The following is a 72,089-nucleotide window of genomic DNA, read 5'->3' on the forward strand; positions in this document are numbered from 1 at the left end:
CTCTACACGGATTTCTGTAAGTACCAGTTGCGATTTTGTAAAATATATTCTAGTTTTTCAAAAAGGTCAGACTAAGTATTGTGTAATAAGAAGTTAAAATATAACATTTAAAAGTATATACATTCAATTTTATTTTTGTAAATACATTACAGTTTCAGTTGTTTTTTGTATTAAATAAGTAATTTAGTTTAGTTAACCACAATATTTTGAGACAAGAGTATGCTGCATTCGTAATGTATAGCTTTGAGCAAATGTGTCTTACCTGTGCCTGCTCCACTAGTAACAAATACATTAAACGGTTCTGGATTCTCTCCACGGATTTTCTGTAAGCACCAGTTGCGTATTTTGTAAAAGATATTCTAGTTTTTCAAAAAGGTCAGACTAAGTATTGTGTAATAAGAAGTTAAAATATAACATTTAAAAGTATATACATTCAGTTTTATTTGTGTAAATACATTACAGTTTCAGTTGTTTTTTGTATTAAATAAGTCATTTAGTTTAGTTAACCACAATATTTTGAGACAAGAGTCTGCTGCATTCGTAATGTATAGCTTTGAGCAAATGTGTCTTCCCTGTGCCTGCTCCACCAGTAACAAATACATTAAACGGTTCTGGATTCTCTCCACGGATTTTCTGTAAGCACCAGTTGCGTATTTTGTAAAAGATATTCTAGTTTTTCAAAAAGGTCAGACTAAGTATTGTGTAATAAGAAGTTAAAATATAACATTTAAAAGTATATACATTCAGTTTTATTTTTGTAAATACATTACAGTTTCAGTTGTTTTTTGTATTAAATAAGTCATTTAGTTTAGTTAACCACAATATTTTGAGTCAAGAGTCTGCTGCATTCGTAATGTATAGCTTTGAGCAGTGTCTTCCCTGTGCCTGCTCCACCAGTAACAAATACATTAAACGGTTCTGGATTCTCTCCACGGATTTTCTGTAAGCACCAGTTGCGTATTTTGTAAAAGATATTCTAGTTTTTCAAAAAGGTATAACATTTCAATTCCAATGTTATTGTGTTAGTTTTAGTGAACTATAAAAACATATTACAGTAGTCAAACTATGGAAATACGAATGGCTTCGTGAACACTGTAGTAGGCTGGTATTACTTGGACAGATTCGTTTTCAATATCTTTAATGTATACATGGTCAATCAAGGTACCACTCTCTGTTGTTGCACTTTTTACACATTGTCTGTATTCTTGTTGTTCCATTAAATCTACAAGGGTAGATGTTTTAAACAGATCTTCATTGAAATCTCCCATTATTACTTTTCCTCCAGGGTATGAATCCAATTCTTCAACAAGTTTAAGCAAATTTTGGCGAAAGGACTCCATTTTGTATGAATTTGGTCTATACAAAACAGCTACTGCCACATCAACTCGTGGAACATAAAAGATCAAACATTCCAAGTTAGAACTTTGTGGTATGATTGTATGAATTGTCTCATCAAAGCGATGATATATTCCAACTCCACCTCTTGCCTGTTGTTTTAATTGGTCAAACATCGGTTGACTGTTATCATAGCAATTTGATCTTGGATTGTGTTGAAATGTAAAACCTGGTAAATCTAGCGTCTGTACTGGGTCATCTGACCTTAACCACGTTTCTGTCAAACAAATGCAATTGGCTTTCATTAGCATATGATGTGCTTGAACATCCAGAAAATGTGCTTTTAAACCCTGGACATTATGCAAAACCATTGTAAACGCACAACTGCTTGTTGGGGTTTGTTGAGGAATAATGAACTCTGGCATGCTTTTAATTGCTTTGTCAACTTTGTCATTGCAAAATATGGCTGAATCCTTAAAATCTTCAATAATGAGGCCACTAAGAGTTCTTACGCGACTTAATGCAACATATGCTTGTCCTGCATGATTTACATGTTTCAAAGACACCACAGCATTATCAACTGTTAAACCTTGTACTTTGTGTATCGTGCATCCCCATGCCAATCTCAGAGGAAATTGCCGTCTTACTCCACCACTATTTGACACATGGTCTGCTTGTGGTTCAATTATCGTAGCATTTTGCCGAGTCTTTGATCTCTGAATTTGTCCAACTTTTGGATTATCAAATGCAACATGAATATTAGAGGGAAATGAACTTTCAGGTGAGAGTGTTATGTGGACAACAGTTCCAAAAGCACCATTTACAAGACCATCTGGAACATCAATATTCTTCTTGAGAATAACTCTGGCACCTATGCCAAGATGTATAACTTGTGACAAACAAGAGTTATATACTTTTTTATGATGACCAATTTTCATTGCCATCCTTCCAGTTTTTGGATTCCTTTCAAAATCTTCAGCCACTATGCTTATCGCGTCTGGACACATTCTTGCTAATGTTGTAAGGTTGTATGTGTCAACTTGGTCATTGGTAGCAAATATGTGGATGGCATCGGATTGTTCACCAGTTTCACATTGTTTTATCAAATGTAGATCTTTGTCATTTAATGGTTCTTTCCTTTTATGTATTCTGAAGCGATTCAGTGTTTGAGCAAAGATTGGATCTTTCTGTCTAACAATCTTAGTCAGCTTTGCAATCGTGAAATTATTCCACAAGTTAATTCCTGTTCCTTCTGCATATAAAGGTGTACCTTTGACAGGAGGCAACTGATAAAAATCACCTACTGCAATTATACTCACTTTTCCAAAGAGAGAATAGTCACCAACCTGTTTTATTTGTCTTAATCTTCCATGTATGTAGGCTAGAAGACGATGGTCAACCATAGATATTTCGTCAATTATTAATATTTGTAAATTAACCAGTTTGGCACGTAGGGAATTTATTTTGTCATCACCAAGTGGTACGTATGGCAATGTGTTATTAATGCCAATGGAAAAGGTGTTGTGTATGGTTGAACTACCAATGTTGTATGCAGCAACACCAGTTGGAGCACATAAAAGAACTGTGATGTCATCAGGATTTACAGAAGTTTGAGACAAGAGTCTGCTGCATTCGTAATGTATAGCTTTGAGCAAATGTGTCTTCCCTGTGCCTGCTCCACCAGTAACAAATACATTAAACGGTTCTGGATTCTCTCCACGGATTTTCTGTAAGCACCAGTTGCGTATTTTGTAAAAGATATTTGACTGTTCCTCATTTAAAGATCTCATTAGATTTAGTGCTTCTTCTCTACACAGTTGAGCATTATGAGTTTCAATGGTGCAAACTTTTTGTGCATTTGTAATCAAATCAGGTATATTTTCATCATTGTTATCATCATCATCATCATCATCAACTTCATCTTTCCTTGAACTGAGACATTCTAGCCTTTCCTTTTCAGATTCAGGACATATTTGAGCCCAAGCATCTTCCAAATCACCAACTTGGTTCAAAAGTTCTTCTGCTTCATCAAGTTTGTCTGTTTCTTTCTCAAAAAAGGACCTGTTTGTCTCAACAATGGATTTCACTGTCTGTACAGCATTGTCAGCATTTCTCACTGAACCAAGATTGTAAAAGTCTTCAAATGACTCAAAAGATGGAGGTTTTAACTGAGAATCTTGACGATATGGCAAGAAAAGCTGCAAAATAGATTTATAGTATTTTTCTGGATCTTTTGTTGGTGTGAATCTCGGATACCTCACCACTGCGACATCTGTTCGTGTGCGTCTTTTCACATATCCCAAATTGTTGTCTAGTTGAATTGTTTCACCTTTAGATGTGGAAGCCTCTGATTTGGACAGCACTCTGTATTCTGAAACAAATGTAGCAAGGCATAAATATTCAAAGTCTTGAGTTTGTGGTCGGCTTTTATATCGGTCTGTCTGACTAATCATCCATATGCTTGAGTCATCATCTGTCTCCTGAGAAACTTTGTTCTGCAATTCCTTCAAAGGTTTTGTCATTCTAACCGTATCTCCAACAGGAATAAATTGAACTTTGCGAGAACATTCCTTCAAATGCATATTTGTTACTCTGTAAACAGCCTCTTGGGCACTAACTTCTCTATTGTGAAGATAAACAGCCCCTAGTTTTTGAAGCGCTTCTTTAGCGTCAAGATTTCCATCTAGACTTTCTTTCTGTGCTCGATCAAGCAACATTCCCATGTTACGTTCAGCTTTTGATATGTAGGTGATTATGTACACAACAACAGAGTATGCATCTGTAATAAATTGAATATCCATATTAGCATTCCAACTCGCTAACAAATCCCCGTTGTATTGATTTATCCAGGTATCGTTTGGTGAACGTTTCAAAACCACACTCGTTTTGTTAGCGACTCTGTTGTATGCCAATTCAAATATTTCCTGATCAATACCTATGTCATCAAATAAGTCTTTTGTTGAATCATAACTCATGTCAGGATTTGATAATGCCGTTTTCACTTTTTCAAGGATTTCTATGGCCTGATCTCTTTTTAAGCAAAACTTATCATCTTCATGATTGGCTGAATTATGCAACTCATCGGCACCGTCAACATCCATGTTTTCTTCTTGTGATGCACCTTTTGTATCATCTGTCTTTTCAGTCTCCTTTTTCTTTGGTCGGCTAATGAATGTTTGACAAGAAATAGGTCTAGGAAAATTAAATCGACATGTGGTTTTGTTTTTTCTGCACGTCTTTGAATGTCTAGTGCTATGCTTTTGAACACTATTCACAATCTCATACAGTTTCACATCATCTTTGTCTGGCATCTGACAAGTTACATATGTGTCGACAAATTCAATAACGTCTTCATCTGAATCTTTATCTATTTGCGGAGCATCTTTAATCCAGAGCAAACCATGGACATGTGGGCTCCCTCTTTGCTGAAATTCGACACGGTAAAAATAGTCATTTACAAGTCCAACAGGTGCTGCTTTAGATATTAGAAGATCTCTTTTATACTCATGCCATCGATGGTCAAACATCCTTGCTGCCGTAACTGGGTTCTGTTTTAGTATGCGACATTTCTCAAACCAATCAAGTCTTTCCACATCAACCTTTTTTCTTTCTTGAAGTACAAGTGTTGCCATCATTTCTGGCCATCTCATATCTGCAGAACTAAATGAGAAAAACCAGGTAGGAAGACCAAGCTGTCTTAACATTGCAAAAAGATCTTTTTGTACGGACTGCCAAAATGCCGGACTTCCACGAATATTCCGGAGATATTTGTACCCTTCATCGTAATGTAAGATTTTCCTCAATGATTCAGCATCTGTTAACATATCAGCTGTTATACGCTTGGGAACCTTTTTGTCAACTCCCTTTCTCATAGCAATAGATACACTATTCACAACTTGTTGAAGTTCAGATATATATTGAGCATAAAATATATAATCTATATTGTTTGCAAACCTTCCATCAGCGTTTAAAAGTCTGCTATTTAGGTACTTTGCAAGTGTTATTTTTGTCGGTCTGTCATCATGAAAAGTAGGACCACCTTTTGGAAACAAAACTGGAAAACATTTAGCTTCATTTGTTTTATCCTTCAGTAGACCAACAGGATTGTTTCCTTCTGCAGGAGCCACTGATATTATACTGTCAAAATGCTGATCTAAAACATCTTGTGCCAAGTCAACAGGCTGAAGACAAGTATCAAAACATGCTACATTCTGTTGTTCCGTATAGGTTAATTCTTCATCGTTTTCTGTTTCATCTCCATTTCCTGCGTCATCTGCATTCTCATTTCCTGCATCATTTGCATTTTCAATTGTTTGTTCTTCCTCAACAACTTCATCAATATCATTAGTTTGACTTAAAGGATTTATCCAGTCTCTATTCATATCTGTGTCAGCATAGAAGCGATTACGTTTATTCAGGTAATGCAAGGCATTTTCTACATGATCTGTATGGACATATGCATAATCATAGTGTCCTTTATATGTAATTTTACGTTTCAATTTCATTCTTATCATCATGTCATCACTAGCATTTCTCGGTAGAACATTTGTCACATGGCTTAAGTTGGAAGGCACGCAAACTACTGGTCCATGGCATCCATTTTGACCTCCTTTTGGCAATGCAACAACTTTCATGAACGGAATGTGTTTAGCTATCAAATGTTCTTCCAAAACATTGAGACATTTTAGTTCTGGTGGTATTGGTTCAAGATGTAGATTGTTTAACACACTTTGTTCAGGCATTTTGCCAGATAATAGTTTTCGATCGCATGTCTTACAAATCCATAGTTTAGCAGCTATTCCTTGTGACATTGCGCAATTAAGTGAACAGTTACTGTCACATGTATGCAAATATGTCTCTGTAATGCATTTGTCTGCTAATAATCCAATATTTTTGTTTTTCTTCACATAGGAAGATTTCTTACATTGACTGACCTGCTTTCTGAAAAGTTTTCGATGGCAGACACAGCAAACAAATTCAGGGCCTGTACGGACATTTTTTTGGAAAGTTTCAATGGCAACATAATGTCAACCTGCTTTGTCTTATTTTCTTTATATTTCTTGTGCAACTTCTTATTTTTATCTGCTCGGAACTCTGCGTCAGTAGCATATTTTACCTTGTTGTATTCGTAAACTTTGGCTCGGTACTCTGCGTCAGTAGACAATTTAAACTTTTTGAATTCGCAAACTTTGACTCTGAACTCTGCATCAGTAGCAAATTTGACCTTGCTGTATTCGCAAACTTTGGCTCGGAACTCTGCGTCAGTAGCAAATTTGACCTTGCTGTATTCACAAACATCTGCTCGGAACTCTGCATCAGTAGCATATTTGAACTTGCTGTATTCACAAACATCTGCTCGGAACTCTGCATCAGTAGCATATTTTACCTTGCTGTATTCACAAACATCTGCTTGGAACTCTGCATCTGTAGCATATTTGAAATTACTGGATTCAATTTTGTTTGTAGAATAGACTTCATCATTGTGGTATCGGAAATGATCATCGCCAATCTTTTTATGTCTAAACACTTGATCTGTTATATATCTGTCTCTTTCTTTCTCAGTTTTTGACTTCTTGACTCTATCCGTCTTGAAACTTGTATCATGTGACCTTTTTCTTAGTTCCATAGTGCATTTTTGTCCTGCTCCATTGTTACACATCCCTGCACAACAAAATGGATCATCCTTTTTCTTAACACATGTTACAACGTCATAATGATTTCCATTAGTGTTGTTTAAATATACTGCTTGACATCTCTGTACATCTGTAGATGCACAACAACTGGAGAAAATATTCCATATGCCATTATTAAGTGTCATAATAGTTGTTTGCAACAAGTCAGCAGCTGCAAAGATTTCAAGCTCAGTAGCCCATGTTCCTGAATAATAAATTCTGGATTTAGTCAAGTATTGCTGCATAGATTCATAACGTTCTCTCAAATACTGTTGAAATGCTGATGTATTCTGATTAAGGTGTTTAAATATAGCACGACGGATTTTTAAATGGTTATTTTCATTACCACAGATTGCAAAAGCCAATGCTCTAAAGAAGCAGTTGCCATCACCTTTGATTTGTTTATTCTCGCAAGGATCACCCATTGGTGTGAAGTCTTTGTTTTGTTCAACAGTTTTGACACTTTCATTACGGACATTTAATTGAGAACACAATATGTCTTGATCCACAGATCTAAGCGGCTTGAAAGACAATTTAGGTGTTACGACATCGGTAATGATGACATCTTGTATTTCACAAGTATCAGAGGTTTCGCCAGAGGTTTTGTCAATGTTTTTGTCAAAGTTTTCAGTTGCATTTGTGGTTTTGTCAGAGTTTTCAGTGGTATTTGCCAGGAATTCCCTCTCTCCAAAGGAGAATCCAAGAGGGAATTCCAGCTCCTCTCCACAAGGAAAGTTTTCAGTTGTATTTGTGGTTTTGTCAGAGTTTTCAGTGGTATTTGCCAGGAATTCCCTCTCTCCAAAGGAGAATCCAAGAGGGAATTCCCACTCCTTTCCACAAGGAAATTCCAGCTCCTCTCCATGAGGAAATTCCAGCTCCTCTGCAGAAGCATTGACTCCAGTCACATCAAATTGCTCATCAAAAGCATTCAAAGATTGTGCAAGATTACAGAGGTATCTGTACAATTCTTCAATTCCAGCATGAAATACCAAAACACTTTTTCCTTTTCCATCAACAAGCCCTTTACAATTACGAGCATGGGAATCAATTACAGCATACCAGCCATTCTGTCTGACAACTGCACAGGTACTTTCGTTCAAAGTGAACAAACATGCATCAAAGTCTACAAAAACTCTTTGTATTGCTTCATCCAATGGTAACACAATGTCCTGCAATCCTTCGTCATATTTTGAAATGCAAACTTTACCACAAAAGGTCTTACCATACGTTATCGATATGGACTTATCACATAGTACATGTCTGCTGGGCAATTCATTAACTTCAACTAATCCACTTGTATGTGCAATTTTACATGTTCGATTCAAAGAAGCATATAATGCATTACCATGGTGTAGGATCTCATCAAGGTCCTTTGGTCCCCAGGTAAAGACATTTCTAATTCCACTCATGATTATTGCAGTCAGACTTATTGGGACACATTGCTTTCCAGCATATGGGTGAAATTGTACATGACCTTGATGGAATGAACCACAAACGAAGGATACTTGGGGGCAATCCGTAGTAGTGTTTTTTAACAAGGTGGAATCATAAGACTTAGTGATACAGCCAGAGAGTTTGTCAGAGTTAGTGAGTGTGTCAACATCATGTACTCTGCTAGATGGGTCAATTATCAAAGAAGGGTTTGGGACATGAACTGTCATACGTGTACTTTTCAACACATCACTGTAGAGTGATCGACTTCGACTAGTATATGCACTTGTACTCGTAGATGGCTTATGTTCACAGTATCTTTGCTCCGTTTCATTTATTACAGTTACTTTGACTCCAGTCACATCAAATTGCTCACCAAATGCATGCACAGACTGTGCAAGATTACAGATGTTTCTGTACAATTCTGCAATGCCAGCATGATATACCAAAACACTGTTTCCATTTCCATCAACAAGCCCTTCAGAATTACGTGCATGGGAATCAATTACAGCAAACCAGCCATTCTTTCTGACAACTGCAAAGGTATTTCCTTTCAAGGTGAACAAACATGCATCAAAGTCCACAAAAACTCTTTGTATTGCTTCATCCAGTGGCAAGACCATGTCCTGCAATCCTTCATCATATTCGGAAACACCAACTTCACCACAAAAGGTTTTACCATATGTTATTGATACGGACACATTATGCAGTAGATGTCTCTTTGGCAATTCATTAACTTCAACAAATCCACTTCTATGTGCAATTTTACCTGCTCGACTCAAAGAAGCATACAAATCATTTCCATGCTGTAAGATCTCATCAAGATCCTTTGGTCCCCAGGTAAATATATTTCTGACTTCACTCGTGATTATTGCAGTCAGACTGTTTGTGACACATTGCTTTCCAGCATATATATGAAATTGTTCATGACCTTGATGGAATGAACCATGAACAAAGGATACTTGGGGGTGATCAATGATACTGCTTTCTATCAAAGTTGAATCCAAAGACTCATGTTCAGGAGTATAGCCAGAGTTTTTGCTCTTGTCAGAGGTTATGCCAGAGTTTTCTGTAGTATTTGTAGTTTTGTCAGAGTTTTCAGTAATTTTTGGGAATTCCCTCTCTCCAAAGGAGAATCCAAGAGGGAATTCCTGCTCCTCTCCGGGAGGGAATTCTAGCTTCTCAGCAGAAGCTCTACTTACCATTTGAGCAGAGGGCTCACCCTCATCCTCCTCAGAGGTTTGAGACGGAAGAGGAATAGGGCAGCTGACCTTATTTCTCTTCATGGATTCCTGCTGTTGTCTTCCTTTCTTGCGAGGCATCTGAAAAACATGCATTGACAGTTCAATGAAAGTTTGTACATTTGTATTATACAAGTATACTAAAAGAACAGTTTGAATAGGCAAGTTAGTGATACAGAATACATGAGTTTGTAACAATATTATAAACAACTTTAATAGACCTCATTGTTTTTATTAATGTTCTTAAAAAGGACAAAAAAATTACATTTCAAGTTAATTGATTCTATATAGATATTACGCATAATTGTGACATTTTGTATGTGTCTAAATTAAATAACACTTGAAAAACAGAGACACTTTGCTTTGAATTTACCTTGCTGCCCTTTGGACGAGCTGGGCACTCCACAGGGCTGTTCAGGTTGGATGGCTGGAATGCTTCCATAGCATCCAAGACTTTAGGGCTAAACCACACAGGATTTCGAGGGATTGAACTCTCTGGTGAGCCGTCCTTTTGTAGAAACAAAGAACAAAAGTAGCATTCATCCTGGTGTTTCATTTATTAAGTTCTCAGATGACACGGCCATTTTGGGTCTTATAGATGATAACACAAGCACCTCTGTGTATGAGCAGGAGGTAAGCAGTTTTGTACAGTGGTGTGATGACCATCACCTCACTGTTAACACACAAAAAACTGAAGAAATGGTTTTCGATCCAGGTCATGTGGGGGACCACACTCCCTTACTCATAAACAATGTTAATATTGCTCAGGTCGATTCATACAAATACTTGGGTGTGCATATTGACAGCAAGTTATCCTGGGATGTCCATGTTAATCATGTGTGTACTAAGATCCAGCAGAGACTTCACTTTCTGCGTAGGCTCAGGGTGTTTGGTGTCCAGCAGAGAGTGATGTTGCTTTTCTATCATGCTGTGATCAAGAGTATTTTCCGTTATACAATTTGTGTGTGGTTTGGTAATTTGACTGTGAGGTCAAAAGCACAGATTAATAGACTAGCTCAGATTGCATTGAAGGTGATGGGTGTGAGGGAGCACCCCACCCTTCAAGCAATATTTGAGGAAAGTGTTGTTAAGAAAGCTAAGAGAATAATTGCTGACCCCTCTCATGTTCTGCATTCAGAATACGAACTTCTACCCTCGGGTAGACGTTATAGAGTCCCAGTTAAAAACAAGAAAAGACATCTGAACAGATACAAATACTCATTCATTCCCATATCTGTTAATGTTATGTATGTATATCATCAGTCTGCCACTGCCATGCTATAAAAAACCCACAGACACACAGACTTCATGTGTGTCTCTGTTCACTTCATACATCATGTCAGCCTGTAAAGTAGCCATGTATTTGTTACTGTCATTAAAAGTGTCATTACCTGCTTACAGTTTTTTTTTATTGCTAAAACAATTTTTTCAAAACTGTACGTTTTTTTCTTCAAAACTGCATAAACAAAACTCCAAACATTACAAACAAATTGCTAAACCCTGGCATCCCTTTGCAAAACAACTCTTTGCCATCAAATCTGTTAACATGTTTTGTGCCCATCTCTGCCTCCGGTTCCTGTCTCAATGTTCAGTTCTCAACAACTGAACATTGTGTGTGTGGTTTTCAGACAGCAGGGTGATGTGCAATTGACATCTGACCCGAAAGTTTAGAGATTTGAATATGTGTGTGTTGTGGATTGATGCTTTGAGATTTTATGTAAGAAGTGTGTGCAAACCTGAAAATTGTGTGTTGTGTTTTGACAACAAGGTGATGTGAAATTGACATCAGAGTGTAAAGAAGGAAAGTCAGAGTTTAATATGCTAAGGAAATCTAAAGTAGTAACAAATTGAGTCAAGCGATTGGGGACAAAAGTAAAGGTTGTGAAAATTGAGCCTAATTTTAGCTTTTTGTGTTTTAGCAATCGAAAAAAACTGTAACTGCACACTGATTTGGTTACATCACGGAGAGGAGACACCAGGATGTTGGCTACAACTGTACATGTGACACAGCATGCTGTCTATTAACGATACTTTCCTACACCAAGACTTCTCCCCCACTCATTTACACAAAATTGTCAGAAAATAGCAGATCTACAAGCTAAATGGACTGTATCTTTGTGGAATAGAGCACCTGTTTGATTTACTAGTCAAAGCTATCTGGGCAGTTGATTGAGAACAATGTTAGCTACTCCTAAATAACACCAAATCAGTAGAGCACAAACTGGCCCTAACAGTAAGTATGAAGACGGTTTTAACCTTTTGCTGTTGCTGCTGCTGCTGCTGCTGTAAGACCCAAGCAGACTGCGCAGGACGTACAGGATGTTGCCTCGTCTGAAATGAGAAATGCAGATTGATGAGTGAAATGTGAATACTAAGGATATGTGATATCAACCTTTGACCATTAACCCATAGATCCATCTGTTACTGTCCAATACAAATATTAACCAATACTGATATATCGTTGTTGTGGGGTGGAATTCTTGTATGTCCACAACTGTTTGTTTTGTATTTATCATTTTTTAAATGATTTGTAAAAATGCAATTTGATTTTTCCAGAAAGCCCAACTGCCATGCAGACATTTGTTTTTATACTAATATCAGCCAATAATATCAGACATCCCTACTTAATAACATAACAGAGTATCCCTTTTTACAAAGCAGTGACAGCATTCAACACTTACCTTCACAGCAGGTGAGCGTGGTACGCGCACTTCCCGACTGACAATCACTCTTGGAGACACTGTACGTATAGGTGTTGGTGGGATGAGTGCTGGCTTGGAATGCAACTTCTTCGGAGACCCCTACACATACAAAGACAAAAAATTTTACAGACTAGAAAATAGGAACCATGTCATTTTACCTTGTATTTATGTAGTTGTAAGATGTGTGGACAAACCTGTGGTGTCTGCACTGTACGCTGCAATGCGTTTTCAACTGCCATGACAATTGCAAGTGCAAAAACAGCCTGGCCAACAGAATCACTAAGATGAATCTAAGAGAGACAAAACAAATATTTACAATCCAATATACATTGTAAGATGTCATTACTCCATATGTTATGTTGTGTTCATATCATCTAAAATAATGCATAATCTTCATGTGGCTTTTTAAAACACCGATTACACTTACGTTGTCACGACACCAGAGTTCAGACTGTGTCAGTGGGAACAGATCTGCAATACCAGTGTAGGTCACACCTTAAATATAAATAGATCGTAGGTGAGATAAGCAATCATCACATCACATTCACAAACAATATTATTCAAAAAATACCCCACAACAACAAATATGGTGGTATCTACTGTACATGTAGTGTAATACACTGAAAGATGAATCTGCCCTCAAATGGTTCAAAATGCCCGCGACAACTACAACCCTTGCATCCCTATTTTTAGGGACTATTTGTCACAACTATGCGGTGTACAAGCGGACAATGACTCACATTGTTACATCAACCTAACCACACATTATCTGTTATGTATGCATTTCCATTACTCACCACAGAAATTTGCTGCACTTTTAAACGCATCGCGAAGAGCGTTCTGGTGTCCAATGGCCACATTCAAGCGCGGCGGAAAGTCAAGCACGAAAACCTATAAAAAACACAAGTGTTGAATGTCAAAAACAACTCCTTCTCAAACTTTGACAAGCATTAAAATTAGCACAATAGAAAAAAGTATTGTAACAAACCACTTACATGGTTCCAGCGCAACTTGGCTGTTTCCAGCAGCTGGCGGAAGTCATGTCCTGCCTGACTCGGACTGTGACCACTAATGTTGTTACTAGTAGCCATAATGCAGACCATGTCCGGCACATGTGGCACGTCAGCCTGGTTCACTTCAAGGTTCAACTCTGCTGCTTTTGCTCCGGGGTAGGACATGAAACCAAAGCTGACATCAGACTTTGGCATGTTGACATATCCATCAACAATCGAGCGTAGATGAGAATCCCCAATGACGAGTGCAAACTATTTCAAGGGAAGACAAGAAACAGAACCAAATCAATGCTTTTTGCTTCACAATCACATTGACTCCCCAACAATTAATACACAAATAAATGAAAGTACCTTTTTCTTTGACAAGTCTACTGGGAAGACAGACTTCCACTGCTTTCCTGTCACCTGTGAATTTTCCCACTTCCTGACGGAGTGACGTGTGCCTGTGCCACCCGGTGGTAGCTAAAAACACACAAACAGATGGAAGATGTGTTGACAGTACATTTTTGCCATTTTCACAGACATATTAATCCAAAGTGATTTACAATAAGCACCTAATACATCAATAAAAGAACCAAGATAATCTCACTAAATGAACAATCAATATAGATGACGAAAGGGGAATGAGATGTCATTGAAATGATTTTAGCAGAAGTCTGAAGGGTGAAAGTTCAGGACACAGCAAAAGCTAGGAGATGAGTCTGTTACTTGAAATGCCACTTAACCCAACAAGCAAGCAGCAGGGAGAAAAGTCTAGCCATGATTGAATTTCTGTACTGGGTGTTTAAACTAAAGTTCTGTCACCATCCCTGTGTTGTCGGAATGCACGGAACATGTGACATTGTAAGGCTGGATCACGTTTTGCTGAATAAAAGTTTGACACAGGTGTAGTGCCTTCATATTGCTCAAGCAGTCAAGTGCTCTATTAACAGAACCATCTCGCTCAAAACACAACATCAGATATCTGTGAAAAGACATGAACACAGCCAGAGTGCTTTGTCCTCTTTTCAGTGTAATGAAAAAAAGATGCACTGTGTAACATACAGTATGAAGTGGTGTTTTGACTGCCACAATAATGAAGATTCTGAAATAGCATACCTGTTCCACCATTGCAGTCTGGCTGCTCTCTCCAGGAGACTTACAAAGGCGAGCCACCTGTTTGATGGAAGCATTTATTATAAGTTCGCATAACTAACTTTTCCACTGCAAAAGTTATCCTGTAAGTTAATCCATTTCACAACAGAATATTTGCATGACATTATTATGTGATCCCCACAAATAAGTCACTGCAGTATACCTTGCGCGCTGGTGAGGAGGAAGGTGTAGATGTTCTTTGTTTCACATCAACCTGGACCAATGGTTGCACAAGGTTTTCCATCTAAAAGACAAAACACACAAAAAAAGAAAAACATGACGAAATTAACTGTGATACAAAATGACAATATAGAGAACTGACATAAGATGAACACTTTATTAATACAAACACTTCAACATTCAGCTGCATACATTTATTTTACTTGGGGGTGATCAATGATACTGCTTTGTATCAAAGTTGAATCCAAAGACTCATGTTCCGGAGTATATCCAGAGTTTTTGCCAGACATATTGCCAGAGGTTTTGCCAGAGGTCTTGTCAGAGGTCTTGCCAGAGTTTTCTGTAGTATTTGTGGTTTTGTCAGAGTTTTCAGTGGTATTTGAGAATTCCCTCTCTCCAAAGGAGAATCCAAGAGGGAATTCCTGCTCCTCTCCACGAGGTTCTAGCTTTTCAGCAGAAGCTCTACTTACCATTTGAGCAGAGGGCTCACCCTCATCCTCCTCAGAGGTTTGAGGCGGAAGAGGAATAGGGCAGCTGACATTTTTCCTCTTCGTGGATTCCCGCTGTTGTATTCCTTTCTTGCGAGGCATCTGAAAAACATGCATTGACAGTTCAATGAAAGTTTGTACATTTGTATTATACAAGTATACTAAAAGAACAGTTTGAATAGGCAAATTAGTGATACTGAATACATGAGTTTGTAACAATATTACATTTCACATAAGTTAATTGATTCTATATATAGATATTGTATACACATGTTGTCAAACATAAACCCTTCCTAAATCATGTTACTCAATTAAAGCATCACTGGTTCTGATGATTGACATTACTTTATTTTTAGTTTATTAAAAAATAAGCATCTTGACAATATTAGACTTGCAAAAGATTATTAACTACAAAAGCAAAATATTATTAACCAAGCATAAAAGAACAAATTTGCTTGTTGACACCATTTAATGATTCCAAAAGGTTTCAAAAGTTGTTTACATTTCACTCTACTTGACTGATAAGTGAAACACAAAATGTAATTCATCACATAAGTGCACTATATCTTCTTAACTGATATTTATAGTCACGATGAAGGCAGAATAGAAACATGAAGGCAGAATAGAAATATGGGGGAAAAGGAATACAATTATATTAGTTAAATGACTATAGGATTACAAAACACAAACTGAATTTGTTTATTGAGAATATTCAACTGATGATTTCAAGTTTAAATAGCAGTATTGATTTCACCATCTACTTGACTGATAATTGATACACACAAAAGGTAATTCATCACATAAGTGCACTATATGTTCTTACCTGATATTTAAAGTCACAATGAGTCACAAATGAATGAAGGCAGAATAGACATGAAAAGAAAAAAGGAATACAATTGATTAGTCATTCACTTTAATGTTAACTGCTTGAGATGAACAACCTGTCATATTACCATTACTGTATAACTGCATGTTGCAGAACTGAAAAGTAACTATTTTCTGACTGTTTCACTTGATTGTTGCTCATGATATTGTTAACATATTCATTCATTTGATAAAACCAATGTACTTCAATCATAATGAAGTGCAGCATAACTAACTAAAAGTAACAGATGAAAACAAATGACCATAGAAGCAAGACATCTAATAAAACACCACTAATTTAAAGGGTCACCACTTTTGAATCTATTTTCATATAATTGGTCCTCACTAATGTTCATGATAAAATAGCATAATTCTTTTCTACTCAGTCTGTCTCAGAGGATGACTGTGGGGCAGGTCAGAAACCCATTGTCTTGTGACATCAATGGAGAATCCAAGCCAATAGAAAATGCAGGCTTTCTATTCTTGACAAGTTCCAATGTTTAAGTGGGAGCCATTGTTCTCGCGAATAGAAAAATACTGTCAAACGTTGATGTCACAAGACTATGGATTTCTGACCTTCCCACAGCTCTCCTAAGAGACTTTTTTTGCGATTTTATTATGAACATTAGTGAGGGCCTATTATATGAAGATACTGTAGGTTCAAAAGTGGCAAAGTCATCCTTTAAGTATCTAATATAAGTCAGACTTTTTAGACAATTGTAATTGATATAAAATTGCTTATTACTTATATTGCATATAATTGTTTGTTCTCACCTTATGTTGAAAATCACCATGAAGATAGAGTAGAAACATGAAGCAACCCAATTAGCTTCATTAAAAAAATTACACTGTGCCAGTTATAATTAAATTCAAAAGCTGGAATACTACTACAAGAGTGGAACACTATAATGACAAAGTATGTCATGCAAGTCTCTGGCCTAAAGAAATCCCATGTAAAAATGACAAATGTGCATCTTTTTTCTAATGGCCAGCAGAGGGTGACTACATGCTTTGTTTATCTATTAGTAGGTGCATAGTTTGTTTCAAGTCTGCTGTCACAACCTAAAATTAGCATCATGAGTAAATAATCTAATACTCTTTACATTTTATGGTATCAGCCTATTTTAATAAGCCTTTGCAAAATAGTAGCTAATGACAAGTTGCAAAACAGAGAGCCTACATAAGAGACTAATTTAAAGGAGAAGTATTTATTTGGTGTAAAGAAGTGGTCCAGTAGTCTCGTTTTGAAAAGATGCCATATATTCCATTTTTGTTTGAGCTGCTTAGGGAAGGTTAGCCAAGTCTTTGACCAATCTGGGAACTAAATGCTTACCAATAGCTGTTTACACAAATGTGTTCATAAAGGTGTCTACTATGACATCTGAACTTTTTAAAACCCAACTCCCTTGGGAAACTGTCTAGGTTACTTTACTATAAAAGAAAATACCCCCCAAAAAAGTAGCATGTGATGGGTCAAAATAGGATTTTTCATGATTCTGAATCCAATGCAAGCATTTGTTTTGCAGGAAAAACATTCCTTGGGCAAAAAGCGGCCCCCAGAAAACTATGGTTTAGTGACGAATCATCACTTTTCACAGAGCAAAACACATGCTTGCATAGGATTCAGAATCATGAAAAAACCCTAGTTTGACCACTCACATGCTACTTAAAGCATATGTATTTTTTTGTATTATTTTCCTGTAAAGTAAAGTCAATGAGACCCCAACTTTGATTGGCTCCCACAAACTTGGGAGTTAGGTTTGAAAAAGTTCAGATGTGATAGTAGACACCTTTATGAACACATTTTGTGAAGAAAGCTATTGGTAAGCATTTAGTTCCCAGAACTACGGATATCTGGGCACCAAAACCATCTGGGCTCTGGAGACATGAGGGCACGGGGACTAACTAGATAGGCCTACATGTGGGCACCTGGACAACTGGGCATCAAAACCATCTGAGCACTAGGGATGTGTGGGCACCTGGTAATTTGGGTACTAGGGACATGCCGGTGTTATATTTTATGAAGAGACTGGTTCAAAATGAGACGGCGTCGGTCGTCGTCCTAGAAACGGCAGATGTTGGACATGGCGACAAAACGCGAGGCTGTCCGCGTCAGTGCCAATATTTAATGTTTCCGATTACCATGTCAAAATACTGTTCCGAATCTTGTTTAGATTAAGAAACGTAGGACACTCACGTTGTCGCGCTGTGGACCGTGGTGCTCCGTAGGCTACTTGTTGTTGTTGTTTGAAACAGGAAGACAAACCAAACCACTTCTTCCTGTCACTGTCTAACAATATACGTTTTATAAATAAAACTATTTGCCATGAGTAAACGTGTCACGTAGAATACATTCATTATTCAGACCATTTAAAGCGTACAAATAAACGCATCATTAAATGAATGAATACAAATAAGAATATAAAGAGTCAAGATGGGATTCGATCTCCGCCCATTCTTGGCATAAAGCCAACGGTCTGAAGCATAGACCGCAACGCCACGATAGTCAAGGCTTCCCTGAATTATAATCCCGTTACATAGTAAAGACAAACAGCCATCCAAACACACAGACGACATGGTCATTGAATTAATTTGAGACATTGACACTGATTTCCAACTCGGCTGTTTAACCGATTTGTCTCACAACACCTCACTCGCCATCATTCATCAGATTAGTCTTCATGGTATAGTAGGCCTATATAGTAAATATGACGCATGATATAAAGTTAGTCTAGTTAGAACAACTCGAACTGGTATAAAAAATGACAAAGCCTCCCCCTGACCGTCCTTCAAAATATAGACTATAAGGCCATAAGGCTAGTAGGCTACCTATCTCCCCTTTTCTTTATTCATTTATTCATTCATTTATTCATTCATTATTTTTTAGAACTGCCCCCCCCCCCCTTGTTACTATTCCCTATGCATAGTAGGCTACTGTCACTGTGTTCTGTCAATGTTATATGAAAGACCTTACTAGGATCTCCTTTTAGTTGACTGTATCAGTGATGTGACTGTTATGAAACTACAAAAAATGTAAGTCTGAAGTTAGCCTTTTTTGAATGGTGTAATGTTTTAGCATAGTAGCCTACTGTTTGTCTGCCATTTTAATATTGTGATTTATTTTGTATTAATTGAGTAAAGGACCCCAGTGTAAGCAAGCCATTGTGCTTTCTTTGGTTTCTATATTTTGAAGGGCGGTCAGGGGGAGGCTTTGTCATTATTTATACCAGTTCGAGTTGCTGTAACTTGAATAACTTTATATCATGCGTCATATTTACTATTTCTAAGTAGGCTGTATATACCATGAAGACTAATCTGATGAATGATGGCGAGTGAGGTGTTGAGAGACAAATCGGTTGCCTATTAAACAGCCGAGTTGGAAATCAGTGTCAATGTCTCAAGATAACCCAGTGACCATGTCGTCTGTGTGTATTGATGGCAGTTTGTCTTCACTCTGTAACGGGATTACAAATCATAAACTCCGTGTCCATCGTGGTGCAGAGGTCCATGCTCTAGGACGGAGATTTTTTGCCAAGAATGAGAGGAGATCGAATCCCGTTGACTCTTTTTATTTTTAATTTGTATTCATTCATTTAGTGATACGTTTATTTGTACGCTTTAAATGGTCTGAATAATGAATGTATTCTACGTGACACGTTTACTCATGGCAAATAGTTTTAATTATTGATAAAACATATATTGTTAGACAGTGACAGGAAGAAGTGGTTTGTTTGTCTTCCTGTTTCAAACAATAACAAAAAGCAACCTATACGGAGCATCACGGTCCACAGCGCGACAACGTGAGTCTAAACAAACTTAATCTAAACAAGATTCGGATCGGTATTTTGACAAAATGTAATATTGACAGCCTCGCGTTGTGTCGCCATGTCCAACATCTGCCGTTTCTAGGACGACGACCGACGCTGTCTCATCTTAAAATGGTCTCTTCTAAAACTAGATCACCGGCACCTGAATTTATTTAACACACTGTTCTATAAACCAAGTCTATGAAAACAAGCTCAAAAGAAGTAACCAGTTTCACCATGTGAGCCTTATTACATTAGCCATTTTCAAAAATAATTCTTGAATGCAGGCCAAATAAGCAACTACACTCCAGAATCCAGCCCAAACAATAGCAACCTGCAACTATGAATATTTACAAACAACTTTACAAGAACACAAGTTCAAAGTTGCTTATAATAAGCAGACCTGGCAACACTGTCCAACTAATGCCAAGTATTTTTTATTTTTTTTTGGTGGAGAGCGACCTTTACAAAAAAAATGTATAAAAGAATGGTAGGCTACTGTTAAAAAAATAGAGGGGATTTCTCAAGGATAGAGAAAACAGCAGGGCCAATCAATCCACTAGCCAGCTTAAGCATCTGCCTGTCTAGTAAAGCTGTCCTTCCAGGCAGACCCCAATGTTTGGGGGTTTAAAGCAGGGGTTCCCAAACTTTTTTGTCTCAGGGCACCCCATAAATATATTTTTAATCCGAGGCATAATTTTCATTCCCAGCACCTTATATTTATAGCATATCTTTGTTGTTGGGTGGAAACTTTGTATGTCCAAAACCATTCGTTTTGTATTTATCATCTATAAAATTTACTAAACTAGTGAAAACAGCAGATCTACAAGCACACAATGCCTCGCATCGCTCATGATTACAACAACATACAGTAAATGCTTCATCCTTGAACAAACTCACCTTAAATTTTTAATGCTCTCCCAATGGTGTACATTTTGAAAATGGCTATATTTGTTTGGTCAAAGCATGTGTGAAGGGAGGGTGATTTTTGCAGGTCTTTCGGTCAGAGTGTATCAATAAAGCAACTGGGTTATGAACTGTTGGTCCGACCAGTTTAACATTCACCAGGTTAGCTTTCACCAGCATCGGCAGGTTAGCGTTCACCAGCATCAGCAGGTTAGCATTCACCAGCATTAGTTTTACTGAGGTTAGGGTTAAGGTTAGGTTTAGGTGTCTGTCCCCCCTGACTTTCATCACCTCCGTGCAGCCAATCACAAGCGTCTGCTGCCTTAACCCAGTTGCTTTTTTGATACACTCGGACTTAAAGACCTGCAAAAAACACTGTCCCCATGTGTGAAGGACCCAGATGACCCACAATGCAAAGCAATTTAGCTGCCATTAGCAAAGCCTGAACAAATAAACAACCCATGCTTTATGATATAACCTATATAACTTCTAATTGTATATAAAAGAAATACAGTAAATAGGTTATTTGGATTTATAATAAAACAATCATTTAATCCAGAAGTTGGGGCACAACCAGGGTTGCCATGTTCTTTTATTATAAGCGACTTGGTCTTGTTTTTCTGTAAATTAGCTTGTAAATATTGGTATAGTAGTAGCAGGTTGTGGTTAGGGTCTGTTGGGGGGGGGGGGGGGGGGGGGTAAAAGTTCAGTACAGTAAGGTACAGTCAGGTACAGTAGAGTACACTAGCGTACAGTAAAATACAAAACAGTAAGGTATAGTAAGGTACAGTAAAGTACAGTAAAGTACAGTAAGGTACAGAAGAGTACAGTAAAGTACAATACAGTACGGTACAGCAGAGTACAGTACAGTAAGGTACAGCAGAGTACAGTAAAGTACAGTAGTGTACAGTCAAGTACGGTAAAGTACAGTACAGTAAGGTACAGAACAGTAAGGTACAGTAGTACAGTACAGTACAGTAAGGTACAGTACAGTAAGGTACAGTAAGGTGTACAGTACAGCACAGTAAGGTACAGTACAGTACTTTATTGTGACCGTCCTTTCGTAACATTTTGGCTTCACCTGTTGTGACATCACCTGTCCATATATGGGCATTCCCAGATGAAGTACTGTTAGGGGAAACACACTAACAGAATCCCTTTCAAGCCCATATATGGAGATCCCTGATGTCATCAATATTAAGCCCATATCTGGCCAATATACAGTATACATATTGTGTCAATCAAACCAGTGTCGCTCCCACAACACAAGTCACACTTGCAAATGAATTCTGTCCTTGTCACTTGCATATTAATATTTGGGGAAATATTTTGTCCACATTTTGTACAACTTTGTCCAGAGTCATGTTTATTAAAATGGAAAATGTTCGATGCAGAACACTCCTGTCAAATGTTTAGATGGACAAGTAGGAAATGGCTGTATACAATAGACTTGTTTTTTCCAGTCCAGACAAGGTTTGAACTCCAAACCTGTTGCGTGAAAGGCATATGCTCTAACCACTACACTGGGACAGTCACAGCTGTTTATCAGTCATGTTTAATGTATAAAACACACACACACACACACACACACACACACACACACACACACACACACACACACACACACACACACACACACACACACACACACACACACACACACACACTGACTGGCTTTTTACTTGGGTGTGGTTGGTAGTGAATGATTGCCAATAGCTTGGCTGGTGTGACTGATTGGTCACTGATTGGTGTGACTTAGAACCGTACATTGCATGTGAAAATAAAAAATACATTCCATTTACTTTACATCCTCCCCACGTACAATCCATGCACGTCCAAGTAAGTAAGTAAGTCTCTTGGGAGATTGTTGAATGGCTGTATTCACAACAAATGATGTCATACATAGAAAATAACTTCTCTCAAAAAGTATTGCATGTTATCTTTAATAGTAATTGCATTCACAGCAATGTTTTCTAAAATGCATTTTAAAAGTATGCAAGGCTTGAACCGGAGACCTCTGGAATGACAGACAAAGGCCTTACCAAGTGAGCTATGAATTTCTCAGGCCTGCACAATGTGGAAAGATCAGACAAAGATGAGGTTTCTTCCTTTATGTAACGATGCCAGCTTTTTAGAATATTAATTTGCCTCGGACGCTTCATAGGCATATTAGATAAAGGTCCTTAGATTAAGTATAGAATGTTTCATGCAAATTGCTCAAAAATCCCAGATAAATACGGGTTTAAGCGTTCTACAAACTGCTTAAAATCATATAGCGCCCCCCTTTGGCTAATTGGGGTAAGATTGGTTTCAGTGATATTTGGACTAACCCTCTACAGTAGTTCATCATGAAAATGATACTTTGCATGTATGTTTTAGAGGCAGAAGAATAATTTGCATAAAACTTGCAATATTGATTGAATTATTAAAAAAAGCATGTTTCAATTTTGAAAATATCCGATCTGACAGATCTTTAGATATTGGTCCAAAGTTAATGTAAAAAAAGTTCCATGCTCGTTATGCGAAAATTCCGGAATAAAAGCGGGTTTAAACGTTTTACAAACTGCTCAAAATGGCGGAAAATCAAAGGGCGGAGCTTACTTAACAAAGACACAGATGTCTTCTGCTTGAGTCAAGGCACGCGTGTAAGCAAGTTGCATGTCTTCAAACGAAACGAGGCATGACTTATGCCCCTTTAAAGTTTGAGTTTTCAAACGCTTTGTATAGCGCCCCCCTTTGGCCAATTGGAGTAAGATTGCTTTCAGTGATATTTGGACTAACCATCTACATATTTTCCAAATGCCATGAATGTGTCACTTTGCATGTATGATTTAGAGGCAGAAGAATAATTTGCATGAAACTGCATTATACAGTGAATTATTAAAAAATAATGTTTCGCTTTAAAGAAAATCCGGCCGCTGTGCGATGACCGTGTTGGTCCAAAGTTCATGTAAAAAAAGTTTCATGCACGTTATGCGAAAATCCCAGGAGGACATAGATTTTGACTGTTTTTCATATAATTCAAAATTGTGGGAGAGGTAAAGGTCAGAGGTCAAAAGTCAGAGCGTAAAAGTTGTTCGGCATGAGGAGACGCATAAGTGTATACAGGTTTCATTGCTGTACCTGAAACAGGGCATGAGCTACACCAGTTCAAAGTTTGCACTTTTGAAGGCTTCCTACAGCGCCACCCTTTGGCCGATTGTTGCGAGCTTCGCGTTTTAGCCGTTTGGCATAGTCCTCTGCCATACTGCCATGAACGTGTCACTTTGCATGTATGATTTAGAGGCAGAAGAATAATTTGCATGAAACTGCATTATACGGTTAATTATTAAAAAATAATGTTTCGCTTTAAAGAAAATCCGGCCGCTGTGCGATGACCGTGTTGGTCCAAAGTTCATGTAAAAAAAGTTTCGCGCACGTTACGCGAAAATCCCAGGAGGAGATACATTTTGACTGTTTTTCATATAATTCAAAATTGTGGGAGAAGTAAAGGTCAGAGGTCAAAAGTCAGAGCGTAAAAGTTGTTCGGCATGAGGAGACGCATAAGTGTATACAGGTTTCATTGCTGTACCTGAAACAGGGCATGAGCTACACCAGTTCAAAGTTTGCACTTTCGAAGGCTTCCTACAGCGCCACCCTTTGGCCGATTGTTGCGAGCTTCGCGTTTTAGCCGTTTGGCATAGTCCTCTGCCATACTGCCGAGTTTCGTAAAAAGCGACTGCACGGTCTAGCCGCTAGAGAAAAAGTGGCGGAAGAATAATAATAATAATAGTTATGATGAAGTCCAATAACAATGAGTGGCCATTTGCCACTTCGTGGCCTTGGCCACTAAATATATTTGTTATGCCAAATTACAAAACCAAACCCGAGTGGCCCCGTAATGGTCTTGTCCAGTTCCGTCCCGTTCTGATTTTTTTTTTTTTTTTTTAGACCTGTGACATTGTCCTGAAATCCGTTCATTTCCGAGGTTCAGAGAGACCCGAGCATTTAGCTTATTATTAGGCTATTTCCATGCGTGCCTCTGCCTTTCATGTGGTGAGGTCTACTCAATCTAACTAACTAACTGTCTGCAGCTGTGTTAACTGATTGACAGACTGGCACTGTCAGAAGTCAGAGCGGTGTAAACTTTATCATGTAATGTAGACTTATTATTGTCCAATGCTGCTGGTTGGTTGCCTAGGAATCTATAATATTAACATTGAAACAAAAGCCAGGGAGAAAGGAATGCTTTTAGGCTATTTTCTATCTACAGAAGTCATTTTCCGTTTGTTTGTAATAGTAGGCTAGAAAGAGAGAGAGAGAAAGAGAGAGAGAGAAATGGTCGAGTGAGCTTCACTTTAAGACGGGACCTGTGTTGCATTGCCGATTAATATATAATCTCTTTAGGCCTAATTAAGCCTATTTATTAAATCACAATCGAATGTTGTTTACTTGCATAATGGGGACACTTTTTTTAATTCTAGGCTATTTTATATTTAGTCATTGGAAAATGTTTCAACATCTGATCTCTCAGTACTGTTCTTCAATTTTTTTTTTTTTTTTTTTTGACTGGTCCCCCTCAGCAATGGCGCTGGTTTTGTAGGCCGATAACTCCAAATCGGCCTACAAAACGTCATACGCACGTTCCCTATAGACCCATTTCTTGATTACAAACATTGAGACTAAATGCACAGGTGACTGTATCGTAATCAATTCCCAACAATCCCCAAACCTGTTGTTTTGGGGAGCGCTGGTTTCATTGGCTCATTTGTTACCGACCTGCGCGTGCATCTAGGTTTTTATCAGTGTAACGTGGACCAGAAATGCATATATAGATCATTGACATTACACTTGATTGATTTTAAAGTTGTATTAGAAGTTTTGCGTAGGAAAAGGTACAGTAGTACAGTTCACTGACACTAAAAGGAAAGGTTCAATGTTCAGATCCCAGATCAGTGACACTCAGGGATGTGCAGAGAATGTTAGAGAGGAAGGGGCTGACATTTCTAAAAGGGCCTTTTGGTGGAAATATCAAAAATAGAGACCTCCAAGCTCAGAACACGTCGCAGTTTCGGTGCTTGATACAACACTGAACTAAAGCATACTTAGCATAATCAAGTCAATACTGTAGATGTGGCGTAACATCATGGATTTCTACACAGACAGGGCAATTATTTCAACATAAGATGCTGCATTCAAGTTCAGGAGAGTTTGGACAAGGCAATTCTCTTGAATGCTGCCTCCCTTGGGAGGAAGAGGGCATTTGCATTTCTTTCACCATATAGTATAGGAGCCTAATATCTAACCTTTCCTTATTAGCATCATTTGCACACACACACACACACACGCACACACACACACACACACACACACGTGTGTGCGCGCGCGCACACACACACACACACACACACACACGTGCGCACACACACACACACACACTTATAAATATAAGGGAAAATTCACTCGAATATAGACTCATGCTCACCGCGACTCAAAAAGTATGAGTCGAAAAATAGTTATTTTAATTTAAATTTTTCTAAAGTTTTTCCCCCAAAAATGTTTTAATCGCTTGTTCAAAAACTTTATAAGCGTTAAAGCTATACTGTGTAAGATGCTCAACTAGTGGTCAGTAGCCCTATAGCAAACCGCGGTCGCGTTCGCGTCTTTCGCCCGTTTTTCGTACCTTCACACCCCCGCGTCTGCCTCCACAACGCCGAGAGCTATCTTTAGAGGGGTCCCTGGTTCCTGTGCGTTCAGGCATTCCGGAGAAACGCACTACTTCACCCTGCCTGGTAGGCGAGATTACCTTTTGAGTAAAGAGACATACGGGCGACTACAAATATGGCGACCCCACTTCAAGATGCGCTGTGATTGGCCGGTAGTGTACCATGTGTGCATGATCGGCGATGTGATTGGGCAACGTATACACAACGTATACAGATGATGCAGATTACGTCATTTTGGCGCGAAATCCGGTCCACGGCCAGGATCATAGAAAACATATAAAGAGAAGGCTTCAGAAGCTGAAAATAACGGAGTGGGTGTTCTAAAACTTTAGCGATTTAACAGTTAGGACAATTTTAAGATTTGTTTTATAAAAAAAGTTACATGGTACAACTTTAATGTTTTCCAAATGTGAGAGGACCGGTGTGTGTGTGTCTGTGTCGGAGACAAGTGCATGTCTGTGTTGTGCATGCATGCATCGCAGATTCGCATGCATGCAGCGCTAGTCAGGTCCACGGACTACTGTTTGAGAAACACTGCTGGACTGGTCTGATGCATAGCGGTGCACGCTGACTGGATGTGTTTTGTTTACCTCCTGCCTGTGCATGCATGCTTGACACGAAAGCTCGCTTGTTAATGGCAGCGTCGCCGTCGTGTGCAATGATTTTGTCAAGATTGACAATAAAACACAACACAAAATACACCACTCGTCGTTAATGCGACATACGTGGACGCAGTTGGGGAGGGAGAGCGAGGCACACCCAAGCTCCACATTTGATAGCCAGCCAGAGCGCTCCCACTACGTTCCATGGATTTTGTCACTCCGCATCTTGTCTCTAGAGAACAGACTCCATGCTAACGCAAGGAAGAGCAATTATTTATTATAATTATTATTAGGGCTTTGATGCAAGTTCTGAGGGGTGCAGCTGCATAAGTTGTGTTGCTTAAAGTAATGTGCCGTTGTGCTCTCCTCTCAGCTGCTGCTTACGGGAAAAAAAGTTAAAAAAGTTGATCGACACGTCGATTTTCGGCCTCGACCCGCCGATGCGCAAATAATGAGTAGATTAACATCCCTAATTGCGACCGTAGGTCGCATTTACTACCAAAACCTCCACAGGCTGTCTGTCAGTCAGTCAGTCAGTCCGTCAGTCAGTCAGTCAGTCACACTTTTGCCCTGCTCATATCTCCGCAACCGTTGCCCCCATCCATGCCAAATTTTGCACACACACTCCTTGACTGCCAAACTACAACCTCCAAGGACCCCCGGAGCCCCAGGGACCCCCAGGTCCCTGGGGGACCCCCAGATGTAAAAAATTACCAAATGTGCTCACACGTCACACTTTTTCCCTGCTTATATCTCCGCACCCGTTGACCCGATCCATGCCAGATTTTACACACACACTCCTTGCCTGCCAAACTACAACCTCCAAGGACCCCCGGAGCCCCAGGGACCCCCAGGTCCCTGGGGGACCCCCAGATGTAAAAAATGACCAAATGTGCAAAAATGACCACCCCAACGGGGCTGCTCACGGGGAATTCCCGGGGACCACCGACTCCTGCTGCTCCAGAACGGATGCAAAAGTGGTGGCGCCCCCAGTGGAGGACCCCCTGCCACTGCAGCGCACATAAAATGCCGTAACTCGGGCTAGGAGCGTCCGGGAGAGCCGGGGCCGGTACCTATTCGTCCGCCAAGGCAACGCGGAGACCCCACCCCTCATTTCTCACATGGCCCTATTCTAGCGCCACCTTCAGGCCGAACACATTTTTGGACACTGCTCCTACAGTTTTTGCCCTAAAATCACAAATATGACTACACAGCATGTCTACACTCATGTCATCAACATGGATCAGGAAGATTTGGGAAAAACACATTTTTGCCCTATTTGTGGAGATAAGCCACCTACGGTCGCTTATCTCCCGATTAGGGAGTCTTACTGGTATATATATATATATATATGTGTGTGTGTGTGTGTGTGTGTGTGTGTGTGTGTGTGTGTGTGTGTGTGTGTGTGTGTGTGTGGCGGAGAGAGTCGCAAAAGTCTAGTATCTCCCTCATAGCCTAGTAAACTGACTCCTCCCATCTTCAGAATGAAGGCAGGAAGAGAGACTGGTTTACGAGGCTATCTCCCTCATTCCATGGGGATATCCCTTTGGAGTAATGATTAAGATATGCACACCGCCCCTATCTGTTCGTACAGGCAACCCCCACCCCCCGCCCCCCCTTCCACATTATGCCTTTTCTTTTTTCCCCTCCTGTGTTCTTGTTCGTTTTTGTTTGTCAACCTGTTTGTTTTGTTTGTCAACCTGTATGTTTGTTGTTTTTTGTTTTGTTTGATCGCCCTGAATTGTTGCGCAGGTTCTCCAAGATAGTGCCGCCCATGGCTGCTGTGGTGACTGGTGACTACGTGTTGCGTTCTGTCGGTGTTTTTGTGTTTGTCTGTTTTTTGTTTTTGTTTATGTTATATGTGAAAAAATTGATTTGAATGCAAAAATGTAGTATGCCAAAGCAAATTCCTATGTGTATTACACAATGGTTAATAAAGAAATCTGAATCTGAATCTGAATTTGGACTTTCACGTGGGAAGCCCGGGTTCAAAGCCCGGGTGGGGAGGTTTGCATCACCTCCGTTACACATATCCCTCATAGAAAATAAAATAAACAATATGAGAAATGGTCACAGAATCATCAGATTGTTTATTCTAATATTTACAGAAAGTTAAACACATTTAAATAGAAGGGTCTCCATCTTCGTTGTCGTGATCATCAATCCCCAACAGATTGGCCTTGCTTACATTACAACACACCTATTCATTTGCCCCACACATGCACATCTCAGAGCAGTTAAAATTATGAGATCGACATGAACAATGTGACATGCACTGGGATTTCTTGCAGCCACATTTGATCAGTTGGGTAAGGGTGGCTGGAGCTGGGGTATCCTTCAGTTTTCGTCCCCTAGTGGCGGAAAAAAATACCCTCAGCCTCCCATCCATATTCAGTAGCTGGTGGTATCTGTGGGTTATGTACGTGATCCTGACTCCTCATACCATACCATTGCCTGGTAATGGGCACGGGCAATGGCTTGATGTAATGCTCCTTGTGTAGGTGGCAGCTTCTCGGCTTCTAATTGTTTCTTTGTGAATAACCTCCACCTGAGCTCACTAACATCCACAAGATTTGTACCAGGCTCGTACAGCTGGCAAACAAATGCCTCAATCTTGTTTTCTGCGTCAGAACTGAGCTTGTTTGTAGTACCTAGACTAGTACACATAGTAGTACACATAGTAAACAGAGACCTGTTTACTCGACGTGAGATCTCTGACCATACACTGTATCATAATGTTAAACGTTGGTGCGTGACATCACACCTTTGAAGAAGATTGTTTTGGGGGGTCTTTTTTCCTGTATAAGTGAATGGGTAGGTGCAAGAAATCATTAAAAATGAACCCCATGGGACATTAGTTGACCACGGCAACAAGCAGAAATCATAGACACAACAAGGGTCCTAAAAAGACAGGTTTCGGGTGCTGGTGGAGCCTCTCTTCAGCCCTACTATTAGAGTTGGACCTGGAGTTTTAAACAAGCTTTAGAAAAACCCTCACGGATGGCCTTCAACACAGTTTAGTATTTTAACCATGTTTTTTTTTCTTTCTTTTTTTTAAGGTCTCTGGTTTCATTGTGTTAAATGAAACCAGAAAATGAAACCAGCAGAGGCTTTAATGATGCCAACAATAAAAGCGAAACAGTACATATTTTAACATAATAAACCCATTCTACATAGTTTCCCCTTGCAGTGCTTTGACCCACAGAGAATGAAGAATTGCAATTCGTTTTTCATGATAAATTAGACAATAGATAAATTATTTTAGACTGGATTTTGGTATATCTGGTAGAAAACCCAATCAATAACTACTGTAACAAGGTGATCAGCAATATATAAAGCTAAACCTATTATGAAATACACAGAACATGAATTATCATTGACATTCTGCTTTTATGTCTTGGTGGCACCTCGACCCATGATGGACTTCTTAGTGTTTCTCTCCGGTTTCAAAAGCATTATATAACACTTTGGTCCAAAAAGGGCCAACAAAAGGCCAAAACTAGACGCCAAAATAGCAAAGACCTCCACTACATCTGCGTATTTGCCTGGAGAGCTGACATACGCCGGGATGAAGGCTATCCACACGGCACAGAAGATCAACATGCTGAACGTGATTAACTTGGCTTCATTGAAGTTGTCTGGAAGATTCCTTGCCAAGAATGCGAGGATGAAGCTAAGGAGAGCCAGTAAACCAATATAACCCAGCAACACTGCAAAACCAACTGTTGATCCAACATCACACTCATAGACTATCCTATCACTGTGGTATTCTATGTTTTTATGGGGAGCTGGTGAAGCAGATACTAGCCAAACTATGCAGATAATTCCCTGGATAGCAGTAAGAGTCAGAACGGTTCCTCTCTGCTGCACGGCACCGAAAAACCTCATGATGTCTGAACCTCCAGGCTTGGAGGCCTTGAACACGGCCAACACCACCATAGTCTTTACCAAGATACAACTGACACTAAGAACAAAACTGATCCCAAACACTGCATGTCTCAGCTGACAAGTCCAGAGTGTGGGACGACCAATGAACAGAAGAGAACACAGGAAACACAGCTTGAGAGATACTAAAAGTTGAAAGCTGAGTTCTGAGTTGTTGGCGCGCACCATGGGCGTGTCTCGATGATAGATGAAGATTCCCAGGACGCTGGTACAGGTAAGAGTGCCTAGCAATGAGATGGTTGTCAAGGAGATACCCAGGGGCTCAGGGTAGGAGAGGAACTCCACGAGCTTAGGGACACAGTGGTCACGCTGGGGACTGGACCAGAAGTCCTCTGGACAGCTGGTGCACTCTGTAGAGTCTGACAAAGAGTACAGGGTTGAAAGGACAGTCAAGTACAGCATCAGTCTGAAGATAAACTACACTACTTAGCTACATAATGTAAACGTACCAGTCTTGTTGCTGATCTCTCCCTCAGAACAAGCAATGCAGTCAAAGCAGCAGACAGGTTCTCCTTTCCTTCTGGCCACACGGGTTCCAGGAGAACAGCTCTCACTGCACACTGACCGAGGAGGCTGCAAGAGGACAGTGACAACTAGAAAAGAACATTTCTACGAAATTTTAAGTGTGCCTGCAGCTCGCTATGTGTGTGCAACCTTGTGTAGCGGTTGGTGTTAGCATTAACATTTTTAGCATTAACATAATCATTAGCATTAGATTTTTTTTACATTAGCATTAACATTTACATTTTTAGCATTAGCATTTGTTAGCATAAGCAATTGTTAGCATTAGCATTTTTTTGCATTAGCATTAGCAGAAGTAGCGGTTGGCATTAGCAGTTAGCCGAGTTTGAGACCAGTAACATGTTGGGAACTGGAGTTATGGATGTTTAAAGCCCAGCCAATAGGAATAAAGAGGAGGCAGGGCTTATGCAATTACAGCTAGTCCCTATTGGCCGTGTTAGTTCACACACCAAGTTTAGAGACGGTACCATGCTGCAAACTGGAGTTATAGCTGTTTAAAGCCCAGCCAATAGGAAGACAGAGAGGGTGGGGCTTATCATTACTGCTCGTCCCTATTGGCCATCTAAGTACTCAAGCCAAGTTTCGAGATAGTACCATGCTGCTTCCTGATTGGCTATGTTTACGCTATGTTTGTTCCGGACTAGAACAATAGTCTGGTTGCCTTACTGGCAACCACACTAATAATCAATTCTAGTGTAAACTAAATTACATTCACATCAGCTCAATATCAATATCAGAGAGTTAAGATAGCCAAAGTGACCTTTTTGGTTTCAAAGTTCCAGAAGATTCTGTCTTCATCAAGGATGAGTTCTTCATCTCCGGAGGCTGACTTCTTGAACACTCCTACATTTTGAACCTTTAAACTTCCATCAGGGAGCCACACCCAGTTCATGACATCCAAGATCGGTAAAGCATCTCCACTATCATCAAACGATACATCATCCCCAGATGATGTGTTGAAGTTGACTTTTTCCAGGTAATACAAAAGCTAGAAAGTGTGTATAATACACACTGCTAATGACATCCTTGCAGTAATTACAAAACAATATAAAAGTGATATTTGCGGGTGTGAATTCATATCATACCTGCCACGGCTGTATTGTCTGCAAACTGGCACAGCTGTGCCCAGTGAAAGGCCCTCTTCCTGGCACACACTGCAACATGTCATGCAGGGCATGGGCCAGGGTGTACACAGCCTTGTACACATTATACTCTCCCCTCAGGTTAGACATATCCAAGAAGGATGTTCTTGCCAGGTCCTCTTGTCCAGTACACATTACTGCACCGACATCCGAAAACCTACACCCAAACATCATCTCCCAAAACTCCCTCACCTGAAGACACCACACCGTGACACCATATGAATTACTTTAAAACAGACATCAGTTTAAGCTTAAAGGTAGGATACAATATTGTTTTTTTTGGGGGGGAAACAAACTTTTAGTTAAATAGAAAATACCTATACCTTTGAATATTGAATGAAACCAAAGACTCACCACGGTGTTGTCAGGGTCATTGTCAGGATGTATTTTTAACAGGAAGGCCCTCAGACCTGGCATTTCCCCATGACGGACGGCGGTGCCCAGGTGTCCTGTCATGTAGGGCCTGTAGGAAGGCCTCTGGAATCGAGTGCGTGCCGGGTTCCTGGTCAGCCACTGTAGACCTGTCACATTCTTCCTTATCACCTAACGGGTTGAACACAATTGGTGGTGGCACGATGGCTTTATCGAGGTACGTCAACTACAAGCGGACGTACAGCCAGCGATTTTGAACATGTATCGTAAGATATTTACAACATTTCTGTGTAAGATGCTTACACAAAAGAACAATAAAAAAGCTTGCCTTGAATACTGTATTATCTAAATTCAGATTACATCATAATTACGAATCCCAAAATGAACGTGGATCATAAAGCCCAACCTCCTCCATAACATTAGCCAGATAGTGTGCGTAAAAAAGGACCACCCGAGCTGAGGATTCCTTCATCACAGAGACGATCCTCCACACGGCGGCCCAGCTGGGGACCATGAGCTCCACGTAAGCCAGGCATCCCAGACCAGAGTGCCCCAGCTCTGACCGCAGGATCCTGGCCATACTGTGGCCGTCATCGTCATCATCCACCACCAGTCCTACCCAAGTCCACCCAAACCGCCTTATCATATGGAGGATAGATCGCACCTGGTTGGACAACGCACAGAGGTATATTTAGACAATTTACAATTCAAGCATTTAGCAGACGCTCTTAATCCAGAGCAATTTACAATAAACAAGAACATCAAATACATAGAAATAGTTATCCAAAAAAACATAAGTAGACCACGAACCTATTCAATAAAATTCAAAACAATCAAAACATCAATAATATGTACATCGAAGCCATACACTTCGTAGGATGCTACATGTCTTAGTTTAGATAAGGGTAATGGTAGCCAGATAAGACGACCTCTTTTCAAGTCGACCTTAGTCGCGGAAAAGTCACTCGGGAAGTGTCGACCCCCATTCTAGGAAATCACAACCTAAACAATTGGAAGTGTCAACCCCAGTATAGGGAATCCCCGACCTCATGAAAATCAAGAAAATTGGAAATCTCATCCCCCATTATATGAAATCCCGACCCGAATATTTTCTCCCAGCACGCAGCAGCTGTGTGAGACACAGAGGGGAGACTGAGAGGGAGAGAGAAGTTTAGGCGTTCTCTGTTTGAAAGAGAAAATATTATAACCTCTCTCTCTCCCCATCTTTCATTGCTGTGACTCATTTACAGCTTTTCACAGTTATTGTCCACGACATTGCAAGCGGCGCGAAGGCCAGCGGACCTTGGTCCTGCTCTTCGCCCCCGAGCGCCGCAGGCGCGAGTGGCCGCGAAGAGCGGGCCAGGGCCGCGCGGCCGGCGGAGCGCCGCGCGAGTTACGAAGCCGTGGTGAATGCAATCGTTATATTTATGAAGCGCACGATAAACGCCATGATAATTGGGGTTTGGTGCACCTCGCGCGGTCCAAGTGACTACAACGGAGCGCTCCCTACGTCCGGTTCAGCCAATCACAAGCTCAAAATGAGCCCGGGGGCGTGGTTATCCATCTTTCCCAGTGGGATCCATAATCACGCGTCTCTCTCCCCCTCTCTGTCTCCCCTCTGTGTCTCGAAAATATTCGGGTCGGGATTTCATATAATGGGGGATGAGATTTCCAATTTTCTCCTGGGTGGGTTTTCTCTGGTCCTGGGATGACTTCTCCCAACCCTAGGTTGACTATTCCGTGCCCTGGGATGACATCTCCAATTTAAAAAAGGTATGACTTTGAAAAGGGATGACTCTTCTGGCATTCAGGGTAATTACAGTAGTCAAAGCTGCACTATGGAACTTTCCTCTTCTACCCATGATTTGAACCCGGTTTCCTGCACAAGTGCTGCATTTATTTTACCATTGAGCTAATAGAGCCTGCCTGCTTGCTCAGGGGATACATTTGTGTCAGACCCTGTGTCTAGGTGAGACGTGACCTTTGACACAATCTAAATGTCTCAATAGAAGAGCAGAGAGACAAAATACAACCACCCCAGTTCTATACGTTATATTGTATTAACATACTCTACCATACAGATTGTACAAGTTATATTTTATGAACATACGCTACCATACAGGTTGTATAGGTTATATTGTATTAACATACTCTACCATACAGATTGTATAAGTTATATTTTATAAACATACGCTACCATAAAGATTGTATAGGTTACTGTTATACTCTACCATACAGATTGTATAAGTTATATTGTATTAACATACTCTACCATACAGATTGTATAAGTTATATTGTATTAACATACTCTACCATACAGATTGAAGTTTTTTGTTTTTCTCAAGAATTCAAACATAGCAATATGTAGCAGATCTACAGGCTCACGACTCATTGCAATGCTACCGGTATGTGTTGTGAGCTTATAGATCTACAATTCTGACCTTGTTGAATCTTGCCCCTGACTACCCCACAAAAAAACAACACTAGCAGCATAAAAGTTAGAATAAAACTAAGACAAACTAAAATAAAATAAAACTATAACATCTATTTTCTATATAGTTTCACCTCAAAGGCTCCACTTGGGATTGTTCTAAAGAAAGAGGGGAACCGGTGACGGTCGCTCAGACAAGAGCATCTGGCAAAGAAACTGACCTGTAAGAGATACAAAACAAGTACTGTATATCTGACCTGTAATAGACCTGGTATATCGTTGAAAATATTCATGAAAATATCGATTAGAATCGCGATTCAAGGCTCACGATTCAAATCGATTTATATATCAAAAGATATTTTTGGGGGGGCTTGATTGATTGATTGATTGATTGAAGACTTTATTAGAAGTTTGCATAGGAAAAGGTACAGTTTCATGACGGTACAGTTCACTGGTACAAGGTCTACTAAAAGGAGATCCATGAAAAGACTAAGCTTATTTCCACTGGAAACCATTGAAGCTAATGAATTATGGTGTGTCTGGTATGAAATGTGAGCTAACCATAGTCACAGCAATCCTTAATTATATTCCATCATATAAGCTTTGGAGAGAGAGTTGCATTGCAGAGGAGAGTCTGTGTCTGAGACCAGGTGTTGCTCGCTGGCACATCGTTATACAAGGAAGGCAATTATGTTTCTGCACTGTGAAATAGGTCTATCTATTCTAAGATGGCATCAAAGCCAAAGCTTTTTTTTTTTTTTTTTTTGCATGTTAACCTTAGTAGCTACAGCTAGGTTCTAAACAAAAAGCATGTTTACAGTTGTTGCACAGACATTAAGTACTTTTACATGAAAAGTGTGCTACTTTTGCAATGTAGTTAAATACATGTGAGATTAATGCCTTTGGGGGAGGGAGGGTTAAGAGAAATACAAATAAAACCAAAAATAGATTTTTCGTCATTTCTGTGGAAAATAATTTTGTGTTAAAAAATTGTGAAATCGTGAATCATGAACCTTGCATCGTGATTCGAATCGTATCGTGAGTTTAGTGCATCGTGGCATGCCAATATATATATATATATATATATATATATATATATATATATATATATTAAGGCTGGGACTTTAACTGATTAATTGCGATTTAATTAATTACAGAAAATTAACGCGATTAAAAATGTTTACTTTATTTTAATCGCACTTAGTTTTTGCAACACAGAACCTTCAGTTTCAGGCATACCGATCATAGCGATGCACCAACCAAGAAGAGACAACAAACGCAAAGGGAGAAGTAGCCGATCAGAGTGCTTTGCTTGGACCAGTGGATGCGAAATTTAGATTTAAAAAACTCACTCGTTGATTCACTCGTACAACAAAATGTGTTTTACTTGAAAAAAAATGCTTCTCAGGTCAAATAACGATGTGCGATTAAAATGCAATTAATTGCGAAAGTTGAAATATTGGAGAGAAAGGCACTCTGCCTGACAACAATCATAACATCTATGTATTTCAAGCTGTAAAAAAATACCATACAATGTTTATCACAGGTTATCTGTAAATCAATAACCAATATTGACCACATCAAATTGGAGCTGGCAAAAGGCGATTCAACCTTACTTACCATGAACATTCACTTACCATGGGCACTCTGTACAAAGCCAACACACTAGAGACTGCAACAGAGAGTGTTGAGGTACCTGGGCCCACCATCCCCAGCACCGGGGGGGTCCCACTCTGCACGCAGCTCTTGTCCAATTGAAACCGCTCCTCTCTCCCGGCAACCAATGACATCGCTGCATTGAGAGCACCTCTCACCCTGAAACAGGTGTCATGGATCTCATAGCCCAGAGTCACGTTGGGCAGCAGACTGGGGTTTCCGTTGATCTCTGCGATGGCAAACATCATGGTCTGAGCAAACCTGAACGCTGTAATGTACAAACTAGCACACAACAGTACACTTATATTTGTAAAAAAGATATATAAATACTTAGAATAAAAATGTTATATAAATGAAACTGTTGCATTGTACGTTGTGTTTCCGAGGCTAATTTGCGACCCCTGTTCCTTAGGCCTTTCTATACAAGTATCTACCAACTTACTATATTTGCATTTGTGATACTCACTCCTTGCAATTGGGTTCCAGTTGTTTGGAGATGAAGTTCAAATCCGGGGGTAGGTATTTGTTGTGTAAGGCAAACAAACCGCCCAGAACAAAGTCTCCAGCCTTGTGAAATATATTGAGATGAAACTGTTCCTCTAACTCACAAGAAGAGGAAGCTGAGGAAGACAGAGCAGAGAATGAAGAGAACAATATCAAGGTCAAGTACATGTATGAAAGCAGGAGTGTGTCTGCAGACGCCCTCATGACTGTCCTCCTCTGTCTGACCCCCACCCTCTCTAAACTTGTTGTCCAGTTGTTAAGTTTTATACACAGTGCTATGCCATGTCTTGTGCCACCTTCATGGCTTTACGTAATCTTGTTGCTGTGTATGTAAAACACAAAGTGTGTGTGTCTGCGCGCAGACGCGTACGTGTGTGTGTGCGTGTGTGTGCCTGTGTGTCTCAATCTTGTCAAATAAACACCTTAATTAGCACGGCTGATTTAGCGAGGCATTGACCCATGTGATATTTAATTGGTGTTATTGTCATGTTTCAATCTCTCCTAAGAGCTGAATTAATTAAAAACAACACTGTGTGTGTGTGTGTGTGTGTGTGTGTGTGTGTGTGTGTGTGTGTGTGTGTGTGTGTGTGTGTGTGTGTGTGTGTGTGTGTGTGTGTGTGTGTGTGTGTGTGTGTGTGTGTGCAGCTGCCTATAGATGATGTCACACTAAGGAATCTGGAATTTATACAGAGCCATCTAAAAAATATATAATATTGTGTAAAAGTTATTTTCTTCTGTAATATAATTAAAAAGATTAAACTTTCATATCTTCTAGATTCATTGTCATGCAGTGAAATATTCAAAACACTCATATACATACATACACATACAGCACACTGCACAAATACTTTTTTCTAGGATTTTTGAAAACTGCGGAAGCAGGGAAATGGGTCTGTATGTCTATCTCCATTTTTGTATATTGGAATAACTTTTGCTGTTCTCATGCTGTTTAATTGGGAATATACCTGTTTACAGCAACCATTATATCAAAATGTTTCTTAATACAAAATACCCCAAATGACATCATACAGTTTACATAAACCGTACAAAAGAAGTAAGGAAACTTGACTTCAGTCCATTATATCTCCCCTTTAATAATACCAATTGGTATTGTATTTTATGTCATTTTTATCATTGATTAGTAGGACTGTCAACAAATACTCTATATCCGAATATTACTTAGAATGTTAAAAAAAAAAATTAAGCTTAGAATTAAAACAATAATTAAAAAAATAAATCTAAAAGAAAATCTAAATCCACACGCTACTGAGGTCCCTGACACTGAGTGTAAAATTAATAAAGTGTATACATGGCCAATATGTGTTTTTTCTTTTCCTTTTTGTGACCGTAGGTTAACAATGAGAACCGTCACATCTTGTCTGTACGTCCTTCTGTAACGCCCTAAATGTCTATAGTCTATAGCTGTTGTCACATTGTTGCCATTGTGACATCACATTGTGACATCACATTTCGTACTTATCCCTTGTATGCCCATATATGGAGATCCCTGATGTACAGTTGTATAAAACAAAATGTGTCAGTAGAACCGCCGATCCAACCAATATGCCCATAAAAGGGGACAAGGACTGAGAGACTGAAACACACAGACACATGTCTGGGGTCTCATAGCACACAGTTGGTTCTACAGACAGGGATCTCCATATAGGTATAAAAGGGGTTGTACCGGTATGTATGATATCAGATAGGACTTTCACATAACGAGTAACCAAGTAAGCATGTCTGGGGTCGCACAGCACACGGTTGGTTCTACAGACTTTTGCTCACGGATAGCTCAGATTTTCGCCTTTTTCTTAGCTGCTTCCCCTTCCGTTACTGTACTTCTGCACAATGTACAGTTGTAGGAAACCACTTTTTTTTTCTACAACCGCCGATCCAAACAATATGCCCATATCCCCATATACATGGATTATCAGAGATCTCCATATATGGGTAACTGGTCCGATATATTAATCATGAATTCATGTCCTGTGCGAATTCCGTCCTGCGCGACCTCGCCCTCTGCCCTTAGGCGTCTTACTGGTTACTGTGGGAGAGGAGAGTGCAATCTTCAATGCTTCAAGCAACAAAGGTGATAAGGCGTGTGTTTATCACTGATGACATCTGGTCCAGGGGTGATGAAACAGTGACTCAACAGGTGCAATGTGTTTCTAGGCCTGTAGCTATAGGTCTATAATTGTACAGTGTCATAACACAAAGACAGATGAGCAACCATTAATATCAAAATGTTTCTTGATACAAAATACCCCAAATGACATCATACAGTAGCTTAGTTTTTGTTTAGTTTTAATTTAGTTTTCGTCACTGAAAAAAATTGGCGACGAACATTTAGCTAAAACAATGTACAAAATCAAAATAGCACTGTGCCTGCACTTGAATAATAAATGTATTTATTTTGTACACGCACACACACGCAACCCTGAAATGCTAAACACACTAAATTACTTTATCTGATTTATATTTTTCTGCTGTGTGTTTGGTGAAAACTAACTATACAAATACATTTGTATATTTTCCAGGTGCAGCTACAGTTTCTGAGTGGAGGAACATGGGGCCTTTGGGCTGGGAGCCTGAAGAATTCCCATTCACTGCAGACCCTGGGGTCAAAGGTGCTGCCGCAGATCTCCAGTCCTCAAAGTCAGTGGACTTTTTACAGCTCTGTCGGAGGAGGAGGTGAATAAAATGGAACTTTTATGTCATCTATTTATCTACACGTGCGTGCACACACACAAATGCACCACCGCTCACTTCAAACTTGTGTTTGATTTTATTTTCATTTTTCTGCTGTAGGTTTTGATTGATTTCGTCAATGAGACCATTCTGTATGCACAGGATTGCATAATAAAACGCATCCCAGCTGATAAACCTCAGGGAAGGGGCCATCGGTGGAAACCCACTGACCTGGTGGAGATGAAAAAGTTCCTCTGCCTCGTTTTCCTGCTGGGTATTGTCAAGAAGCCGAAGATGGAAGATTTCTGGTTGACTGATGACTTGGACTGCACCCCTTATTTCGCCACAGTCATGTCGAGGAACAGATTACTAATTATTAGACTAATTTGGAGCATGCTCCATTTTGTTGAGAGTAAGGACAAGAAAGACAGGATTCACAAAGTGCCCCAATGGGTCCTTTGGGGGGGTTCCAGGGGGTCCCCAGTGAAAGTAGTTAATCCATGTATGTGTTGGCTACTCGAAAAACAGCAGATCTACAAGCTCACAGTGAGTCTTGTTTAGAGAAATATTTAACATGCAGTGGAAATATGTGAATAATTACAGCCTTTATTTTTGTTTCAGTTTCAGTCTCTCTCTCTCTCTCTCTCTATATATATATATATATATATATAGCTATATATATCGTCACTGTCGGGCAGAGACCTCGTATCTCCAAGTTTCAAATGTGTACGTTCTTTCCCAAAGTAAAGCCCTGCGTCATCATACAAGGCCGTCGCGCAAAAGTAGTGAAAACAGCCGATCTACAAGCACACAACGCTCACGGTGCGAGGCGTTGTGTGCTTGTAGATCGGCTGTTTTCACTAGTTTAAATCATTTTTAAAATGATAATGCAAAACGAACGGTTTTAGACATAGAAGGTTTTCACCCGACAACAACGATATATATATATATATATATATATATATATATATATATATATATATAGGTCTATATATATAGCCTATAATAGGCTATGCCTATAGGCTATATAGGCCTATGTGTTATATTTGTGCTACTTTTGTGTGACACTGTGGTATGATGAAGGAATTTCCTGAAGATTAAAAAAGCATTTATTTTATTTCAATTTAATTTTCGAATTTACCATTTCATTTGATTTATGTCAGCTATTCGCTTCCATAGGTTTGGGGCATTAAAAAACAAGGAGATAAGGCTTCTACCCAAAACAATAGAGTCTGACTCACTCAAAACCGGTCTAATCTTTATTCACCACCAGATGGCGGAAGACAACAGTGCCTGATCCTTTGCTGCGTGTTGCACAGCACGTTGACCCGGAAGTAAATGCGTGTTGTTTATTGTTCGCGCGCAATGGTGGAGTTGTGATCCCCAACGTTAGAATAGAGATTTAAACATTATATATAAGTATATTACAGTAGTAACAGAGAGATAATGTCTCCTAAAGGAAGGAAAATGAGTCAAATAGGGTCTGTTAGGCGGAAGATAAATGAACACATGACAACGGTGGGAGAGGAGATATTGTATGTTTTGGAGAAACAGCAGCATGGAGCTGATGTTTGCAGCTTGAAGCTCACTACAGAGTTTGTGTTGGAGCGCCTGGACGCAGTTGCAGAGTTCATGTGCAACCTCTTCCAGAGAGAGATAGAGACACTAGAAACGCTGCTGGAGAAACAAAACAAACTGCGCCTGGACATTCCTCCTAACACTGCAGGTTGGTAAACACATTAGTTATTACACGCTGAGCTTCTAGCTTAAGTTCTGAACTGAACTACCCCACTGAGCACGCCGTCTAAAAGTGGTCTAATAGACGTATAGATTTGAAAGTTTTTTAGTTGTCTAAACTTAGACTAGACGACTAATAGACTTCTAATAGTCGTCTAAATATAGACCGTCTACATTTAGACGACTATTAGAAGTCTATTAGTCGTCTAGTCTAAGTTTAGACAACTAAAAAACTTTCAAATCTATACTATACGTCTATTAGACCACTTTTAGACGGCGTGCTCAGTGGGACATTTCCCAGTAGTTTGGACTGCATTTTCTCCAAAGCCCTTCACACTGATTTTCACAAGAAAAGGCTAGATGGCGCAAGGGGGAGTCGGTGGCGTCTGATTTTGCCACAGTCAACTACTCTATTGTAGTGGATGTAAAGTCCAAACCAAAATAATATTAGCCCGCTGAAATCTTGACGGATAAACAAACGGTTTGGTTCATTACAAACCTTATTAACGTGGCTTTGACTCAGGCTGCTTGGACATGTTGAAATTTCAGCTTTTCTTTTCAAGAAATGGTTTAATCATGCATGCAGCAGTTTTGTCACAGCTCTTTCTTGTATGTTGTTATCTAATCCAGGGATACTTAAACTTCTGAACCGGTGGGCCACATTACAAAAATGTCAAGGGGCCGCAGGCCAGTTTATAAAATGACATTACTTATACCTTCTCTTTTATATATACCGGTAAGTGCAATACGCATTATTTTATGGCTTGTAATTCTGTTTATATTCTGTCAATGACACAATTAGCCTTATTCACGGCCCACCCACTCAGCATCCCCCGGGTGCTGAAGTCACATTTTGAAGGGGAAAATCCTACTATAGCCTATAGAGTTAACACAGAAATCGCAAATTTAATGCAATTTCCGAATAGTAAAGTATAAAATACGGCTAGCATGATCAAGAACACAAGATAGTAAAAGGCACAAAGCAATATAATTTACTTTACCGTTCGAAATAATGATTTGTTGGCTTTAAGTCCAGCTATTTCTGTTATAGTTTCCCCTTCTAAATTGATGTCAGCACCCAGGGGATGCTGAGAAATTTGCTGAGTGGGCGGGCCGTGAATAAGGCGTATTTGTAATCAAAGTAATTTCAAAGTAATTTCTCTCTTTTATAATAATTCTGTGCAATTAGCATATTCCACACACAAGCTAAAACAAACTAATGTAAATTTTTCTGGGTTGTTGTCTATCTGTCTGCCTGCTATCAAGTGGGATAACATTTAAGATAGCTGAGCACATCTCTGACTTGGCCCACATTCAACACAAATGGCTTTTTACAGAAAATAAACTTGTGAAAATAGATTTAGTTATGGCTAAGGAAAATAAAATCAAACAATACTTAAAAGTAGAGCTACAGTACATCTGTCTTTCATTTAATTTGCAGGCAAACAATGTCGTTTTGGGTATGCTAATTAGCCCTATTCACGGCCCGCCCACTCAGCAAATTTCTCAGCAACTTCCTGGTGTGACGTCAATTTAGAAGGGGAAATTAATACAGAAATAGCTGGACTTAAAGCCAATAAATCATTGTTTCGAACGGTAAAGTAAATTATAATGCTTTGTGCCTTTTATTATCTTGTGTTCTTGTTCATGCTAGCCGTATTTTATACTGTACTATTCGGAAATTGCATTAAATTTGCGATTTCTATGTTAACTCTATGGGCTTAGCAGGGTTTTACCCCTTCAAAACGTGACTTCAGCACCGGGGGGATGCTGAGTGGGCGGGTCGTGAATAGGGCTTATTGGTCAATCAGGCAGAGCCACTGGTAAAAAAAATAAAGAAAAGAAAAATCGTCGAAAATCTCAATGGCCGCTTTCAAGATGTTTTGGCCATTGTCTCTGGAACGGAAGGTCCAATCTGCTCAGTTTAAAGCTTGTTGGATGCATGACTTCGAGGACATTAAGCTGGTGGGCCAGTTAAAATTGCGCCGCTGGCCGGAGTTTGAGTATCACTGCAATCTATCAGCGACTGTCATGTTTCAGGGCTAGTTGTTATCAAGCAGGCTGAGACCACAATCAAGATTTTCAATTATTAAATAGGTTTTCCTGAGACCAATAACGATTTTATGACAAACTAATCTTTTTGTGGATAGTATTCATTAGCTGGCTAAGAGAAAGGAGAGGCGAGTGAGACCTAGTTTTGCAGTCCCCGGAAGTTCTTCTCTTCTTTCGCCACTAGGGGGAGGGTGGTGGTAGAGGCAGAATTAAGCCCTTTGCACACAGGACAGTTGCGTTTTTTCCGTTTGCTGCATGAATAAAACGCTTTGGATTTGGTGTGCAAGGCTGTGCGGAAGCGGCGCTGCGGATCCCAAAAGGAGTCATAAAAGGAGTGATGAGTTTTTTACCGCATGCGACAAGACGCACAAATCAAACTGGGTTCGATCAAGAAAAAAACGCACGGCCGCAGCCACTCGTCGCACGGCTAATTCGGATCCAGTGTGCATGAGGTCGTAGAGAATCATTGTTTTCTTTAAAAAAAATGTAATTGTCCGTTTTATCCGTGCGGATAAACGCGCCTGTGTGCAAAGGGCTTTACTCTTTCGTTTCAACACAAGTTGTGCATGATTTCCAAGCCGTTTAGTTTGTTAAAAACATCTTACATTATATACAGAACATTTCTGGCTTTGTGTCTCTAAACAACTCATGGCTTACAGAATGGCAACATGACAGACTTTTATATATCAAATAAATATATTGTAATGTTATTTATTATAAAATAATAGATATATTGCTAATACAATAAATGTATAGAGCTTGCTTTACCTATTTACTTGTTGTGTTATGTTATTTTCATATGAAATACATGGTTATAATTATGCAGTAGTTACGCAGTAAAATAACTACATCTCTGACTAACAAACCAAACCGTTTGAAAACTGGTTGAAAATTGAGGAAGCTATGGTCATTTCAATAGTACATGCACTATAGACATTAATGTTATGAGTACCAGCTGACTGTGGTAAGATGGCCGCCATGTGGCCACGTCAGTCTCCATTGGCCAACAGCGTGCGAAAGCCATCTAGCCTTTCTTATATATATATGGACTCCCCGCCCTGTACACTAGGCCTATACCTCACCTATACCCCCCCCCCCCCCCCCCCCCCCGTTTTTTGTAGAATAGGGATGCAACGATTCAAGTTGTTAAATTGTACAAACAATAAATAATAATACTACATAAAATAAAGGATTTGGTGGCTCTGTAGTTTTGGAAGTTATGCCACCTGATAATTCGCCACTAGGTGCACAATGATTTACAAATGGTCTCTGCCTCAAATCTCACAAATGTCCTATGATTACTGTTGCTGAATATTGATATACTGTTGCTGGGACAGAGAAAGACAATGACAAGGGTGATTTTCTCCTGATTTGTCTCTGAAAAAAGCCATTTTAGTGTCAGAATGGTAAGGAAGACGTGAATGGGTCAGAAGCTGTGTTCACGTTCCCTTGGAATTCTCAATTCATAGATCGTGAACTATAATAGCCTAAAATAATCTCAGGGTATCGCACACTACAGGATTCTATCCAGATTGAGTCAGGCCTGAACACAGCAATAATAAGTAATATACTGAATTATGATTATCACCGGTGGCCAGTTGCCCTCCTAAGATGCGCCTTGCAACACACACACACACACACACACACACACACACACACACACACACACACACACACATGTAGTTATCCGCATAATGTTATCTGCTTCTTCTGCTCTCACCACACGTATGCGTGTGTGGCTATGCAGGGAGCTAAATGTTCCTCTTGTAATCATATTCATAGTTCATAGTCTAATCTTTGGTTAATTGTAAAATCACCAAATAAAAACATCCTTGTTCTCATCCGTTGTTCGGTCAATAGAAGAGCACACATCAGTTAATTAGGCTTCATTAGGTAGGTGCACACTGCACCTGCACCCACATTGCTTCTATTTGATTAACATGAAAGTCATCTTGATTGTGAAAATAAATATGGTTCTTTATAAAACCGTGGCTTAGGGGTAGGGGTAGAGTTGCCGCCTTAGAACACAGAGGGTTCCCGAAGTGTTCCCAGTTGGATCCCTCATCCCTGGGCTCTGTTAGTGTCAAAGAGTCCTTGAGCAAGACTGTGTGTGTGAATGGGTGAATGTAATGCATTATCTCTGTAAAGCACCTTGGATAAAGGCGCTATATAAATGCACCATTTACCATTATCTGAGCATTGTTTATGGAGACATCTAAGTGGGTTTCTGTAACAGCAAAAATATGAACATTATTATGGTTCGATTAACTTGATAGTTCATGTACCTTCTTGAGAAGGCATTAATATGAGATGCAATACCTGTGTTGGTAACTGAAGATCAATCAGCATAGTTGTGCTGACAGGTGTCCCATATACATGGCATCAGATTAACACTGATCATTTGGCAAGGCTTGTTGTGACATTAAAATAACCAGAGAGTGATCACAAAACAACTGATTATTAATATAAAGTTAATAACATCCATGTTCTATTATTCCAGATCAGTGTGTGGAGTCAAGTCTGCATGTGAAGATGAGGTATTCAGCCAGGACTGTTTCTGTTAAACAGGAACCTGAAGACCACCTTAAACCGGAACCTGAAGACCTTAAACCGGAATCTAAAGACCACCTGGATCTCAGTATGTTTCAAGCTCTCTCTCTTTCTTCCTTTTATTCTGTTCAGTTGTAGATCTATCACCAGGGCTCTTCGTGGGTTGGTAACAAGGGTGTACCAATATGAATCAGTTATCGGTTATTATTGTTCATTTACTTTTGCCCTGGTCCAAGTTGGAAAACCTTTGGATCTCCTTTTAGTAGACCGTGTACCAGTGAACTGTACCGTCATGAAACTGTACCTTTTTCCTATGCAAACTTCTAATAATAAAGTCTTCTTCAAAATATTAAAGCTATACTGTGTAAGTTGCTCAACTAGTGGTCAGTAGCTCTATAGCAAACCTCAGTCGCGTCCGCGTCTTTCGGCCGTTTTTCGCCGCGGACCGGGCCTCACACCCCCGCGTCTGCCTCCACCTCGCCGAGATCTATCTTTAGAGGGGTCCCTGGTTCCTGTGCATTCAGGCATTCCGGAGAAACGGACTCCTTCACCCCGAGTATATGCTGTTGTTTTGTTGAGGCAAGCTACTTCCTGAGAAGTCAGCAAGATGCGCTGTGATTGGCCGGCAGTGTATAACCCTCGCTGTGATTGGCCAGTAGTGTATGATGACGTAATTTTTCCACGAAAACCGGACCCCGCCGAGGATCACAGAAAACATATAAAGAGAAGGCTTTAGAAGCTGAAATAACGGAGTGGGTGTTCTAAAACTTTAGCGATTTAACAGTTAGGACAATTTAAAGATTTGTTTTATAAAAAAAGTTACATGGTATAACTTTAAGTCAGGTCAGGTGTCACTCATGATCAAAGTCTCGTATCCTGATTTACCTCATCTTATATCCCGATAATGATATATATCACAATATAGCAATTATTTTGTAAATTCAATTAATGAATAGTTTATATAAAAAATTAGAATGTGGAAATACATTTTGAAATGATATACACAACAAATAAAAGGTAGGAGGTACTAAATATTTATTTTATTTAGAACCTTTTTTCCAAGCATGTATGCTCGCAAAACATTTGGTCATGTTATTGAGTTGTTATCTCCTTCCATCTGTGGGAGCTGTGGCTATATGGTGTGCCACGTCCCACGGGTAAAAGCCTTTTGCAACGTCTGTGTCTGGAGTTTCTTAGGAGCACAAATGACAACATTACTCGACCTTGCTTTTGCTGCTTTCGCTCGTTGACTCTATGTATTCTTTTTTGTGATTCTTGCTCTGGTGATAAAATACGTTTGTCGTGTTGGAGTCCGTTGTTGGGACCGGTCAGCGCCATACTTTACAAGCGACTGTGGTCTGGTCCGTGTCGGACTTTTTAAAGCCTTGCCACATCCATATAATAGAAATTCCCCCTCTTTTGGATAAAAGCTCCTCGGTTTGTGTCATCTTGTAGTTGTGGGCTCGCCTATAAGGCGAGCACACTTTAGATATTGTCATTATTGTGGGCTCGCCTATAAGGCGAGCACACTTTAGATATTGTCATTATTTATTTATCTATCAGGCAATCAGTAGACGGGAACTTCGGTTCCTTTCTACTCCTACATACTTAGTGAGAAAATGAAAATAAAAACATCAATGTGTTCAGTTTACAGTGGCGAAGTGTGCTATTATTTTTTATAGCAATCGGCCAAATGGTGGCGCTGTAGGAAGCCTTCGAAAGTGCGATCTTTGAACAGGTATAGCTCATGCTGTGTTATACATACAGCCATGAAACCTGTATACACTTATGCGTCTCCTCATGCCGAACAACTTTTACCCTCTAACTTTTGACCTCTGACCTTTAGGTCTCCCACAATTCGGAATAATATGAAAAACAGTAAAAATCTATCTCCTCCTGGGTTTTTTTCGTTACGCGCACGAAACTTTTTTCACATGAACTTTGGACCAATACGGTCAGATTGATCAACCAGATTTTTTTTAAAGTGAAACATAATTTTTTAATAATTCAATTAATATTGCGGTTTTATGCAAATTATTCTTCTGCCTCTAAATCATACATGCAAAGTTACACGTTCATGGCATTTGGCAAAGATGTAGAGGGTTAGTCAAAGTATCACTGAAACCAATTTTATTCCAATCGGCCAAAGGGGGGCGCTATACGAAGCGTCTGAAAATTCAAACTTTAAACGGGCATAAGTCATGACTCGTTTCGTTTGAAGACATGCAACTTGTTACACGCGTGCTTTGACTCAAGCGGAAGACATCTGTGTCGTTGTTAAGTAAGCTCCGCCCTTCAATTATCCGCCATTTTGAGCAGTTTGTAAAACGCGTAAACCTGATTTTATTCTGGAATTTTCGCATCACGTGCACAAAACTTTTTTTACGTGAACTTTGGACCGATATCTAAAGATCTGTCAGATCGGATTTCTTTAACATTGAAACATGCTTTTTTAAATAATTCAAACAATATTGCATTTTTATGCAAATTATTCTTCTGCCTCTAAAACATACATGCAAAGTCACATTTTCATGACAAAATAGTGTAGAGGGTTATTTCAAATATCACTGAAACCAATCTTACCCCAAATGGCCAAAGGGGGGCACTATATAATTTTGAGCAGTTTGTAAAACGCTTAAACCCGTTTTTATTCTAGGATTTTTTTTGCAATTTGCATGAAACATTCTACACGCAATCTAAGGACCTTTATCTAACATGCCTATGAAGTGCAAACAAAAAAAATTATAAAATAATAATAATAAATATAGCTGCAAGCAGCGATAAAGTGGCCAAAGCCAAAAACACCTCAAATCATGAACACAGCCTGGGATGTGCGTGAAATCTTGCAAGCACATTCCCAATAGGTCAAGGAACAGATACCAACCTTCTCACATTGGCCTGTTATAGCGCCACCAGCGGGTCAACTTTTGCACAACACATTTTTGGAACAAAATGGACCAATCTTTGACGTCAGTAACGTCAAAGAGAGCACTGCCTGCGATCTTGACATTTTGTGCTTTTATAGCCATTGTTTTCTGGCTTGAAGCGAGCCCACAATTGTTTCGAAGGAACAATATTTTTCTAGTTTATCTATCAGTCAGTCAGTCAGACAGTAGACGGGAACTTCGGTTCCTTTCTACTCCTACATACTTAGTGAGAAAATGAAAATAAAAACATCAATGTGTTCAGTTTACAGTGGCGAAGTGCGCTATTATTTTTTATAGCAATCGGCCAAATGGTGGCGCTGTAGGAAGCCTTCGAAAGTGCGAACTTTGAACAGGTATAGCTCATGCTGTGTTATACATACAGCCATGAAACCTGTATACACTTATGCGTCTCCTCATGCCGAACAACTTTTACCCTCTAACTTTTGACCTCTGACCTTTAGGTCTCCCACAATTCGGAATTATATGAAAAACAGTAAAAATCTATCTCCTCCTGGGATTTTCTTGTCAAGTGCACAAAACTTTTTTCACATGAACTTTGGACCAATACGGTCAGATTGATCAACCAGATTTTTTTTAAAGTGAAATATAATTTTTTAATAATTCAATCAATATTGCGGTTTTATGCAAATTATTCTTCGGCCTCTAAATCATACATGCAAAGTTACACGTTCATGGCATTTGGCAAAGATGTGGAGGGTTAGTCAAAGTATCACTGAAACCAATTTTATTCCAATCGGCCAAAGGGGGGCGCTATACGAAGCGTTTGAAAATTCAAACTTCAAACGGGCATAAGTCATGACTCGTTTCGTTTGAAGACATGCAACTTGTTACACGCGTGCTTTGACTCAAGCGAAAGACATCTGTGTCGTTGTTAAGTAAGCTCCGCCCTTCGATTTTCCGCCATTTTGAGCAGTTTGTAAAACGCGTAAACCCGCTTTTATTCTGGAATTTTTGCTCCACGTGCACAAAACTTTTTTTTACGTGAACTTTGGACCGATATCTAAAGATCTGTCAGATCGGATTTCTTTAAAATTGAAACATGCTTTTTTAAATAAATTCAATGAATATTGCAGTTTTATGCAAATTATTCTTCTGCCTCTAAATCATACATGCAAAGTAACATGTTCATGGCATTTGGCAAAGATGTAGAGTGTTAGTCCAAATATCACTAAAACCAATCTTACCCCAATTGGCCAAATGGGGGCGCTATATCATTTTGAGCAGTTTGTGAAACGCTTAAACCCGTTAGGATTTTTTTTGCAATTTGCATGATACATTCTACACACAATCTAAGGACCTTTATCTAATATGCCTATGAAGTGCGCACACACAACAAAAAAATAATAATAAATATAGCTGGAAGCAGCGATAAAGTGGCCAAAGCCAAAAACACCTCAAATCATGAACACAGCCTGCAATGTGCATGAAATCTTGCAAGCACATTCCCAATAGGTCAAGGAACAAATACCACCCTTCTCGCATTGGCCTGTTATAGCGCCACCAGCGGGTCAACTTTTGTACAACACATTTTTGGAACAATATGGACCAATCTTTGACGTCAGTAACGTCAAAGAGAGCACTGCCTGCGATCTTGACATTTTGTACTTTTATAGCCATTGTTTTCCGGCTTGAAGCGAGCCCACAATTGTTTCGAAGGAACAATATTTTCTAGTTGAGAATTAGTGTTGTTACCCCGCTCTGAGTCTGAATCACGTCCGTTTACTCCGCTAGGACCGCAGTCAACGCAACTGTCTTTCTCCATGTTTGTATTGGTTTGAAATAAGGAGAGACAAGCTGTCGCAGTAAAATTCATATAAGGGAAACACTGGAAATGCATGGCAAGAAAGCGCTGGCAGCTCTAACGGCGTTCCCAGTGGTGTTCCAGCGGCATTCCCAGCTCAAAAGGCGTTCCCAGTGGCCTAAAGCTAAAAACGTATTCATGACTGCAGCATTCTGATGGCATTGTGCTAAACTAAATGGGCGGCATAGCTCAGGGGTAGAGAAACCTTATAAGAGCACGAAGGGTTCCCGAAAGGTTCCCAGTTCGAATTCGGGCTCCCCCTGAGTTAATGTCGAAGAGTCCTTGGGCAAGACTCTGAACCCCTAATTGCTCCCGGTGAGCAGGTTGGTGCCTTGCATGGTTTCCTCCGCCACCCGTGTATGAATGTGTGCATGAATGGGTGAATGTAATGCACAATCTATGTAAAGCGCTTTGGGTAAAAGCGCTATATAAATGCACCATTTACCATTTAAATGGTTCTCAAACTGTGGCTGCGACGTCATTGCAAAAATGGTGATCTACAAGCTCACAACGAGAAGCAGAGCAACGCGTTGTGAGGTTATAGATTTACAGTAGGCTAATTTTGGTTTATTATACCATCGTCCGACAAAGTATAAATTAGGCTTTTAAAGTGACAGTTCATAAATTGCCATATAGTATGTCAGACGATTTCTTTTTGCAAGGATGCGTGCTCTAATAATTCTGTCTGGTGACACAAACTGTTTCTTTCTCTTTCTGAGTCAGTCTCCCTCTTTCTGTCTCTTCTGTGCACACTGCAATTTTAAATCTCCCCGGTGACAACCAGACTATATTGACATGTCAATGTCGGTGTTGCTACTGATTTGCTGGATTTTTCAGGGAAATTCAAGTTTATATTATCACCTACGATCAGTGTTGGGCAAGTTACTGAAAAATAGTAACTAGTTACCGTTACTAGTTACTTCATTTCAAAACTAACTCAGTTACTTAACTGATTACTCACACCAAAAAGTAATGCGTTACTGTGAAAAGTAACTTTTTAGTTACTTTGTAGTTTTTAGTTTAGTAGCTATTTTTTAGTAATGACCCCCGGTTAAACTTTATGGCTTGTAACTAGGGATGCCCCGGTCACGTTTTTTTTGCTCCCGATCCCGATCAAATATTTTTGCTCCCGATTCGATCCCGATCCTTCCCGATCCAATCTTTCGGCTATGCATTAATGAAAAAGAAAAGAAAAATGCTTTTATATTGTCCTTTAAGGTTTTTTATTTTTATTTAAATAACAGTATCCATTCTATCCAAGCTTCTTTTTTTTCACTTAGTGCAGCATTGTATCAAAACAAATAAAAAATAAAGCTAATCAGCTTATATATTCTTTAAATATATAAAGACAAGGTGTTTCCCCATTCCAATCTTTTGAAATCGGCCCCTGATCTCCCGATTTCCCGATCCTGATCTGGGCATCCCTACTTGTAACCCAAAAGAGAAATTAGACATTTGCCTGTGACCCAAACTTGTGAAAACAGCAGATTTACAAGCTCCCAAGTATTATAATTATATAACTCTATGGTCCCGACTCGCGGTTGCAAGGATCTTTAGTTACAATCATTCATTGTTTCAGAATACACATATACTTCCGCCACAGAATATAGTCCCATAAACAACAATGATTGCAGCCACATTCACTGGCCAAAAACAAACAAAACAAAAAAGAAATCATAACCTGTCCTAGGCTACGTCATAAATATTAAACAGTGTCCGGAGTGCTGATCCCGCGATGTCGCGCGAAATATACTGTATATACAGTAAAGCTGGTGTGGGCTCACCTTCGGTCCCGGCTATCACTGTGGCGCTGGTGAAGTCCGCGATTCGTTTCCATCGCACGTCCACGTGCACGCTCCCTTCCCATAGAAAACAATGGATTTTCAGATCTTTAGAGTCCATTTTCTCCAAAAAAGACTTTTGATGCCAAGGATGGCATGGCGTTCTCGCTAAAATAGCACAACCTCGATAACATAGATCCTCCTAGTCCTTCCTTGTTTACCATCTGAACCGGAACTAACGGTGGGTCAATCGTGAAGGTCGTCAATTGGGAATTGTGAGCTCGATCTACTTCCGGCCTTCAAAATAAGAGAGTGGCCGCGAATGGAGAAACTGGCCAGCACTTTTTGGGAGGCACATTGATCTTGGAAATGTTACAACTGCAACACAACAGTGGGCGGGGTCCATGAGCCAACTCAAGGTTGTTGACTCATTTACCACTGTTTTAAGCCAATCAGAATCCAGTATTTGAACATGTGACCTCAAAAAGTGGTAGAAGTTAAAACTTTAACGGCCTCTTATTCGCATTATTTTCCTAGATTTCCTGCGCCTCCCTGAGTGTAAAGAGGAGGTTTCCCCTGACCAGCAGGAGAGTAGCTCCAGTCTGGTCCAGAAGGAACCAGAGCGTCCACAGATTAAAGAGGAACAGGAGGAGCTTCTTCAAAGACCAGAGGAGGCTAGTAGCTCAACGGTAACATTACTAACAGTGAACAGTGAAGTTGAAAACAGAGAGACAGAGCCTGTAGCCAGCACCTCAACTGAACACATAAAAAATAACATCACAATCAACTGGTGATGACCAGCTCCTCTCTTCAAAGAGTTCTGAATCTGACACTGAAGACAGTGATGAGTGGGAGACTAGGGAAAGTCAGTCAGCTTTAAAAACACTGAAATCACACAAGACAAGGACTCACACTCACACAGGGAAGAAAAGCCTTTGTTGTACTGAGTTAGCCTGATAAATCAGTCCGCACATTACCACCCCCTGTTGGTGGGTGGTGTGTAGTGAGGACTGACCCCGCAGATTAAATATTGTATTTGTGTGTGTGTGTGTGTGTGTGTGTGTGTGTGTGTGTGTGTGTGTGTGTGTGTGTGTGTGTGTGTGTGTGTGTGTGTGTGTGTGTGTGTGTGTGTGTGAGAAATAGGCTTTAGCCCGCCCCCCCAGAAGTGGAATTTCTCCCCGAAATCCCAGACTCTCTTCCCAAGACGAAGTGTGTGATACAGTATGGCAACGCCAGGCAAGTACTGAGTGTGGCAAAAAATGTTTAATCAAAAGGGGGGTCTAAAGAGACAATGATACAGGAGGGAAAAACCCTTTGCTTGTACAGTTTGTGTTAAAGGCTTTGCACATATGAGTCATCTTAAAACATGTGAGGAGTCATACAGGGGTAAAACCCTTTATTTGTACCGTCTGTAGTCAAAGTAATGATAAAAAATTCACTCAAGGGCTCATATGGGGGAAAAACCCTTTGCTTGCACGGTTTGTGAACAAAGTTTTAGTCGAAAAGATACTTTAAAAAGGCACATCAGGAATCATACAGTGGGGAAAGACAAATATGATCTTCCATGTAACCACTTCTGGAAGTGTCAAATTCAGCATTTACTATTGACACATTTAATAACTATTTGGAACTGGACATGAGACATCAAAATATTATTCAATGATGCTAGCACACCAAGGTCAGCCCTCAAGTCTAAAGAGGATTTGGGAGGTTGACTTAAGTCAATCCTTTATTGACAGTGAATGGAAAATTATTCTCCATCCATTCCATCCATTTTCAACCGCTTATCGGTGTGGGGGAAGCAGCTCTAGCTGAGAGCTCCAAACCTAACCCTCTCCCGAGCAACATTAGGCCAGTGTGGAGATGTAATCCCTCCATCTGTCCCTTGGTCTGCCCCGGGGACTCTTCCCAGTGGGACATGCAGCGAGGACCTCCCTAGGGAGACGCTCGGGACTCATGAGGCACTAGATGCCTGAACCACCTAAGCTCATTTCCAAGTGAAGAAGCAGTGGTTCTACTCAGTCTCTCACGGATGACTGAACTTCTCACCCTATCTCTAAGGGAGATGCCAGCCACTCGTCTGAGAAATTCTAAGTAGCTTAATTAAGATGTCCTGTGAAAGGTTTCTATTGAGTTCACAGCTGAAATTGTTATCTATTATGTGGAAAATAACTACTACTGCCTAGTGCCTACTTAAACTAGTTTAATTATTTGTTTTTATTCTTATTTTCCTTACTTTCTGGGAGTCCTATGTTAATTTATTCTTCCCTTTGGGAATTCTACCCTGGCTCATGTCCAGCTGCCACATTAAGATACATACAATTGTGTTGTTTTACTGTCCATTTAGTAATTAAAACCAGGTCTGTCTTATCAAGTGTGTTTCTAGTGTTGACAGCTAAATCTAGTGGGGGAGTGGTTAGGTGAGTGAAGCCCACTTATAAGGACATTTGGACCCATGTCGGTTGTGTTTCAAAGGGGCAATTCCTAATGGTCAAAATGTTGCCATGCCACTTGTTAACAAGCACCAGAAAGCAGCCAGTTATCATCTCGACTGTAACTCATATTGCAGACCATCAGTTGAGATGGCGAAAGGTACCCTGTTTTTTCTTGCCTCTTTCCCTTTGAATGTTAATGCTCAAAACATTACAAATCCAGGGTCAGTTCTTGATGTGTCATCTGTTTGTGTGTATGAGAGTCTACTGGTTCATTCCCAGATCTCCCTGAGTTTTGTCCAGATTGGAAATTGATGCAAGTAACACAGAAATTATATTTATCTATGAAAAGATGATGAGCATGTAATCTACTGTCATCTGCCCTGTGTGGTGAAGATGTCATAGAGTTGAATGATGTTTTCCCATTATCTGCATACACAGTGCGAGGACAAATTATGGTAACTCTGAAACAATGTGTAATTTGCTAAATCATCTTAATTTCAAGGACGCACAAATGGATATGTATTTGGCTGCGGACCCCTGCCCAAATGTGTACCAGGGACCCCCAGAAAAGGTTTGTGTCATTTATTTTGTAAATTATTGAAATCTTTCGATTTACAAGCCGATCTAGAAGCTCAGAATGTGTTGCACAGCAACACAGTGTGAGCTGGTAGATCTGACATTTTTGAATATCCTAAATATAAAATGGTGCTAAACTGAGTGTGCTGTTATATTAACTAATTTTGCTGGACTCCCAGACCACCCTTTGAGAAACCCTTGTTTGTTTATTTGTCTGCAGATGGCTGTACAAGGGAAACTAACCATGAGGGTTATAGTCTCGGCTGGGGATATACGGAGGCTGACAGTGACACCACGACCTGGCACAGTTGAAGATTTAATTTGCTGTCTCAAAGGCGCCCTCCTAGCAAACTACCCCTTCTCCTTACTATATGAAGATCCTGATTATGGCGACAAAATGTTTAGCCTCAATGATATCTCTGAGCTCCCAGAGAAGCCAACCATCCAAGTCATCCCTATAATTGGGCATGTACCAATCCCAACAACCCCTGCAGTACCTGCCTTGGGTGATTCAACCACCGCAGAACCTGACTTGGATGATTCAACCACTGCAGAAGCTGACTTGGGTCATTCTAGTGAGGCAGACACAGAGATCCCGTCGTCCAACTCCTCTCAAGGTAGAATCTCCGAATGGCCAGAGGTATTTGAGATTCCCAAGTTTGCTGTTGATGTTGAGTATAGACTAAAGCAAGGCAACCTGGTGTATAAGAGGGACCAAACCACCCTCAAAGTGACAAAGGAGCTGAAACATAAGATCCTGGAGACACTGGCTCAGACCATGTATGCATTCAAACCATACCCCCAGATGAAGGAACGTGAGGCTGTTGCAAAAGCCTTAATAGAAAAACACCCGTGTCTTGCCATAGGCTCTGCAAAACCTAGCTGGAAAGGATGGAGGACCAGCCTGGAGCATAAGATGGGAAATTATAGAGAGAAAATGAGACGGATGGGTCGACTTGATGTCTCTGTCAATGGTGGTAAACGTGGAAGATACGGTGGTGATGACCGTGAACCTCCCCACAAAGGCATCAAGAAGGCAAGGAAAGGGGAGCTAAATTTCCTGCCTGAATATCCAGAGGGGTTGGATGACCACACAATGGAAGAAGCTCGTCTGGCTCTGCTCAATGAACTGATGATGACAAAACCAAACGAATCCCTCGTGAAAAAACAGATGGACGTGACCTTTTCTTTTAGGAGGAAAGAAGTCGTCACAGAAAGGCCTGCTATCAGCCAGATGGTACAGCGATGGCCATCTCTGTTCACAGAAAGCCAGGTACGTTTTGACTATTTACAAAATAGGACTTTGTGGCCTTGTGTTTTTTTTTTCTTTTTTTTTTTTTAATGCAATGTTAACTCATACCCTGCCAAAAAAGACGTTTTCTATAATAAAAACTTCTTTTTAACTATGGACCTCCCTGCCAGACGTCTTCTGGACGTCTTTTTAAAAAAAATAATAAACATTTTTTTGTTGGACCTCCAACAGTGTAATAGCCATGATCGCGATCGCGAAATTGCATGTTTAACCCCCATACCAACCCCATCTTTCAAACATGGCAGCCATGTTTGTTTACATTTGAAGAAAACATAAGGGCTGCCTTCTCCTGAATGCCTGAACGGATTTCCAAGCGGATTTTTTTGTTTGAAAGCTGTGAAAAGCATGCACATGCATAGTGCATGATCTGTGCACGAATGTGTGCACCAGCGTGTACACTATTTTTTTAACCCTTTGTTGGCGAACCGGCAATATAAGAGGTCCCACTTTAAATATGGCACTGAAGAAGTTAAATAATGTATTTATGCATCACAAAATCAATTTATTTTTGAAGCGGTGAAAACCGCTTCCAAGAAGTGGCTTTGTCCGTCTCTTGCGTCCCAATGTGAGGACTTGTCAAGCTTCACATGACAATTTGGCCCTCCAGATAAAACCATTCATCCACTCAGAATTAATAAAATATATTATATATACATATAGGACCCTTCATTATTCATGGACAGCTTGACCACCTCACCTGATGACTTGGTTTCACGTGCTATCAGAAGTGCCTATAAACACCAGTAAGACTCCCTAATAAAAATATAGAACTAAAGAACATAGAAAGTATAGATCTAGAACACAGAATGTATAGATCTAGAACACAGATTTCATAGCTCTAGAACACATAGAATACAATTTCACCGCTTCACTTCGAACCGAGGTTTGATTTTTTACATATAGTATTGTTGTTTGCTTTATGTTTCAGATTCAGTGCGAGTTCCACAGAGTGGTGGGGAAAAATCTCCGAGACCATTTCTTTGGAGCGCTTGACCAGATGTCCCCGATGCTGATTGACCTTTTCAGGAAGAAGAAAGGTGCCATGGGACAACGTCTGTGTGAGCTTTTAATTCAGACAAAGGTGAGTTGTCTACACTAGTCTACTTCCTCTCTTCCCTCATTCTCTGTTCCTCTCTTTTCCCTTTTCATTTGCAAACTCATTACTTATGTCAACTGTCTGTCTGTCTGTCTGTCTGTCTGTCTGTCTGTCTGTCTGTCTGTCTGTCTGTCTGTTTCTCCATCCCTCCCTCCCATGCATGTGTTTATCTGTCATCATCCAGAGCACAGAGCCATTAACTGTCAGGTCTGCTTGTCTTCGGGGACTGCCAGTCATCTTGGGAGACGATCCTGCTGTCTTCTTCAGGACTTGCTCCGTAAGTAACTTAATTTGTTGTAAATGGTGCGTGTGTGTGTGTGTGTGTGTGTGTGTGTGTGTGTGTGTGTGTGTGTGTGTGTGTGTGTGTGTGTGTGTGTCACATATGTCTTATGCGATTCTTTTCTAAATTTACCTTAAACTGATATTAATTCACTTTCTGATTGTGCTTGCATGCGTGTATATACAGTATATTATATCAAACATCACCGTGTTATTTTTTATTTATTTCTTTTATAAGGTGATACTCCATGCATTTAAAAAGTATTTATATCATATTGTTTATGTCCCAAAACGTTTTTCAAAAGGGTTGAGGCTAAATTACCACTAATGAATAGAGAGCCCCTCTCATTGTTGAATGGCTCTCAGAGGATTTTCAGCTGCAGTATAAAATTGGTCTGAGGGGGGGTGCCGCAGTTCTGCCCGTTGTGTGTGCAGATGCACCCCAGCCTCCGAGATCCAGGACAGGGCTGAAATTCTTGCTGGAACTGTACCGGAACGAAAATGCATAGAAAACTGCATTTAGACACAGACACGCAATACAAACACTACAGGTCCTACACCTGAATTAGGCTACAGTATTACACCTACTGTAACATGAAACATGATCGTAGGCTAATCCTAAAGGAAATATGGTCTATAATAAGTAGGGATGGGTATCGTTTGTTTTTTTATGAGTCCGGTTCCGGTTCTGCTTATCGGTTCCGGTTCCAAACGGTTCCTATTTCGGTTCCAAAATGGTTTGGTTTTGACACAAAAACATATTTTTTAAATTTAATTTTAATGTTTAAATTACAGTTTTAATTAATTATGCAAATGAAATCATATTTCAATTTCTTCAGCGATACTCTTATTCTGAAGAGATTAAGAAGACGTCCACCGTCTGGAAGTCTTATTGCGGTTAGCGCAACATACCTTATTCTGAAGAGATCGGCCACCGGAAGTGTTAGATTTGCCAACTTAGATTTGACAAAAGAACACAGCTCGGCAAGCGACAGAGAGCTGAGCCCGCAGTCGCACCATAACCCAGAGGAATGCCTCGCTGTCATAAATGTTTCGTCTCCATCTCACGTCTCTCTGTGGCTGTGCAGGGCTGAGCTGTACTAGTGGCTGGGCTGCTAATGTTGCAAGCATCGTTGCCAGTCAGTGTTGTTTTAGTGGCAACGCAGTTGTCCCCCGATTGTGTGTGCGCTTGTGTGTCTGTGTGTGTTTGGAAGAATACAAGGTGTCACATAACTCACGTTAGTTTAGCCTCGGGAACCGGGGACAGGTCCTGACAGATAGTCAAATACGTCTTTGAAGATATATATGCAGGCATGCAAACGTGTAGCTTTTCGGCGAAAATCGCCGTTTTGAATCCAAATTGGTCATTTGTGTGAATCGTGCAGATTCGTTAAAAAATTGTTTAGGGGGGTGGGGGGGTGTCGTGCGTCAGAGCTGCAGTGAGAAGAGGAGCGTTTATTTCTTATTCTCGGCGCCGTCCGTCTTGTCAGTACAATGGTGTTGAAGGTAGATGGGGAAGTGGGTCGTTTTATTTTTTACAAATCAAGCGCTCCCTGAGTCCCTTCTCTTGCATGTGAGGTCGTCGTCAGCTCAGCTGGCAGCGCTCAAAGTCAACAACACTGACTGCACTCAGTGCACTGCGAGCCACCACTGTACAGAGCAGAGCGCAAAGTTGCTGTAGTTTTGGTGTTACTGTGGACTGTTGGCTGTTTGATTCGCTTGCATCGCGGTCGTGCGCTATTCTGCATCGATGCGTGATGTGATATTATCGGTTATAGCCTTGTTGATTTTACGATACGATGATTCGCTAGCTTAGCCACATGCTAACGCTAGTCACCGTGACTTCTTCCTACAGAAGGAGGCTGAGACAAGTTACAAAAAGTCTGGTCTCTCAACTTAAGAACGGACTAACTGAGCTCGAGTTACAAGTGAAAAGGATCGACCTTTTCTTTGACGATGATGGCTAGCTAGATTGCAAAAAGTCAGCCAGGAGAATCCACTAAATGAATCATCTGTGATTTACAACTGGTTCCCAAACACTGGGTCGGGACCCATGTGTGGGTCGTGGACACATTTATATGGGTCCCTTCATTTTTGGTTTCCTACATTTCGTTTTTAATTATTTCAAAACATTTACAAAAAACATTCCCTCCCCAAAAAAGCTAAACATTTCATGATAAAAAAAAAATAAGTAAATTACTTTTCTAATTTCATGAATAAATAAATTACAAAATGATCTAAGAAATGATCTTAGAAAACAAATAGGCCTATTTAAGAAGTAGTTAAAATAGCCGATCTACAAGCTCACAGTGCACATTGTCACTGTCTATGCCTGTTTATTAAAGACAAGTCCCTAAATATTAGGATATTCCTATAACTACCGGTATATCTTTAGGCTATATTATTGTAGATTTAATTTTCTTTATTATATCTAGAACAATTGGTGGTAGGCAACAAGTCCAATTTTGCTGCATATGTAGGCTATGATATGTATGAGTAAGTCACTGTTTAACCGAGTTAGAAACGTGCAAATTCAGTAAAACAATGGTCAAAAATGTCGCGCATTTTATCCCCATAAAAATGTGTCACCTTTTTCACCTTGGGGCTGTTTGCATGTCTGATATGTAATGTAATGAAGCCTTTTTTGAACGGATAGTCACGTTTTTTTTTTTTTTACTGGTGCGTCTAGGAACCGAAAAGCAGTACCGAAAGTAAATATTCTTTTTGGGTACCCAGGAACCGTTCTGTCCCGGTACCGAATTGTGGTACCCATCCCTAATAATAAGCCTCTTCATATTGCTCACTGTTCCATATAAAATGTTAAGCAGGGCTAGCAGAATCACCTATGATAAGATAGGATGTTTATGGTCACTGTACAATAGCAGGGTTATCATGATACACAGTGTTTTCGGTGCGAGCACAACGCCGAGTACGATACCTGCACACAGTGCACAGCACTGCATGCACAACGATAGAAGACGTTGCCCCGTCGGAAGTAGAGATGAGACGTTCGCGAAGGATTTGGTTCTCTTGAACGGCTCTTTTAAATGAACGATGCGATCCGCTTCGCAGTCACGAGACTGAGTAGTGAGTTAGTGTCGCGAACAGATTCAAAATCAACAGATCATCCACTTGGGGAGGCACAGCTCATGCACAATCCAGCTAGTAGCAGTGTGAACAGACAAACACAGCACACAAACGGCATGGATTACACTGACACAAACACACTGGAACAATTCAGAAGCACCTAATTAGAAAATACTAGAAGCTGGGCCGCCCGCAGCTGCCAACTCGGAACAATGTAAATAGGGAATGAATGCCCCGCCCTTTAATGCAAACCCCATTATACCTGTTTTCATAGGACCCGTTTTGACCATCTGTCTGCCTGTGTCCATTTATGCCCATATATGGAGTTATCTGTATCTGTCTGTCTGTATGTCGCTGTCCATTTTATGTCCATATATGGAGATCACTGCAGTTATAGTTCTGGGTCCATTTTATGCCCATATATGGAGATATCTGTCTATCTGCGTCCATTTTATGCCCATATATGGAGTATCTGTCTGTGCCTCCAACTGTGTTGCAGACACAGTGCCGGTTCCCCCTTTAATGCAAACCTCATTATACCTGTTGTCATAGGACCCGTTTTGAACATCTGTTTGCCTGTGTCCATTTATGCCCATATATGGAGATATCTGTATCTGTCTGTCTGCGTCCATTTTATGCCCATATATGGAGATCTTTGACCATCTGTTTGCCTCTGTCCATTTATGTCCATATATGGAGATATCTGTATCTGTCTGTCTGCAATCCATTTTATGCCCATATATGGGGGCATTCATTTTATGCCCATATATGGAGAACGCGCGTGCCCGTGGGACGAACGGTTCTTGCCCATATATGGAGATCTGCCCATATGCCCATATATGGAGATCTCTGTATCTGTGTCCCCTTTATGCCGGAAATTGCGTCCATTTTATGTCACAATGAGTCAGCGACCATCTGTTTGCCTGTTTGTCTTTGAGTCGGCAGAAGTGATGTCAGAATGCCCATATGCCCATATATGTAGACCATCTGTTTAACTGTTTGTCTTTGAGTCAGCAGAAGTGATGTCAGATTGCCCATATGCCCTGCCCATATGCCCATATATGTAGCCCATATGGAGATCTGCCCATATGCCCATATATGGAGATCTCTGTATGAGTCAGCCCTTGTGCCGATACGTCCATTTATGCCCATATATCTGTGTAGCCCATATGGAGATCTGCCCATATGCCCATATATGGAGATACATAACCATGGCATTTTGTGTTGACTCATGTTGCGTACGCGATGTCAGAGCCTTTTATGAAATGATGTCACAACGAGTCAGCGTTTGCGCCGATTTCCTCCGGAACAGCCTGATGTCAACAATCAGCTCCGCATAAGGAGATTCCGAACGTTTTGCGCCGTTTCGGAAAAAACGCGCGTCGGGTCGATTTCCTCCGGAACAGCCTCCGAACGTTTTGCGCCGTGAGTCAGCAGAAGTGATGTCAGATTGCCCATATGCCCTGCCCATATGCCCATATATGTAGCCCATATGGAGATCTGCCCATATGCCCATATATGGAGATCTCTGTATGAGTCAGCCCTTGTGCCGATACGTCCATTTATGCCCATATATCTGTGTCCCCTTTATGCCCATATGAGTCAGCAGTGCCCATATGCCCATATATGTAGCCCATATGGAGATCTGCCCATATGCCCATATATGGAGATACATAACCATGGCATTTTGTGTTGACTCATGTTGCGTACGCGATGTCAGAGCCTTTTATGAAATGATGTCACAATGAGTCAGCGCTTGCGCCGATTTCCTCCGGAACAGCCTGATGTCAACAATCAACAATCAGCTCCGCATAAGGAGATTCCGAACGTTTCGCGCCGTTTCGGAAAAAACGCGCGTCGGGTCGGGTCGAGGCCGGGCACTGCACTCCGCGCCGCGGCGGAGAACGCGCGTGCCGAATCTGAAGCCGGTGGGACGAACGGTTCTCGAGATACGCGGATTACATACACGCAGACACGCAGAGACTTCTCGCATTTATAGATAGATAACTAGTACACTTATGTATGTCAATCTGACATTAGTAGATTGTTTACTTCTTGGACATGCATTTGTGGCAGGTTATTTAACTCATTAAATGCCAGGCCCAAGTTTCCCGTGTTATTTCAGTACCCCCGGACTGCCACAGCCCGAGTTTCCCGAGTTGGCAGCCATTTTGAAAAAACATATATATATATACATATCAGAGATTGCGTTAGACCGGAAATTGCCGGATTTGACCGATTTATAATGACAAAGACCGGAAAATATAAACCTCATCGGACATAAGGACCGATTGAAAATGACACGGCAGTTCACCGCAAATCTCTCTCTCTCTCTCTCAATGTCTCTCTCTCTCTCTCTCTCTCCCTCATCACTCTCTCTCACATGCACGTCTGGTTGCACAAACACACACGGGTTAAGTACACTTTTTCCTGTTAATAATAACCTGTGTGAAATAAGCTGCATTGGGAGGTAAACGGGAGACACTTTATTGTGAAGGTAAGACAGGAAATGATAGTTGTTGCTGGGTAGGCCTAGTTGTCGGTTTGTTATGTTGTCGCTATGCTCTCTATGAGCTGCCTTGGTTTTGGAATATGAGCGCGCAGTTTAAGTTATAGTACATGAATGGACAGTCAAAAATAAGTTGTATTATCAGAACTGTTTAGCCTAAACATTAATTTGCGAACGGGGCGCTGGGGGAGAGAGAAGACAGCAGTCCATTTCAGCGTCATTTTGCAATGCGCACTGTAAACCCATGGGAATTATTGAAGGCACGCAGGACAACTACAACCCATATAAAACAAACTTTATACACTCGATTGAAGTTCTTTATGAGGAGATGTTATGGAAACTGTACAAGATCACCACCAAAGCCTTTTCAACCTTCCCAAAGTTGCATAACAGAGATGCAGGATGATCGTGACCACTCGACCATACTAGTGAGTAGTCTATAATTGATTCCTTTCTGGCCAGATTAATCTATCAACCTATGAAACATTGCGCAGACCCCACTTTCAGACTATTTCTCATTATTCTGTACATTATTATGTGTTGGCCTGAAATATGATGCAGAACAGAAACAACTTGTTATGAAACCATGCAGTATCTGTGCAAACACACAGCCTGCGTGAGTAGTCCAATATAATTAATTTCCAAGATGCAAGATGATCGATCATCATCAAAACATACAGCTTCGGAAGCTGTATGTTTTTTGTACAGCCTACTACTCCTTTACATTCAATTAGTTCAGTCCCAACTATACAGCAGGACTTAAACTGTTGTTATTGGCTATGTTTTTGCACCTGCTTGTCATCCATGCATTCAAATTATTATGTCCGGTATTTTTATCAGATGTCCGATAAATTTTAATCATGCCGGTCACGATGACCGGCTGTTAAAAATCCTAGCGCAACCTCTGATACATATATATATATATATATATATATATATATATATATATATATATATATATATATATATATATTTTTTTTTTTTTTTTTTTTTTTATATTATTATTATTATTTTTTTCAAAAAGAATTCCCAAAATGCCTAAAATGTATTAGGCAGCCATGTTAGGCAGCCATGTTTGTTTGTTTTGTTTGACTTTGAAGGCTTCTATCTCATGAATGCCTGAACGGATTTCCAAGCGGATTTCTTTGTTTGAAAAGTACTACACATATGGTGCTAATGATGAGGCATAATGATGTGGCATAGGCATGGGCGTGCACGGTCCGTGCACTAAAAATGTATCCGTGCACTAGAAATTTAGGAACGTGGCATCCTGGTACTTGGCGGCCATCTTGAAAAGTTGACAGCTTGCTTCTTCTGGTTTGGACCTGAAGGGTGGGGAGGGCAAATGCAAGTAGAGTGCCGTCGCTGACATCAGCGACGGCAGCAATTCAGGACAGCCTGTTCTGAGAACCCGTGGAAAGCTTTTAACCTCTGCTTTCCAAAAACAGAGAAAGACACAATGGTCAGAACCGGGACTTTGTGAGGATAGAAGGTGCTATTGGGACCCCAAAAAAAGGTTTTAAAATAGGAAAAGTGAAAATTCATTGTGTATCACCTATAAGGCCCTTTTCCACCGGCAGCGATAACGATGACGATAGCCATAAAATATCACAGCGATAATTATGCCTTCACATTGATGTCCGATAAAGTTATCGGACATCAATGTGAAGAGGCGCCAATTAACAGCCGCTCGCGCAGAGCGCACCTCGAGCTGTTTGTCAGAGACCCAGTTCCATATAACTGTGATCTTAACCACATCGTTGTTGATCCTAACAATGTAGTTGACAGCTATTGTTGTCTTTATCGGTGTTGGGTGGATGCTGCCGATCCACTTCAATTGAAAACCCACTTTTTTAAATCGTTATTGTCATCGTTATCGCTGCCGGTGGAAAAGAGCCTTTAACAACACTTTGCTAGCCGGGCCGTACTTGCCCGTACTTGTCCGTTCTCCGAATTAGCCGGCCGGACTTTTCCGGACTAGGTAATTCAAAATGAAATAAATGATAATTGTCAAAAGAAATCGATCGCCCGTCCTTCTCTGTGGCTTTAGGGATCCATCTAAAGGGTTAACATCTTTTCGACCACGTGACCGGGAGTCCTTCTCCCAGCCTGCAGTCTGCATAGACATTCTTCTGTGCATTCTCAGTACAGGAGCAGCCGTTAACCTAGCATTTTCCTGTGTCTTTTTTGATGAGACGAAAGGTGACATCAAGGCTGCATAATGAGTGGATTAAATGCGTTTAGATCGCTGTGCATGATCGTGGACGTAATGCACTTTCGGGCACCGTTTTTTATCGCTGTTTTTCGCTGTTTGGCCCCACGCAAATGAATGGAGGACAGCTCCCTGCAGCGTCGTGAAAGTAAGTCCGGCGACCTCTGATAGTGTAACTTAGAGGTCTTCGGACCTGCCCGAGATCCGAAATTACCCGCGATCCGAACCGCCCCGAGCCGGGTAACGGGCCGTTTTCGAGCTTTTACCGCGGGGCGGGCCGGGGCCGGGGCCGTCTGCCCCGGTTCCCCGGGTATCTCCTGTTACCCGAGTGGAGCCGAGACAGGCCGAGATTGAAGTGAAAGTGAACGCAACAACTGGACCAAATAGATAACGCCACACGATGGCACTAAAGATGCAGCATGTAATCTGTTGCATTGGTTGTGAGAACTGAGAAGTATAACTCACTCAGTCACAACAACACTGACTGTATCAGTTGGATTGTTATTATTATCAAAGATATTAACGTAACGTTTTGGTTAACGGTTTACAATGGAGTTGTCATTGCGTGTTGTCATGCTCTGCAGAGCAAAATGGACACTCAAAGCAGAAAGATATAATGAACAACACATGCGACAGAAAACGATAGCATTAGCATTGGCTAGCCAAAGAAGAAGGAATAAAAACATGGATTTATTTGTATTTACAAACTGTCCGCATTGACTTACTGGTCTGGGAAATGATCATCTTTTGGCGAGAGGCACAGCGCCGCTGACAGCAACAGCAGCACCGTGGCGACGTTAGGTAAGAAATATGTCTGATACAACTCTTAATATAATAACGTTGGCATTCTTTCATTTCGGGGCGACAGGTTCGGGTCTCGGATCTCTCGTTCTGCTCGGGTATCGGATCCAATTTTTCTAATAACAGGCGGGGCCGTTCGGATCGGATCCATCACGTCTCGGGGCTGATCGGGTAACGGTTCTCAAATTCCAAATGATAGACGGGGCCATATGGGTCCGGGTCCATTTCCCCCGGGTCCTTTTGGGTTCGGGTAGTTCAAATTGGACCCGTGAAGACCTCTAGTGTAACTATTATACACGTACCGATCGCGCTCCAGTGTTGTTATCATTCGGGGCATTGTTTTTTTTAAACATGTTTATAAATAAATAGAAGATTGCACGGCAGTACTTGTGTTCAGGGGTTTCTGGGAGAACTGGCAAAGAGTTAAAGACAACAAATACCGCTATTCATTTTCATAATCTGTTCCTTAGATGCCAAGTTACAGAACCATACAGTATTTGATGCACCGTTTCGCTACAAGTACAGTACATGTAATGTACAGAACCAATCGGTATGATTATGTCCTGTCCTTGTCCGTTTGTTTCTCTCTGTGTTAGGATGTAAGTGAGATCTCCCTCAGTGAGACACCAGTGGGAATCCTCTGCATCGATCCAGGAAGTCCTCAGCTCAACCCATCCAAAGTGGGGATCATCTTGGAAGGAATTGTGGTGATGATGGCGGCCGACCTTCCTCAGGCCGTCTGTCTTCTTTTCGGTCTGATTTATGCCCTGCACCTTGACTACCCAAAGCGCATGAAACATACATGCACCTTCATACAACAGGTGATGCTCAACCTGGGTAGAGCTGATCTGCCACCCAGGATTCAAAGTTTGAAAGATCAGCTGGAAGCAAACTAACACTAACCACATGTCTGTTGCAGTAGAAACAACTGCATTTTACTGTAGAGCAACACAATCAAACTCTCACACACATGTATGTATATGAGTGTATATGTTACAGTATGTTCAAGAAACCAGTAAAAGTTGTCAAGGAGCACTCGTTTTGACGTTCACCACACACTAATCACCACCAGATGGCGACGTCAGCCACTGGATAAGAGAGTTACGTCACGCTTTGAACTCGCCGCAGACCGGAAGTGTTTACTCTTTATTTACTAGCCTAGCCTAGCCTAGCCTAGCCTAGCCTAGCCTAGCCATTAGCTCCATTGTAGTCACTTGGACAGGGCGTTTAACGTGCGCTTGCCCAGGCCTTACGGCCTGGGCATAAATATAACGATTGCATTCACCACGGCTTCGTAACTCGCGCGGCGCTCCGCCGGCCGCGCGGCCCTGGCCCGCTCTTCGCGGCCACTCGCGCCTGCGGCGCTCGGGGGCGAAGAGCAGGACCAAGGTCCGCTGGCCTTCGCGCCGCTTGGGGCTTCGTGGACCCAGGGGGGCCTCGTAACTCGTTTGGGCTTCGTGGATACAGGGGGGCTTCGGTAGCCGCTCGCAGTGTCGTGGACAATAGAGCGGCGCACCGCCTGGAATACGTTGTTGTGGCGACCGCTTGCTCCGCCCCGTGCCGCATCACGAGTGCTCCGCGTCTCGAATGTGCTGGTTCTCTTATATCCGGTGACATATATACTATACAGTATATTTTCTTTTTTTATTGTATCTTTTCATGGGACAACACTGAAGCAATTACACTTTGATACAATGTAAAGTAGGCAACGGAAATAAGTGGGTTATCCCTTTTTTTACGTTATTGTTCAAATACAGCCACTACATAATAAAGGCTTTTTAATTTTTAAAGAATTTTAAAGAAGAGTGCCTTGGTTTCTTTTCATTCTTGAGCATCTCTCCGGTTCCCTATCAAAGAGCGCCTTCAGCACACTTCAGTTTGTTGACTCTTCCGAGCACCCTTTTCAAAAAAACTGTGACAACTGTCAGTTTTCAGATTTTTACTGCTGCGTTATCCGGGTTTGATGGACAAGTCAAACCCATTTGCAGCCCCCCAAAGCTAATATGTCCTGAGGAGTACCTCTGTGTGGCCTGAGCAAGTTCCAGTTCACGTACTATATTTGCATTTATAATTCACCAACTTCATCCTCATCATATTTACCGCTTCGTTCCATGCCATGGCTTCCTGTTTTTCATCATTATATCTTGCAAGGGGTGTCGCTCTCCATTCCGACATGTCGCCACTCCGAAATTGACTTCTTATTGTCGGAGTGGCGACACTTCCATAGAGTTTAAGTTTAGGGTAAGGGTTAGAGATAGGGTTAGTGTCGGAATGGAGACATGTAGGAAAGGAGACATGTCGGAGTGCCAGGGTGTAACCTCTTGCAAGGTTCTCTCCCCGCTTAACTGCCGCCTTCTTGCTGTGCTCTTTCTCCCTCTCTCTGAAGGATCCTTCTCTGCCTTCGGCCATCTCTCTGAATGGGTTACCTTCCTGACAAAGAAACAATATTATGCATTCGCCCAACGCAAAGACACAGCAGAGGCAGCAGTATGTCAATCCTATTAGCCCTGGAAGCCACCAGTTCGCTTGTGAGATGAGAAGGTATAGGGCTCCTTTGAGGTAGCGTATGAGAGTAACTCTTCCTCGTCACTCACTTGCAGCGCTCAATGCTTGATCATGGCCTCTGGAATGACAAAGTGCAGTGTCAGAAATTGAACAAATGTGTGCCTACTGTGCATCTACTGCATATTCCAGTCCACACCATCAGTAGCCAGGGGGAGTGACACTGACACCTGGAGCTCATCTTCTGGTCGACCTCGTCCTGCACGCCTGGAGGGTCGGGATCTCTGCTCGGGTCCTGCAGCAGCTGTCCCGTCTGTCCTGTGAGGCGCATGACCTCCCCTTCATGTGGCGGAGGACAGGGCAGTACATTTCCGCAGTCTTTCCGCTCATCAGGATCACTACAAACGGTACCACCCTGCCCAAGTAGAGGCTGAGTATTGTGCAGAACTGATAAAATGGCCTTGGGCAGTGGGCAGGTCTTGAACGTACCGTCCGTATATATCTAAAACAATAAAATAATTGTAATTATATTGCGGAAATACTCTGTACCTTTTGTTGAACAAGAATTGATAATATTTAATTTTAAATTAATTATTAGACTACATTTCAATTTAACTGATAGGATGTTTTATGGGAGAGGGGTTGGTTCTAACCTCGTCACACCGGCTCAATTTGATGTAGTTCCCCTCTCTCTGTACTGTGGTGGTTCGTTCGGACACCGCCCGCCAGGTAGGCCCTGCATGTCAGAGAAGCGCACCCTGGATGGGAGAGCGAGCCCTAGCAGACCAACACACTGTGTGGGCCAAGTGATTGACGGGCGTTACCTGCCGGCCCACACGCTTCATCAGGCACAAGCGTATGCACCTGTGGGCCCCACCCAACACAGGGGTGCATAAGTACTGAGCTCGCTCTCCCCTTCAGTCTGTGCTGGGAGTCTCTGACAAGCTGATCATGGGCAGACAGGCGCTCTCCACCGCATGTTACTGTGTAAAGTGCATTATAGTAATGTTCCTTCTACTCATTACTTCTAGGCATGGACTGGGAGCGGACTGACACTGAGGAGTGTGTACCTGGATCAATGAGGAGCGCAAACCTGACTCACTGTGGAGTGTGTACCTATCACTGGAGAGTGTGTACTCGGCGAGCTGAGGAGAAGGACCTGGAAAAGGAGACCACAGCCTTACCTTCCGGACCCCCAGCGAGCCACCCCTATTCCTATTTTGTTGAGTATATCTCACTTCCCTTAAAACCTTACTAGTATCCGGAAATTCTCTGGCCCCAGGCCCATTATACCCCGTGTTCATTTTATTTAGAAGATAGAGAATTAGACGGATTTGTGTAAGAGCGGGCACCTACTCACCTATTACCTGTCACCTGTGGAAAAGAACTATACTCACCTATTACCTGTCACCTGTGGAAAAGAACTATACTCACCTATTACCTATGGGAAAGAAATACTTTACCTGTCACCTGTAGAGAGGAACTATACTCACCTAGCGCCGGTGGGGAAGAGAGACTATACAATGGAATTATACTCGCCTGTTTCCTGTGGAGGGAAACCCCTTTAAAGTAACTCTTACCTACCCCCCCTGGCCGCCCCACGAAGAGGAGAAACGACAGCCCCGTCCCGGGAAAACCTTGTGTTGATTTATTAAAAGACAATTTCAGTTATTCACATTTATGTTGTTCATTCATGCTACGTTGCATTACAATGCTGTTGTAAAATAAGAACTGTTCAATAAATGCCCGAGTTGGCAACACGGTCTTTGCTCTCTTGTGCCTTGGTTTGGGTTCAGTCTCCACACATGGTGTGCAGAATACGGGTACTGAACCTCACCTAGACGCAATATGACAACCACACCGGCCCTAGACGCTCTGTTACAGAGCCAGGCCGAATTACAGCAAGCGGTGACTAAATTAATAGAGAAAATCCAAATTGACCAAAACGTTAATCCCACACGTTCGCCTGGAGAAGTGTTAACGAAACTGTCCCCCGATGATGATATTGAAGCCTTCCTGGAGGTGTTCGAGCGCACCGCTGCCCGGGAACGATGGCCCGTCCCCGACTGGGG

General features: G+C 40.8%; 1 protein-coding gene across 4 annotated transcripts; it reads right to left on the bottom strand.

The window, feature by feature from the left end:
* Nucleotides 1–30,422: 30,422 nt before the first annotated feature.
* LOC308287871 (vomeronasal type-2 receptor 26-like) lies at nucleotides 30,423–37,814 on the bottom strand. 4 transcript variants are annotated; one of them, XM_080729192.1, is made up of 6 exons: nucleotides 37,614–37,814; nucleotides 37,129–37,376; nucleotides 35,626–35,712; nucleotides 33,043–33,724; nucleotides 31,474–31,597; nucleotides 30,423–31,383 (listed from the first exon to the last, which is right to left on the bottom strand). In XM_080729192.1, exons 4-6 carry the CDS (start codon nucleotides 33,142–33,144, stop codon nucleotides 30,470–30,472), a joined length of 1,140 nt encoding a protein of 379 aa, XP_080585318.1. In that variant the 5' UTR covers nucleotides 33,145–33,724; nucleotides 35,626–35,712; nucleotides 37,129–37,376; nucleotides 37,614–37,814; the 3' UTR covers nucleotides 30,423–30,469. The 4 variants fall into 4 exon arrangements, with proteins under 4 accessions (XP_080585318.1, XP_080585317.1, XP_080585316.1 ...); XM_080729191.1 differs by having other exon boundaries at nucleotides 37,188–37,429; XM_080729190.1 differs by having other exon boundaries at nucleotides 37,129–37,429.
* Nucleotides 37,815–72,089: the final 34,275 nt, after the last annotated feature.

Source organism: Nannobrachium achirus (assembly GCF_963921795.1).
Source record: "Nannobrachium achirus genome assembly, chromosome: 7".
Taxonomy (NCBI): Eukaryota; Metazoa; Chordata; class Actinopteri; order Myctophiformes; family Myctophidae; genus Nannobrachium; species Nannobrachium achirus.

Coding starts and splice junctions, on each gene's coding strand:
- LOC308287871 (XM_080729192.1), bottom strand. CDS start 33,144: ATGACAGGACACCTGGGCACCGCCGTCCGTCATGGGGAAATGCCAGGT. Junction 31,598..33,042: donor ATGACCCTGACAACACCGTG/GTGAGTCTTTGG, acceptor GTCCTCTTGCAG/CCTCCTCGGTCAGTGTGCAG. Junction 31,384..31,473: donor AGAGATCAGCAACAAGACTG/GTACGTTTACAT, acceptor ACTCTTTGTCAG/ACTCTACAGAGTGCACCAGC.